Source organism: Oryctolagus cuniculus, chromosome 16 (genome assembly GCF_964237555.1).
Source record: "Oryctolagus cuniculus chromosome 16, mOryCun1.1, whole genome shotgun sequence".
NCBI classification, from domain to species: Eukaryota; Metazoa; Chordata; class Mammalia; order Lagomorpha; family Leporidae; genus Oryctolagus; species Oryctolagus cuniculus.
This window is the reverse complement of record NC_091447.1, coordinates 2,142,586-2,214,674: the sequence shown is the minus strand read 5'-3', so window position 1 is coordinate 2,214,674 and position 72,089 is coordinate 2,142,586. Positions and strand designations below refer to the sequence as shown.

At 45.4% G+C, this 72,089-nt stretch overlaps 1 long non-coding RNA gene and 1 pseudogene across 1 annotated transcript; both read left to right on the top strand.

Annotated features, from left to right (window-relative positions):
• Positions 1-24,189: 24,189 nt before the first annotated feature.
• LOC138845785 (uncharacterized) lies at positions 24,190-28,551 on the top strand. The gene is made up of 3 exons (XR_011382931.1): positions 24,190-24,839; positions 27,655-27,709; positions 27,933-28,551. It is a non-coding gene; the product is annotated as an uncharacterized lncRNA (long non-coding RNA).
• Positions 28,552-56,445: 27,894 nt separating this feature from the next.
• LOC100338856 (CGG triplet repeat-binding protein 1-like) lies at positions 56,446-68,629 on the top strand (annotated as a pseudogene).
• Positions 68,630-72,089: the final 3,460 nt, after the last annotated feature.

Sequence of the window (72,089 nt, the reverse complement as noted above, 5' to 3'; positions counted from 1 at the left end):
AATCTGGGCCGTTATTCTGCCCTGTTTTTTTTTTTTTTTTTTCTGCACACAGCTGAGAACTAAACAGAGGAGGAGTTGTAAAAAGTGGGTGCTCTTCTGGCTCCAGAAATCTGTATCCTATTCAGCATGAGATTCTGAAAGCCTGAATGCTTTATCATATTTTATTCTGAACAGACAGAAGTTCTCAATTTTGAGCAAAATAATATTTAAGAAGTTGTGTCTAAATAGTATTATCAGCATTTTGTTATTTCCAGTTATTAGCAATAGACAAGAGTGAGAGAGATGCCAAGCCTGGTGTGTCAGTTTGCTGGAGCTTCCTTGGCTGGTAAATGGCCATCTTCTCCGCATGTCTTTCTATATTGTGTCCTAATCGTCTTTTCTGATGAGGTCAACAATTGTTATTAGGGCCCACCATAATAAGCTTCTTTTAGCTTTTTAAAATTTTTTTTAAAGATTTTTTATATTTGAGAGGTAGAGTTAAAGACAGTGAGAGGGAGAGAAAGACAGAGAAAAGTCTTCCATTGCCTGGTTAACTCCCCAAATGACCAGAATGGCCGGGGCTGGGCTGATCTGAAGCCAGGATCCAGGAACTTCCTCTGGGTCCCCCACATGAGTGCAGGGGCCAAAGGGCTTAGGCCATCTTCTACTGCTTTCCCAGGCCATAGCAGAGAGCTGAATCAGAAGTGGAGCAACCAGGACTAGAACCAGCACCCATATCGGATGCCAGCACCACAGGTGGAGGATTAATCCACTGTGCCATAGCACTTGCCCCAAGATTTCTTTATTTGAGAAGTAAAGCTACAAAGAGTGAGAGAGAGACCAAGAGAAGCTTCTTTACTTAGTGAAATACCCTGTCTCTGAGTATAGTCACATTCACAGGTATTTGGGGTTCAGACTTGAGCAATATGTGTAAGGGGAAACAATTCAGGTACTAACACCTTTGTATCAGGATCAGCTTTTTGATTCTTTGTTTTCAAATATTATTTATTTGAACGGCAGAGTTATAGAAAGGACACAGAGAGAGAGAGAGACAGACAGACAGAGAGAGACAGACAGAGAGAGAGAGAGAGAGAGAGAGAGAGAGAGAGATCTGGCCACTGGCTCACTCCCCCAAATGGCTGCAATAGCCAGGACTTAGGAAAGGCCGAAGCCAGTAGCCTGAAACTCCATCTTAATCTCCCACATGGGTTCAGGAGGTCAAGGATTTGGACCATTTTTTGCTTGTTTCCCAAGCACATTAGCAGCCAACTGGATCAGAAATGGAGTATCCAAGATTCACACCAGCACCTGTATGGAATGCCAGCATTACATGCAGCAGTTTAACCCACTGTACTACAACACTGACTCATCTGATTCTGTTTGCTAATAAGAATAAGACATACCAGGGCTGGCGCTGTGGTGTAGAAAGTTAAGCCTACACCTGCAGTGTCAAGATCCCATATGGTCAGTGGTTCAAGTCCCAGCTGCTCCACTTCCAAACCATCTCCCTACTAATGTACCTGTAGATGTGCGGTAGATGGTCCATGTCCTTTGGCTTTTGCACCTATATGGGAGACCCAAATGAAGCTCCTGTCCCCTGGCTTCTGGCTTTGACCTGGTCTCAGTCTCTACTATTGTGGCTGAGGAGTGAGCTAGTAGATGAAGATTCTCTCTCTCTTTCTCTCTCTCTCTCTCTCTGCCTTTCAAATAAATAAATCTTTACAAAATAAGAAATTCTACTAAGACTTGTCTAATCGGTGCAAGTTTTCTTCAAAATGAAGTTAACTGTGATAGATCCTGACCTAGGGAAAAAGTCATATAAATATATATGTATAAATATAAAAACACCTAAGAAATTAACATTTATAAACTTGCTTATTAAAGATATCAGTTCTTTGAGGAGTGAGAATTCCTTTGCGAAAGTAATTTTAGCTTATTCCTTAAACCCTTGAATATAACCTTTCAAAAATTTCAAAAAATAGTGAAAAACCATATTGTCTTCAGTGATTAGCCCCAATCCTTGTTTCTTCTATTTTAAAATTTTACTTTGTAATCAAGAGAAGCATTGTGTCATTGTACCTGTGATGATGAAATGTTCTTTATTTAATGCTAATAAGGGAGCCACTGGCTCATTGATGAGGAGCTTTTAAAATGTACTAGAGTGGTGAAAGGTCTGGTATTTGTAATTGCAATTTTAACTTAAATCTAAATCTATTTTATGACTTTATAACTATATCTGCATATATCAACAGTGTATGTGTCTGCACGCTTTTCAATTGGGTTATAAAATGTAATTAAATATTCTCCATATCTTATTATTTTCTGGATATCCAGTCTGTGTGGATATGTGAATTCTTGATAAAAAAAAAAGGCTTAATTCTTGGTTGATTGTTGCTTATTTCTGAAAGTTATTTATGAATTTTTGCCTCAAATTCTATTTGGTTTGTTATTTATGATTCATTTTCCTTAAATATAATATTTTGATGCATATCTATAAGTATAAATATATATTTTATAACATTTTTCTGTCTTCCAGGGTTTCTGTTTGTTTTGCTTTAAGTGCACTTTCTGAAATGGCATTTACTGGATTTTCAAAAATTAAATCTGAAAGTCTCCATCTTAAAAATGATACTGGAGGGGGGGGGGCGGTGCCACGGCTCACTTGGTTAATCCTCTGCCTGCGGTGCCGTTATCCCATATGGGTGCCGGGTTCTAGTCCCGGTTCCTCCTCTTCCAGCTCTCCGCTGTGGCCTGGGAAGGCAGTGGAGGATGGCCCAAGTGCCTGGGCCCCTGCAGCCGCATGGGAGACTAGGAAGAAGCACCTGGCTCCTGGTTTTGGATGGTGGAAAAACATCATGGTCATCTGGGGAGTAAACCAGCAGATGGAAGATCTCTCTTTCCATTAGTCTCCACTACATAATGTATAACCAGGAGAGATTTATATTATATTTCATATTATAATTTACCGGAGAGTCTTCCTTAAAATTTCAGTATATGATACTAGGAAAAAGAAAGGTAATGTTTTCACACAAGAGAGGTTATATTACATTGAAAAGTATATGTTACTAAGTAGATACTCATGAATTGGACCAGACTAATGAGAGAAATAACTCAGCTTTATAGTTAGCTAAATCAGTTTAGACAATGCTTCTTCTCACTAAGTTGATTTTCATTATCTGCAGGAGGTTAACAAAATGATACTGAGACAACTATATTCCAGCTATATTTATATATATTCATATTCAGCTGGCTTGCTAGTTTACAGTGAAAGAATACTTGAACCAGGGAACAGTCTCATTTAAAAAAAAAAAAAAGATTAATTTACTTAACTTTGGAAAGTCAAAGAGAGAGAGAGAGAGAATCTTCTATCTGCTGGTTCACTCTCCAGATGACCATAACAGTCATTGATGGGCCAAGTTGAAGCCAGCAGCCTCCTCTAGGTCTCCCACATTAATGTCAGTGACCCAACTACTTGGACCATCATCTTCTGCTTTCCCAGGCCAGCAGCAAGGAGCTGGATCAGCAGTGGAACAGCCAGGAGGCCGGCACTGTGACGCAAAGGGTTAATGCCCTGGCTTGAAGTGCTGGCATCCCATATGGGCACCAGTTTGAGTCCCGGCTGCTCCACTTCCTATCCAACTCTCTGCTATGGCCTGGGAAAGCAGCAGAAGATGGCCCAAATCCTTGGGCCCCTGCACCCATGTGGGAGACCCAGAAGAAGCTCCTGGTTCCTGGCTTCAGATCGGTGCAGCTCTGGCCATTGCGGCCATCTGGGGAGTGAACCATCAGATGGAAAACCTCTTTCTCTCTCTCTCTCTCTCTCTCTCTCTCTCTCTCTCTGCCTCTCCTCTCTCTGTGTAACTCTGACTTTAGAATAAGTAAATAAATGGCCATTTCTCTCTCTCTCTTTCTCTAACTCTACCTGTCAAATAAATAAAAATGATACTGGGATATAAAGCCATTGCCTGCAATGCCAGCATCCCATATGGGTACTGGTTTGTATCCTGGCTGTTCCACTTATTTTTTTTAAAGATTTATTTACTTATTCTAAAGTCAGAGTTACACAGAGAGAGGAGAGGCAGAGAGAGAGAGAGAGAGAGAGAGAGAGAGAAAGAGGTTTTCCATCTGATGGTTCACTCCCCAGATGGCCGCAATGGCCAGAGCTGCACCGATCTGAAGCCAGGAACCAGGAGCTTCTTCTGGGTCTCCCACATGGGTGCAGGGGCCCAAGGATTTGGGCCATCTTCTGCTGCTTTCCCAGGCCATAGCAGAGAGTTGGATAGGAAGTGGAGCAGCCGGGACTCAAACTGGTGCCCATATGGGATGCCAGCACTTCAGGCCAGGGCATTAACCCTTTGCGTCACAGTGCCGGCCTCCTGGCTGTTCCACTGCTGATCCAGCTCCTTGCTGCTGGCCTGGGAAAGCAGAAGATGATGGTCCAAGTAGTTGGGTCACTGACATTAATGTGGGAGACCTAGAGGAGGCTGCTGGCTTCAACTTGGCCCATCAATGACTGTTATGGTCATCTGGAGAGTGAACCAGCAGATAGAAGATTCTCTCTCTCTCTCTCTTTGACTTTCCAAAGTTAAGTAAATTAATCTTTTTTTTTTTTTTAAATGAGACTGTTCCCTGGTTCAAGTATTCTTTCACTGTAAACTAGCAAGCCAGCTGAATATGAATATATATAAATATAGCTGGAATATAGTTGTCTCAGTATCATTTTGTTAACCTCCTGCAGATAATGAAAATCAACTTAGTGAGAAGAAGCATTGTCTAAACTGATTTAGCTAACTATAAAGCTGAGTTATTTCTCTCATTAGTCTGGTCCAATTCATGAGTATCTACTTAGTAACATATACTTTTCAATGTAATATAACCTCTCTTGTGTGAAAACATTACCTTTCTTTTTCCTAGTATCATATACTGAAATTTTAAGGAAGACTCTCCGGTAAATTATAATATGAAATATAATATAAATCTCTCCTGGTTATACATTATGTAGTGGAGACTAATGGAAAGAGAGATCTTCCATCTGCTGGTTTACTCCCCAGATGACCATGATGTTTTTCCACCATCCAAAACCAGGAGCCAGGTGCTTCTTCCTAGTCTCCCATGCGGCTGCAGGGGCCCAGGCACTTGGGCCATCCTCCACTGCCTTCCCAGGCCACAGCGGAGAGCTGGAAGAGGAGGAACCGGGACTAGAACCCGGCACCCATATGGGATAACGGCACCGCAGGCAGAGGATTAACCAAGTGAGCCGTGGCACCGCCCCCCCCCCTCCAGTATCATTTTTAAGATGGAGACTTTCAGATTTAATTTTTGAAAATCCAGTAAATGCCATTTCAGAAAGTGCACTTAAAGCAAAACAAACAGAAACCCTGGAAGACAGAAAAATGTTATAAAATATATATTTATACTTATAGATATGCATCAAAATATTATATTTAAGGAAAATGAATCATAAATAACAAACCAAATAGAATTTGAGGCAAAAATTCATAAATAACTTTCAGAAATAAGCAACAATCAACCAAGAATTAAGCCTTTTTTTTTTATCAAGAATTCACATATCCACACAGACTGGATATCCAGAAAATAATAAGATATGGAGAATATTTAATTACATTTTATAACCCAATTGAAAAGCGTGCAGACACATACACTGTTGATATATGCAGATATAGTTATAAAGTCATAAAATAGATTTAGATTTAAGTTAAAATTGCAATTACAAATACCAGACCTTTCACCACTCTAGTACATTTTAAAAGCTCCTCATCAATGAGCCAGTGGCTCCCTTATTAGCATTAAATAAAGAACATTTCATCATCACAGGTACAATGACACAATGCTTCTCTTGATTACAAAGTAAAATTTTAAAATAGAAGAAACAAGGATTGGGGCTAATCACTGAAGACAATATGGTTTTTCACTATTTTTTGAAATTTTTGAAAGGTTATATTCAAGGGTTTAAGGAATAAGCTAAAATTACTTTCGCAAAGGAATTCTCACTCCTCAAAGAACTGATATCTTTAATAAGCAAGTTTATAAATGTTAATTTCTTAGGTGTTTTTATATTTATACATATATATTTATATGACTTTTTCCCTAGGTCAGGATCTATCACAGTTAACTTCATTTTGAAGAAAACTTGCACCGATTAGACAAGTCTTAGTAGAATTTCTTATTTTGTAAAGATTTATTTATTTGAAAGGCAGAGAGAGAGAGAGAGAGAAAGAGAGAGAGAATCTTCATCTACTAGCTCACTCCTCAGCCACAATAGTAGAGACTGAGACCAGGTCAAAGCCAGAAGCCAGGGGACAGGAGCTTCATTTGGGTCTCCCATATAGGTGCAAAAGCCAAAGGACATGGACCATCTACCGCACATCTACAGGTACATTAGTAGGGAGATGGTTTGGAAGTGGAGCAGCTGGGACTTGAACCACTGACCATATGGGATCTTGACACTGCAGGTGTAGGCTTAACTTTCTACACCACAGCGCCAGCCCTGGTATGTCTTATTCTTATTAGCAAACAGAATCAGATGAGTCAGTGTTGTAGTACAGTGGGTTAAACTGCTGCATGTAATGCTGGCATTCCATACAGGTGCTGGTGTGAATCTTGGATACTCCATTTCTGATCCAGTTGGCTGCTAATGTGCTTGGGAAACAAGCAAAAAATGGTCCAAATCCTTGACCTCCTGAACCCATGTGGGAGATTAAGATGGAGTTTCAGGCTACTGGCTTCGGCCTTTCCTAAGTCCTGGCTATTGCAGCCATTTGGGGGAGTGAGCCAGTGGCCAGATCTCTCTCTCTCTCTCTCTCTCTCTCTCTCTCTCTGTCTGTCTCTCTCTGTCTGTCTGTCTCTCTCTCTCTCTGTGTCCTTTCTATAACTCTGCCGTTCAAATAAATAATATTTGAAAACAAAGAATCAAAAAGCTGATCCTGATACAAAGGTGTTAGTACCTGAATTGTTTCCCCTTACACATATTGCTCAAGTCTGAACCCCAAATACCTGTGAATGTGACTATACTCAGAGACAGGGTATTTCACTAAGTAAAGAAGCTTCTCTTGGTCTCTCTCTCACTCTTTGTAGCTTTACTTCTCAAATAAAGAAATCTTGGGGCAAGTGCTATGGCACAGTGGATTAATCCTCCACCTGTGGTGCTGGCATCCGATATGGGTGCTGGTTCTAGTCCTGGTTGCTCCACTTCTGATTCAGCTCTCTGCTATGGCCTGGGAAAGCAGTAGAAGATGGCCTAAGCCCTTTGGCCCCTGCACTCATGTGGGGGACCCAGAGGAAGTTCCTGGATCCTGGCTTCAGATCAGCCCAGCCCCGGCCATTCTGGTCATTTGGGGAGTTAACCAGGCAATGGAAGACTTTTCTCTGTCTTTCTCTCCCTCTCACTGTCTTTAACTCTACCTCTCAAATATAAAAAATCTTTAAAAAAAATTTTAAAAAGCTAAAAGAAGCTTATTATGGTGGGCCCTAATAACAATTGTTGACCTCATCAGAAAAGACGATTAGGACACAATATAGAAAGACATGCGGAGAAGATGGCCATTTACCAGCCAAGGAAGCTCCAGCAAACTGACACACCAGGCTTGGCATCTCTCTCACTCTTGTCTATTGCTAATAACTGGAAATAACAAAATGCTGATAATACTATTTAGACACAACTTCTTAAATATTATTTTGCTCAAAATTGAGAACTTCTGTCTGTTCAGAATAAAATATGATAAAGCATTCAGGCTTTCAGAATCTCATGCTGAATAGGATACAGATTTCTGGAGCCAGAAGAGCACCCACTTTTTACAACTCCTCCTCTGTTTAGTTCTCAGCTGTGTGCAGAAAAAAAAAAAAAAAAACAGGGCAGAATAACGGCCCAGATTTGCATAGCACATTGAAAAGCCAACAGCAATGATACAAATCCTTTGTGGCAGAAGAGAGGCTACAAGTATTATTGTTAATTGTTCAATAGGAATACTACAGCTTTAGCTTCCTTAAAGATTTGAAAATATCCTTCCTTTAAAATATTTTGCTCTCAAACTATTTACTTCTAGTGATTTTAGGGAAAGGAATATATAAGACACTAGAAATGCATGGTTATACTAACTGAACCTAGACTTACTTCACACAACACAGTCAGGCTCCTGAAATATTTATTGAAGAAACACAACACTTTACAAAATCAAGTTAATTTCCCTAACCACCCTATGAACTAACACTGTTATTACCTCACTTTCCAGGGGCGGACTTTAGGTACAAGAGAAAGTTAAATGAATTTCTCAAGGTGACTGAGGAAAAATCAGCATTTGAGCCCAAGTCTTCTGACTCGGAGCCTGTGTGCTCAGCCACTGTGCACCATCCTGGTTTGCAGGTATCTCAGCAAGCACATATTTTTAGGCAAAGATTGACTCATATGTAGACATTCTCTGGGGAATATGAATTATGCCAAATTCCATCTTCATATTTTCCAGCTAAATATTTACATAAAAAGCAAATTTTGAAAGCTGACACATGAGCAACCTCCAGGGATGCATCTCCAGATTGTAATGATGGTAAAACAGAGAAGCGACTTCTATGAAAAGTATGCTATTTTTCCCTTTGTTTGGGTAAGATGTGAGGAGGGGGAGCTGTGTTTACAAAGGGACACTGTAAGGAACGTTCTTTCTGGCTAGAGCTTTTGAGCAGATGTATGGTTACATGAATCTTCTCTTCAAAGCAATTCATTAGGATGCATATTTTTGTAATTCACTATTATGTTTGTATGTAAATTCAAATATTAAACATAATCATATAGATATACAAATTTATCTTTTGTCAGAAACAGAACATTGTATAACCCAGCTGCAAATGTTTATATGAAATACATGAAGTATGGCAGTAAACAAAATATAAGTCAAACATATTACAAAATCAGTTTCCTTTTCAAAATTGCATATATCATAATGGCCATAAAGTAATCCATCATCCATAGGTAAATGCTATTTAGAACTTAACTAGCCATGTATATTTCATGAATATTCAAATGATCTGAAACTTATTTAAATGTTTTTATCATATTGTATTCTTTTGAAAGAGCTTCTCATATACATATATACATGTGTATCTCACTCTACTAATGATAGGCATTTTTATATCAGAAATATAACTACAGGGACCAGTGCTGTGTCTCACTTGGTTAATCCTCTGCCTGCAGCGCCAGCATCCCATATGGGTGCCGGTTCTGGTCCCGGTTGCACCTCTTCCAGTCCAGGTCTCTGCTGTGGCCCAGGAAGGCAGTGGAGGATGGCCCAGGTGCTTGGGCCCCTGCACCCACATGGGAGACCAGGATGAGGCACCTGGCTCCTGGCTTCAGATCGCTGTAGTTCCAGCCATGGCGGCCATTTTGGGGGTGAACCAATGGAAGGAAGAACTTTCTCTCTGTCTCTCTCTCTCTCACTGTCTAGCTCTGCCTGTCGAAAGGAAGAAAGGAAGGAAGGAAGGAAGGAAGGAAGGAAGGAAGAAAGAAAGAAAGAAAGAAAGAAACAGAAAGAAGAAAGGAAAGAAGGAAGGAAGGAAGGAAGGAAGGAAGGAAGGAAGGAAGGAAGGAAATATAACTACATACAAGAACTCATTCTGATTATCAGAAAGCATGTTAAAGTGCCTATAGATTTTCCACTTCAGTTGCATATTAGCCAGTTATTTAGGGCAAATCTTCATTGAGGGCTGTTAAGTGTTAGGGGTGGAACACAGTACATGTTTACCTCCCTAAAGCTCAAGCATAAAGTAAGCCATTATTATCCTCATTTTCCAGAGTCTTGTGGTTAGGGACCTGTCAAGGTTTCATCTCTGGTATAGACTGACTCCAGAGTCTAGACTGAGGAAGCACTGTTTCAAGGCATCAACACCACCACACTAAAGCAATAACAGCTAATGTGGGCCAGTAAATTAAATGTAATGTATGTTATAGCACAAGGCACTTTAATATTTCCACATTTTCTTAAAATATCTGAAGCACTTGTCGAGTTACCATAGATAAGTTCAAGAATTCAAGAATAGCAGCCAGAAAAAAATAAGCAGAAGACTCAACAGTCATGACGAAGTGGAAAATTTTAGTGCTTTTCTCTGCTCCTATGCCACACATTATAACAGAGGAAATTAAAGAAAATTACTGTTTCTATACGTATATACTTAAAAAGTAACAACTGTGTAAGTGTGAATACATAGGCATATCTGCTTTAGCTTGTATGTTTGATTAATATGTGATTTACAAGATGTTACTCCATGCTAAAATAGTGTTAGATGTCATTCAAGTGCTAACAATATGGACTACCACGAGAAATAGTCTAATGTAATTCATAGCACTGTATTGGTACAGCATATAAAATTTAGCAATATTACTAATGCAACAGGAAAATCTCTCACAATATTGGGATGTTGAAGCGCATTCATTAGAGCAATTAAATAAACTGTCAAGATCTTACAGAATCTTCTGAGTATTAAATACAGGATTAAGCTGTGAATTTGGGAAAAAGGCAGACATACTGAATTTTCCATTGTTTAATGACTAATTTCTTAAAGCTATAATCACATTTCATTGCTTCATTTCTAAAGTAGCAAAAATAGTATTAATTAAGTGTATGTCTAATTTAAATATTTTACTTTAAAACAATATTTATTCATTTTAAAGGCAGAATTATATATATAGAGAAAGAGATCAACAGATCTTCCAACCACTGGTTCATTCCCCAAAGGCCACCACAGCCAGGGCTGGGACAGACTAAAACCAAGAGCCTGGAACTCAATCCAGGTCTCTCATGTGGATGCAGGGCCCAAGGATTTGGACCATCTTGCTTTGTTTTCACAGGTGCATTAGTAGGGAGCTGAATGGGAAGTGGAGCAGCCAGGACTCAAAGCAGCACCTATATGAGATGCTGGCATTGCAGGCAGCAGTTTAATTAACTGTGCCACAACACTGGCCCTTAAATATTTTATTTGTAAAGGACACAACTACTCAATTTTCCTAAATGACTGACAACACAATATTGCAGCCTGATAGTCACTGCCTTTCTTTATTTCACAAAATTTGGGTTGAAATATTTCTCTGCATTAGTAAACTGCAACACAGACATAATTTACTGTATTATAGTGGGGATATTTTTATATGCAAACACTTTAATTTTTTTATTTTTATTTTTTTAATTTTTTTTTGACAGGCAGAGTGGTCAGTGAGAGAGAGAGACAGAGAGAAAGGTCTTCCTTTGCCGTTGGTTCACCCTCCAATGGCCGCCGCGGCTGGCGCGCTGCGGCCGGCGCACCGCGCTGATCCGAAGCCAGGAGCCAGGTGCTTCTCCTGGTCTCCTATGCGGGTGCATGATGACCATGGTGGCTGGAGCTGAGCTGATCCGTAGCCAGCAGCCAGGACCTTCTTCTAGGTCTCTCACACAAGTGCAGGGGCCTAAGGACTCGGGCCACCTTCTTCTGCTTTCCCAGGCCATAGCATAGAGCTGGAAAAGAAGTGGAGCAGCTGGGGGCAGGCGCCATGATTCACTTGGTTAATCCTCTGCCTGTGGCGCCAGCATCCCATGTGGACACCAGGTTCTAGTCCCGGTTGCTCCTCTTCCAGTCCATCTCTCTGCTGTGGCCCGGGAGGGCAGTGCAGGATGGCCAAGTGCTTGGGCCACTGCACCCGCATTGGGGGCCCAGGAGGAAGCACCTGGCTCCTGGCTTCAGATCGGCACAGCGCTGGCCACGGCGGCCGTTTGAGGAGTGAACCAATGGAAGGAGGACCTTTCTCTCTGTCTCTCTCTCACTGTATATATCTCTACCTTTCAAATAATAAAAAAAAGTGGAGCAGCCAGGACTCGAACCAGAGCCAGTATGGGATGCCGGCACTGCAGGTGGCATCTTTACTCACTACACCACAGCACCAGCCCCAAGATTATATACTTTTATGAATGCTATAAGCAAGAAGTGCCAGTAAATCCAAACCATGGCTAACTGAAGCAGAAGTTCATCTATTGAATGGATATCTAGGTGGACAGAATCTATGGACAAGAGGGTAAACAACTCGAGCAGAAAGCAGGACAGGACAGACACAGTTTAAATAGCTGTTGGCAGCACAGCCACCCTATAGCCACTCCTCTACAACTATATCTGTCATCTGTGGCTCAGCACACCTGCCCTGCCTGGCCTGGCATACATCTTCACCTATCCATGGTGATGCCTTCTCATCACAGGTCTTTGCTGAAAATCACAAACAATTTATGGTACTTGAACTTCAGAAGTGGAGACTGTTATAAATGACTTGTTTCAGTTATTATCCCTAAAGACCTGGTTTCTCAAATAATGAATTTAAAAATGCTGTCCAATAGCAAATTTAATTATTATGCAGTCTAGATTTCTCTGTTGGAGCTTCACTATAAATGACTGATGTTTTCTCCCCATTGGTTTTACTTCAGTTTTAGTCAAAAATATCAGGTAATTTAAATTTTCTGACAGACTATTTGCTATGGTTTTTGGCAGCTAAAGGAATAAGCATATTCAGCATGCATAGCTTGAAATTAATTGTAATTAAATCAAATCAGCTAACATCTCTAGGTACTCAACCAGAGAGAAAGTGACTTAACCACTTATTGGACTGTATTATTATTTTGTGACATTGTGCTGACGGAAACCCTGAGAAATCCAAGATGAGATATGTAATGTAATAAACCTCACGTGATTATCCACAGAGCAAAATCTACTTTTATCTAAGCTGTCCAGATTTTTTAGTACCAGCTAAGGAGGAAGAGGCTGAATACTGGTGGCTTGTGTTACCCATGCTAGTATGATTATCAATAGGGAGAAAAGGGGGGTTCTTTTCAGCCTAGAGGGTCTTTCTTCCAAGGAACCCCCAAACAGTGACTACATTTCATGCATGTTTTTGATGTATTTAAAGAAAAACAGTAGAACTCATTCAGAAATTTTGGAAATGGGCTCCAGAAGAAACACATGAACAAAATGTTGACTGATTTATAATAATCTGCCAGCATCTAAGATGTTATGTTGAACAAGTCAAAAATCTTCATAAATACTATTGGGTCTCCAGTGAGACTGAATTAGGGGTTTTACAAAGGAAAAAAGCAGACCCCAGAGGGTCCTCTGAATTGCTTGTATTCACAACATTAATGAACAGAATCAATGATGAGATTATTTTGCTTTTAGTACAGTATAAGGAAGCTGTGGCTTGGCTCTTTGCCATAACTGCATGGTTGCACGAAATAGGCTGCCCACTACCCTCATTCTGCTGAAATTGCCTGTGGAAAACTCTATCCAAATAAACCTAGAAATATAATTTTTTTCTAACAAAGCAGGAAGGCCAAGGATTAACGTGTGATGTGCTGAAGCTGGATGCCAGTTAATCATGAAGGATTTATAAATGGTGTCATTGCAGGAGGGATGACCTTGTGCTGGCCCAAATGGCAAGATGCTGTCCCTGTCCCACCTGGAGGGCAGCTCTGGAAAAACAATAAATCAGGGCCAGCTGGAAGCAGGCTTGTCCACCTGCATGAGCACTGCTAAATGAGCCCTTTGGGAAAAGCTGTTCAGCTCCGAGAGATGTTTCAAAAGTGCCCATGGAAACCTGGGGAATGCAGGTCGCTCTCACCCCAGCCCACCCCACCCCATCCCACCCCACTCCTAAATTTAAAGAGCTTTGAGAGCTACCTAGGTTTCCGTGGCTGGAATGCATTCTGCACTTGGCAGTCATGAAACTGATTCAGATCCATTACAGTCTTACCCTTGACTTTGGAAATGTCAGGTGCTCCTTTTCAAGTACCTGATGTCCTAACCCTCCTTGAGAGGTACAGATTGTGAGGAGGAGGGCAACTGTGACTTTCAGGTTTCCTTTAGATCTCGCAGCCCCTTGGCTGACTGCAGAGCCACATGTGCATTCCAACACTGCAACTGTCCCCATATCTTCCCTAGAGGGCAGTCCACCTGCTTTCCCCAGCCACCCTTGTGAAGTGGACAGCTCCCTTTCTCACGACACCCCCATCACTCAACTTTCTACGCCACTGACCTCTCCCTGTGCAGTGGGTAAAACACAAATACACACACACACACATTCATGTAGTTTCTCACTGTCCACTCTGCCTGTCCAAAAGAAAAAAAAAAAAAGAAGCAAATATGGATGTTAAATCAGGCCTTTGTTCTATATGGCAATCTAACGGTTACTCTTGTTTTTAAGATTTATTTCAAAGGCAGAGTGAAACACACACACACATACAGACACACCACACACACATACACATGTAGGGGATCTTTCATCTATTGACTCACTCCCCAAATGCCTGCAATGGGCTAAAGCCAAGAACCAGGAACTCCAATTGGGTCTCCTATCTGGGTGGCAGGGGCTCAGGTACTTGAGTTCTCACCTGTTGCTTCCCAGTACATTAGAATGGTGCCAGCTGGGAAGTGAAAGAGCCAGGATTCAAACAGGCCCTCTGTAATGGGATGTGAGTGTCCCAAGTGGCGGCTGAACTGGCTCCAGCACAGCGCCCTCCCCTGAGGGGCATTCCTAAGTGCAAGCAGATACCACATTATGATCTGGAACGCAAGATTTCTTGCTGCTTTTCTATTAAGTTATAAGAATACCGTTGTGAAATTCATACGGACTCATCATAATTGTGCAGTTTTTTTCATCAGTTATCAAATTATCTAGTGACTTACTGAACAGCCAGGAGTGTGCTTGTTGTGTGTTTGTCATTTTAGAACAATGATCAACAATGATGAATTACTTGAACTATGATTTTTTTTTACCAGCAATTACTTGAAAGAACACAAACACAATCTTGGTTTCTCTACTTCTTGTAGCAATTGGAAGTTAATATATTCACAGCCACGTGATCACTAGCATCATAGAATACAGAGCCTGAAATAATACCTTTTAGTATCTCTGAGATCTTTTTCTGTTGGGATGTCTAACACCACTTTCCATTCTAAAGCAGGGTCAGCTGAAAGGGATCAGGATGGAGTCTGGGTTGATTTTGTTAGTTTGGGAGAAGTTCCTTCGCCTCCAGGAGCCACAGTGTCAATGTCTCTGTCTCTGAGACACTGGAATGACTGCTCCTTTGTGAGGTTAAAGGAGAAGGCTTCACAAGCAGGGGCTGAGCTGTGCCGACTGCCTCTCTCTGGGAGAGGCTGTGGAAGTTCACGAGACTGGCTTTTTCTCCAGGTCTTCCTGGCTCCTCAGTTGATTGCTCTCTCATTGTAGAGCAAGAACCACTTCTGCCAGCAGTTCCAATGCCCCACAAAGTAGGGGTCTTTCAACAGTAGCATCAGCCATGTTATAGTACTTTTTCAGCCATTTTGATCAAACTACCAGGTTCACGTTCAGAGCCTCCTGTTTTGATGAGAAGTTTTCATGAATGGCTGATGGCACAAACGTTTTAACTGAAATCATAGCACATGAAAGGCCTCACAAATATTTTAGGTTCTACTTAATTATTCAAAATGTAAAATCTGTTGTTCTTTTGTTGAACAATTTTTACTAGTATCAGTTCTCTTTGAAGCCAAGTTTACATAAAATATGATTTATTAATCATTTTGCTTTTATCCATATCATTTTAAATCAGTTGCTGTTGCAGGACTTATTTTGCTGTTATTTCTTTAATTATTAATTTTGAAAATGTTACAACTCACAAAAAGCTCATAAAGTCCTTTCCTAAATTCATTAAATATCATAATTGCTCTGTTCTCTTACACATTTCTCTTCCCTCAAGCCTTTGAAAATAGGATGCATAATTATGATACTTGTAAATTTTATTTTATTTTTCAAAGAGTTATTTATTTGAAAGAGTTATGGGGGGGGAGGGAGAGAAAGATGCTTCATCTGCCAATCCAATTCCTGGATGGCCAAAATGGCCAGGGCTGGGCCAGGACAAAGCCAGGAGACAAAAGGAGCCTCCTTGGGGCCTCCCTCATGGATGCAGGGGCCCAAACACTTGGGTCATCCTTTGCTGCTTTACCAAGGTCATCAGCAGGAAGCTGGATCAGAATTGGAGTAGCCAGGATATGAACAGGTGCCCATATGGGATGCTGCCTTCATAGGTGGCAGCTTTACCTGCTATGCCGCAATGCTTGCCCCATCACATTCCATAACTTCTGATATCATTCTTTATGTTGACATGACAGGCTGGCCTTTTTATTTTCTTGATCCTTGAGTCTCTCCTTTAATACACTAAATGGTTCCTGAATCACATCAGCCCCACTGAGTTCAGGACCCACCCATAAGTCAGAGAGTGGACACAGATGCCACATGGACAGGGATCATGGCAGGTCACACCAGGAGAGGAAGCCACAGCCAGGGGCATACAGAGGGATAGTGAATGTTTGCTCAAAGATGAGTGAATGAATGAGAGAAGAATGAAAGCAAGAGAAGCAGTCCTGGGTGGGGTTACAGGGCTCCCAGCACAGAGTGCACCCCCAGTCTATCCCACATTAAGCCCCTTCTATTTGGCAGGGAGGGTATGTCACATTGTACCTACTCCACTTCCCCTCCAAACATGCAGAACGTTTCTGTGTCAGCAAAAGGAGGGGACCCCCTAGGGAAGGCCTTCCCTGACTGGGCCCCTGAGGGCCTCCAATCTGCTTCCACGTGGCTGTTCATGGGCAAAGGTTACAGGGCCTGATTCCCACATCTCTTCTTAGGCAGTGCTATCCATATCTTAACAGGAAGGCCTGGCTGTCTACCAGTTCTCTGATTGGGAAACTGAGGCTCAGAGTCTTTTCTGGGGTCAGCAGCTCGAAAGAGTGGCCATGACAGTGCCTGTGTGTCTGACTCTGAACCCTGAACTCAAGGCCCTGCTGAGGCTCCATGGAACTCGGGGTCCTAGCATCATTCAGGGGCTGCACCCTCCCTTACCTGCAGCCTTCAGAGAAGTCAGGAGTTAGAGGCACTGCCATCTCAGGCTGTGTGTCCATCTTGTACTGGCCCTCAGCTCTTTCAGTATGGGAACAGCCCATCCATGTCAGGACCAGGAGTTCCAGGAACTGCAGGCCACAGAAGCCTCTCCCAAGGCATCTGGGTGAAGCCTCATTATCAAGGGAGTCCCAGGGTTTCTGACAGCTTCTTGTCTTAAACCTGGATCTGTTGCTGCATAGATTACAGAGAGCAGGGCCTACAGCCTTAGTGGCCTAATCAGTGCAGTGGGGACCTCATGTACCCATGTCACTGGTCGGCACACAGTAAGAGACCCATGTGAGGACAGAGGCCTGCAGGGGCTCAGCCCCCTTAGCTGTTCATACTCACATCTCCACACAACAACCCAGAGATCGGATCTCTCTAGCCCATGCCCCCTCTGTCCCCTATGCTGGGGTAGCCCGCCTCTCTTGAACCCTACAGTTCATTAGGGAATCAGGCTGCACCACTAGTCATGGTGAGATAACCCTCAGCTCAGAGTCCTGGGGGTGGGCTCCAGCCATTAGACCCCAGGACCTGGAACTAGACATGACCATGAGCTCATGACCTTGTGATGGGGACATTGGCTGTCCTGAGTGGTGTCCCCACCACTCTGTGCCCTCCCAGTGCTGGGGAGCACAGGTCTCTGGGGCCCTACAAACCAAGGCAGCCAAACTGAGCTGCCTGGGACTCTGCAGGTCAGGTGAACCCACTGCCACCCACTCCTTCCAGTTGGCCTGACCTGGGCTCCAAGCTGACAGGTGCGCAGGGTGCACAGGCAGGAGGTGATCTGGGACATTTTCCAGAGGGACAGTCATGGGGACAGTGCTGTCACTGGGTCTGAGATCCAGGCCATTCCCAGGAACATACACAGGTCAGCATTCCAATGTCCCAGCTTCCTCCTCCACAGCCCAACCCTCAGCCCTGGTAGATCAGCTGAGAAACCCTTTAAGAAAATCCCTGTGGCTATAATCTCTTGGAGAAACTCATGCCCTTTGCACTCCCTCCTGGCCTTCTGTGCTGCCCTCTTGTTTGACCACAGGGTCATGGGGGCCCCACAGTCCAGGCTCACACTGGGGAGGGGAGTCCTCATCTGGGATCACCACAACAGTGATCTAGGTGGGGCTTCTCTCTCAGGGGTTCCTCATCTACAAATGGGGGGTGGGTGGAGTGAAGCAGTGCTTCCTCATGGCTGAGACCTGGTGCCCAGTGCACCTGGCCAAGGGCCCGGAAATCGCAGGAGCTTAGGGAAAGAGCAGTCACTGTCCTTGGGGACATCCTCTGTGTCTCCATCTTTCCAGCCATGACCAACCCATCTCACCTGCACACCAGGCAGACTGGGTCACATGGGGTCCTGGACAAGGCCTCTTCTGTCACCTGTGCAGTGAGCAAACCCCTGCTCTGCTTCTTCTGCTAGTGACCCATTGTTAAGCACAGGGATAGACACTGTGATGGCTTCTGTGTGTGTGGCCTGTGGACCCGAGGCTGTGCCCTCAGTGGAAAAATGTCCTACCAACTCCCTGTGCACCCCTCATCCTGGAAGCTGGCAGCTCCCAGTGTATGCAGGGAGGTGCAGAGCATCACATTCCCTGTCCTGGTGATGCCTGTTTGCAGGGCTGCCATCCCATTTCACAGTGAGAGGCTGCAGTGAAAACACCCACTGTAGGTCAGTTCTATGTGACTCAGAGCTCAAGTCCCAGACATGAGGAGGCACTATTCCAGACATGACAGTGTCTCCCTGTTCATTGCTTTCCTTGGCCTTCCCAGCTTTGGTCTTCTTTGTCCCATTGGGCAACCCTGGCTCTGCCCCTGGAGAGGTGCCATTGTCCTTTCCAGAGGATCCAGGTCCTTGGCATTGGGGCCATTCTGCATTCAGAGTTGGGAGGGGAGGGCACAGCCTGGGGAGTTCACATGATGTGAATTGTACATTTCACACTGTGTAAGAAATTAAATGTTATTGAAGTAGAGGGAAAATAAGGTGGAGAAAAGGAACAAAATGGGGATGAGTAAAGAGAAATAAAGGATCACGGGGGCAGGGAAGGACAGGTGCGGCACTGGGGCTGAAGCAGAGGGACTTCAGAAGCTGGGGCTGAGGCTGGGACCAGTGCTGTATCTGGTGCCCCTGCGGCTTCCTTGGCTGTAGCTGGGGACACAGTGGCTTCTGGCTCAACTGCCCCACACACCCATGGCTCCAGGTACACCATCCCCAGAGACTCTTTAGTCAGGGCCACCACTGGGCCCTGCTCAGCACCTGGGGACACGGATGTCCCCTGTGCATCCGTATGCCAGCTCTCATCCTTGGAGGGCCAGCACTGCTCCAGCAAGGGGCTTCTCTCCTCCACAGCCATGAGTGTTAGGTGCCACTCCTGGCCCTGACATTGCTTCATGTCTGGCATAGGCGGAGCTGTCGGGCCCCACTGTCCCCACTGTCCTCACTGGAAATGGGCATCTGCTGACTTTCTGAACTCCACCTGGGCTGTTACCAGCACTGAGGGGCTGAACACCCCCTCAGGTGGTTTGTGTGCTCTGGGGAATGCCTGTGATGGGGGCTTCTGAGCTGTGGACATATTTGTCCACTGCTCCACCATACATGGGTCATCTGTGGTAGGCAGCTGGTGCATGTCAAGGCTACCGCTGATCCCCAGCCCGCTGTACTGAGCCAGGGGCAGGGCTGACCTGTCCTGGGCCTAGGAGACAAGAGTAGGGAATGGCAGGAAAGAGGCAGTCCCTGGGATCCCTTCACACCCACCCAACTCTGGGCCTCAGGCTCCACCTGCCTCTGAACCCCAGCCTCCCATGACCAGGGTGAAGTAGTCCCTCTGCCCCCCTGCACCCAGGGGGCTATGGACTCCCAGTGTGGGGTTCCAGTGGTGTCCAGGCCTGCAGAGACCTGCCCTGTTGCCAGATTCATCCTGGCCTTTTTCTGGTGAAAGTGCCAGGTGTGCCAGTGGTGAAGGCTGGCCCTGTGCCCCCACACTGGGCATGGTGCCCACAGTGGGCTTTCTTGGGTCCTGGGCTTCAGCATCATGGGATACAGCATAGGAACATCTTCCTACAAGTGTCTGTCCAAGTGAGCTGGTTCAGACTCAGCTCTGGAAATTAGGGGCTGGTTGCTTGGACACCCAATTCTCCAGGTCATCACCAACAAAGTGATGTCACTTCCTATGCCTCCTAAGCAGAGCCCCTCCTTACACAAATTCCCAGTGGGCACTGCCTGTTCAACTTTTACCCCTATGCCATGTGCTCACTGTCCACAGTTGCACCAACACAGACAACACCTGCCACAGCACGGGTCTGGGGGCAGCCAGTGCCATGGCTGGGCTCAGACCTGCTCCCTCATCCTTGAAAAAGTTTAACCCTACACTGGACATTCTCAGTCTCTCTAGTCTCTGGGGATCACTCTAGCATCTGCTTGCAAGGGATGCCATCAGTTCTGTAGTGCCAAGGGACCCCTAGGCCTGGCATCACCTGTGCTGATGCACACACACCCTCAGATATGGGAGATCCCAAGGAGGGCTGGGCAAGGAATGGGACATGCATGGAGTTCTAGGGAAAAGAGGGGCTTCCCTGGCCTCTCCTGCCACATCTTAGCCACTCCCATACATCTGGCTGTAACAGAACTGGAAATCTGCTTCTCATGACCATGGTTTTCCTTTCTTTTCCTTAAAAAAATGTTTATTTGAAAGACAGAGTTAAAGAGAGAGAGGGAGAGACACAAAGAGTTGTGTTACATCTGTTGGTTCACCCCCCAAAAGGCTGTCATCAGGCACAACTCCATCTGGATCTCCCACATGGGTAGCAGGGGCCCACACATGGGGGCTGTTTTCTACTGCTTTCCCAGTTGTATGAGTAGGGAGCTGGGTTGGAAGTGGGGCAACCAGGGCTCAAACCTATACTCAGATATGGGATGCCGGAGTTGCAGGTGGTAGCTTAACCTGCTGTGCCATAATGCAGGCCCCAGGGAGGTGATTTTACCACCCCCCAGTTTCTCTTTTACTCACAAGTTTGCAATGCTTTTCTTTATGTTCCTTCTGCTAGAAGCACTCCAGCAATGACAGTGGTGACCTATGTGGGATGGTTCCTAGCCTAGGGTTGGGGTTTCTGGGAACTGGGAGTATGATATAGGTAGTGTCAGATTGAAGAGTGCCAGGCAGCTTGTGGATAACACATGCTGCATCCTGGGTCAAGATACCCATCACCAAGATCTCAGCAATAGTGGCAGTAGGTCATCCAGGACCATTTACTCTTGGGAACACTTACTCCACCCTATGCCAGTCAGGTGTGGCTTGGGACCTGGCATGCTGAGCTGCTGATGCAGAGACCTGAGAGGTGCACGGTCACCTGCACTCCTGTTTGTCCAGCATCTCACTGGAATCAGGACTGAGTCATTTGGGCAGCTCTGATAAGTGCCCTAAACATGATTGCCAGGACCAGAAGTTCAGTGCCAGGGCAGAATTGTGGAGGAGAAAGGGACAGCCTTTCCCAGGATGCCAGAATGCTGGGGTCAGGTTCTCCCCTGGGAGACAGAGGAGTGCAAAGCGAGAGGTCTGAGAACCCCTGAGCCTGGTCTCTGGGTTGCTGGGTCTGACCTTCCCTGCTTCACAGCATGGGGCCACTTTATTCTGGGTTAGAGACCACTGCCTTTTATAGGTAGAAATTGAGAGGGAATTTCATGGTCCACAGTGGATGACTCTGAAGTTGGGTTCACCTTCCCACCACTTGATGTCAGTCTGGGATTTTATTTTTCTTGCTCCCTCAGTCCCAAGAGGTTTTCATGTTTCACCAGTTCTGTGCAGCTGCCCATGGGAGAAAATGTCTTTTCCAAGCTGAAGTCTGGACTTATACCACCCCCACCTGATTCTATAACTCTACAGTGGCCTCTACATCCCAAAGAGGCTAAGAGGGTACATGAGACAGCAGGCTTCGTGAGACCCTGATGCACAGGAAAGTCAGGGGTTTCTAACAGCTGCTTCCTATCTCAGAGTGTCCAGACAACCTAAACACTATCAGTCCTGAGGCTAATCCTCTTTATTGGTGGACTTTGCCTTCTGTGTTTCGTGAGCCATAACATGTAGAACATCAGCATGGGGCCAGAAAGATGTGGAGGAAGGGTGCTGGCTTGCTCATTGTTTTCCAGTCTATTCCAGGGAACCCAAGAGGATGAGGGACACTGACACAGGTGGGTGACCCTGAAACCACAAAGCACCCATCCATATGTTAGCTGCTAAGTTAGAGCCTCACCCATGTGCCTACAGCAAGCAGGAAGGACACTGGTGATGAGTGGCCAAGGTGTCCCCAGATGGGAAAGGCTCAGCTCCCCTCAAAAGAAGAAAACTGATGGGTTACTGGCTCTGCAGATAGCTCCTCTGGATAAAATCCAAATCCCCTGTGGAGTCCCTGGCTATCCTAAAGGAAGAGGACAAGCTGGAGAGATAGAAGATGGACACTAGAGTCACAAAATGAGCTATTAAAGGAGTTTCAGTGACAGGAGACACAGCAACGGGTAACCTTTGCCCTGTGACCTGGTTTTAAGGTTCTGACTCACTGATTCCCTGAGCTTCCCATCCCACCCTTGGGAAGAGACTGGTAACGAAATCAGATGCTTCTGGGTCTTTAAGTCAGGATGGAGTAGCAGTGGATGTCTAAGTCATTAAAAGACTTCTAATGATGGGATTTGAAGCAGGAGTTCTGACATTGTGGGGGGTACACACATCCTACATGGTGGTGCTTAGATTCCAGTACTATCTCTACTTTGATTGTAGCTTCCTGTGGCAGCACATGATGGCTCAACTATTTGGGTCCCTTCCACCCATGTGTCAGACCTCAATTGAGTGCCCAGCCCCAGTAGTGGGCATTTCGGGGGTTGAATCAGCAGATTTGTGCTGTGTCTTTCAAATAAATAAACAATGTTTAAAAAGTCTGTAGAGGGAAATAATAGAACAAAGTGGTAATGGGTAGTTTTTGGTTTCAAAGATGGCTGAAGTCCCTCAGGTTTTAGGTGTAAGGTTCATATGACTTGCTGCCTGAAGACCCCAATTGTCTGGAAACCATCCAATCAGGCCCTAAATATAAATTCAGTTGATCTTTGCTAGGAAATTCATGAAAATCGCTTAAAGGTCTTTACCAAGTGCCTTAACCTGTGTTACAGCAACCACAAAATGGAATTAGGATACAGCCCATTTGAATTATTTATGGAAGGCTCTTTCCAAATTGTTCTGACCCCTTGACCTGCCAAAGGTGGAAAATGAGAAGAAGAAAACACAATGAGGGCAGGTAGTGGCTGCTTTCATCTGATGTGCAAATAAGACCTAGTCTCACCTACACAGGTAGGAAGCCCACCCCCTTGATTGGAAACTGAGCTCTCTTCAGGAGCAGTTTAACCCCATCTGGGCAGGACCACACCTGGCCCTGCTAACCACTAATTGTTCTCTTAAACTACCACATGGGACTCCTTGCAGTCACCACACCTGAGAGCAGAAAAGTTCCTTGTCTCTCTTGAACCCCTGCATGGCTTCTTGGAGAGCTCGTGTCAGACCTCAAACTGCTGCTCCAAAGGGCCCCATATTGAATGTCAGGTAAGGAAGCCTCTAAATGGCTGCCCTGTTGCCCACAGCCTCTGGGGGCTACACCTGGTGCCTCGACTCCTTTGTTGATCTTGAGTACGAGTCTTACTCCACCAACATGGGCCATGTCTAGGTTCAGCAAGAAGTAATTACACAAGCATGACTTCCTGCCTTACCCCTCCAGAGTGGGAGTGAAATGTCTCAGGGGGCATCTTGTAGCCAAATGTGTAGTATTAGGGGCAAGTGGGGAGGGGAGAACTGGACCAGGGTCAGGGAATCTAAACTGCCTAGAGCTTGTTTTCCAGATGTCCCCGGGGAGCCGCCATAAACCACCACCGAAGCAGCAGCAAGAGCCCGTTTGAGTCTGATCTTGCTGACCTGAGCTATGCTTTCCTCATAATGCTATCCAGTTCTCCGCCAGGAGAGGGGACGGCCGCCATTTTCTGAACACAGAAAGTATGAAGATGTCACCCGGGTGGAAGCAGGAGGGGCCCTCCCGTCTGTGGCTGGCCTTGGTCATGCTCTTCCCCCTGCTACAGAAGCCCAGGCAGACGATGGAGGCAGTTTCTTTGGGGAACTCCTCCCTCCCACGGTCTACTTCGTCACTAGGTTATGTGGGGACGCCTGAAGCCACAGGACCCTGACTGCGGACACCCGGACGTGCAGCCTTCCCAGCGGACCCAGCGAGGCCCGAATAGTCCACAGCCGCGGGGGATGCTGGGAAAACGGAGAGAGGAGGCTGAAGGGCCTATGGGGTCCTTTCCTCCCCGAAGACGCCATTTTGGAAACATTTTCCTCATTCAGGCTTCTTTGGCAGCGTCTGGAGCTTTCCCCCTAAGTATTCTATTATTTTAAGTTTCCAACAGAAAAGTCGGCATTTGCAGCCCACATGCACTGCCCCCAGCTGTGGCACTCCTCGCACCCCTCCCCGCACAGCGCCCACGTTGTGGGCCGGCGTTCAGGATCTAAGTGGCTTCCAGGGCCGAATCCCGCGGCTGCTGCTCGCATGGCTTCGCCTTCAGCACCGCGGTAGATGGGGCTCTTGCGCCCCAACCGGCTTGGGGGACAGAGGACGCGAGCTCTGGACTCCGGGAGCCGCGGCTGCCCGCGGGGTCCGCCTAAGGGTCCGGGGCGAGCGGGCTCAGCGAACGGCAGCAGCAGACGCCCCCTCGAGGTCGGAAGCTGGTGGCGGGCGCTGGGCGCGGGACCTTTCCGTTAGGTGCGCGGGGAGTGCGGGTTGCGCTCGCGTGACTCCCGGGCACTCGAGCCTCTGCTGGCATCCAGACCCCGGAAGCCGCCATAGCACCTTTGAGTCTGCAGTGCCCACACCTGGCACCTGTCCCCGGCCCGCGCTGCCCCCTGGACCACGGGTAAGTGCTGGCCGATCTGCTGGGCTCTTCCTGCACAGTTGTGGTGGGACCCAGCAGGCTGCCCCTTCCCTCCGGGGATCGCGGGGCCTTCCTCTCTGCGGGCAGGTGCGGACCCCAGTGGGCTGGGAGGGGTGGGGTTCTCAGGTGCAGACCCGAGGCGCTGTCTCTTCTGTGGCCAGGTGTGCAGGGAGGAACAAACGCCAGGCTGGCTGGCTGAGGAAGGGGCTGGGTCTAGAATGACGCCCGGGAGAGGGTGGGGCAGGGGCTGCAGCCTGGATTCCAGAAAATCTCTAGCACCTCTCAGCAGCAGGCGGGATTGGGTGGGCGTTTTCTTTTAAGGGAAGAACTGCTGTTGCTGGAGACGCGGGTGACTTGCAAGCAAAATAGCCTTAGACGTTCAGAGTGAAAAGGAGGCCATTGCGTGGTCTCCATCAGAGCTTCCATTTTACAGAGGGGAAAACCTCGGTAAAGGCCCGGGGATGGGGATGGAGGTGCTCTGGGTGGGAGCAGAAAGAGGCCTGCACCTGGTGGGCATCTGCCTCCCCCCACTGCAGAGCGGGGGTGATGGGGCCGGGTTGGAAGGCCTCCACGCCCCTCCTCTCTGGGCAATTGGCTGTGCTTGGGAAGGGGCTGAATTAGCCCCTCGGAGGCCCATCTGCTCCAGAGCTTCTCCCTGGGAGGGTGGGGATGAGGGGAGGGGACTACAGTTGGCTCTTTGTTTTTCTTAAAGCAATGGTAGACTTGATATTGAGTGCTGGGCCTGATTGAATAAAGAGACACAGTGAAGTGTATTTCCCTGTAGATGTGGGAGACAGTGAAGTCAGTGATGAGCACTGACAGGGTGAGCTGACTGCCCTAATCTGCAGTCAGGCCATTTCATTCTCTTGGTGGCTCCTGACTGCCCAGGGAGGACGTGGTGTTGACAGTGGGCTTGGTTGAGGCCCTGGCTGACCCTCAAGGGTGTGTGTCTTGACCGTAGCTACCTCTTCCCAAGCATCTTAGATCGAGCCCTCTACCTCCCCATTATGTTACCAAGGGATGGCCTCCTCAGTTTGGTATCCTAAAAAAAAAAAAAAAAAATGAACCCTTGGTTCCTTTTCTAAGTAGCCTGGAGCAGTTTAGGGGACAGTGTGCCACAGCAAGTATACTTGACTTTAGAGTCCCCTTGCTGATCTTTTCTCAGCCCTGGCATTGCCCTACTTTCTCTTTAGGGGTTCACTTTCCTTTTATAAGCCATGGGAAGAGGGGGGAGTGGGAAGCATATTTTTCCTCTGGTGTCAGGGCTGTGGTTGAATAGCTCATGAAAGGCAGAGAACTGGTTGCCAACAGGGCTCAGCCTATGCAAGCTTTTGTTTCTACGGGTGGCCAGTTTGGTCTTATGGCTGAGGTCATGGTTGACTTGGTGGAGAATCCCCAAATTTTGGGTTGCTAGCAGTAGACATCTTTCTCTTTTTCATCTGGTAAGTATGAATTAGTTATTAGCTTCTCCAAGGCCTGTGCAAAAAGAGGGGGTACTCCTCCTATAGGTTCCTGGTTACAACTTGTGGTTTCAGTACCATCTGAGTTGAAGTCTTGGCCCAGATGTTCGCCAGCTGAGGTGTTGTTGGCAGGACATTTTGCTATCAGTCCAGGTGAATGTTCTTTTATTTGAGATAAAAGTGGGGGTGTGAGCATTGTGTTTCGTGGTTGGGACTTCAGAGTATCAGAGTGCCTGGGTTTTGTGCCTGTCACCTTCTTGCTAATACAGATCCTGATGGGTTAAGGCTCAAATGCTTGGGTACTACCACCTGTCAGGGAGATATTGGGTGAGTTCCTGGTTCTTGGCTTCCATCTGTGGCTGTTGTGGGTGTGTGGGGAATGGATCAGTGGGTGAATGAAAAACTAAACACATGGAATGTTCCTGTGCCATGGAATCTATCTAATGGTTTCTAGTGACTGCAGATTGAATGCTGGTGTTTTCTAGTTTTCCCATTTCCCTGATGGTTGGTTTTAGACTATATGCACAAGACAAGGGAAGACAGACTGCAGACTACAAACTCAGTAGCTAGAACCGGTTTATTCAGAGACAGACCTGAGAAGGGCCCTCTACTAGCAAGGGTTAGGAGCACGTTCTGGTACAGACTAGGGGCTTATCTAGCCTGGGCTACTTTCAGTTCAGGGTAGACAGGGATTACGCAGCACTGAGATAGTTTGCCCTGGCTTTTTCAAACTTCCTGAGGGTTAGGTCTAATGGCTGAACTCTTGAGATAGTGGTGTGGCTCTAAGATAGCATCACTTCTGCCCATGATGTTGCTCAAGGTCCAGAATTCTGACTCTAAGGATAGATAGAGAGATGGGTGCTGGTATCCTATTGGCCACTTCCTGCTGATACAAGGCTGTATATCCAGATTGAGAAGAAGAGCAGTCTTGTGATGTTCCTGCAGGTTGGCTTGTTATATAGCAGTCACTCATTCCTGTGAGGACTTTTGGTAATTATACACCATAAATGCTGTTTCCTGGGTATAGATAAAAATTGGGGATGAGTATTACCGGGCACAGGGAGGATGGGCAGGGGTGATGGTTTTTAGAAAACTATTGTGGTACATGAAATGGGTGCTGGGGGGAGCTTTTCTGGCTTTTCTGGTTTGGTTGATAGTGATGGTGTTATTACAGTCCCAGGGTAAGGCTGCTTAGGGAGTACTGAAAGTGATACAGGTGGTGGACTGTATATCATGGAATGCAGTATAGTTACAGGGTACAGAATCAATGTCTGTACCATGTTAAGTGGTGTGGCAATGGGGCACAGTGCAGAGATGCCCCATTCTCTAATTGGCAGGCGGAGCTGGCAATCCTGGCCCAAGGAATATCCCGAGGATTGGAGGATGGTGTGGGTAAGACTTGCTAGTTGTACAGCAGGGAGTTGGGGGTAAAATAATGATGAAGTTTGCTTGGGCTTATCCTCTTTGGCCAGGGATTGAATTTGGGCAGAGTCCTGACTTGCCTGCAGGGGTTGTGGTTTTTCTACAAGGATTTTTATTTTTATTATGTGAATTAAGCCCCAAGATCTTTTGACATCAATATGAATACTGACCCTCTGTCCTCGAACCTACTTAGGATCTTTGAGACTGGTAATGGTGTACATTACTGAGTGTGCTGCCTAGGAATGCAAGGAGGTGAAGCAGGGACCACTGTTTTTAGTTTTAAATCCTGACCTCAGCCTACAAGAACATTAGAGGGTAAGTGTCATCCATGCATATCCATGAAGGGCAATAGTACTGGGGAGGAGGGGGAGAGTCTTGGGTTGGGCAGCCCCACTTCTGTCTATCTCTGGCTAGATTGCCTTCTTGGAAAGCGTGTGTTTGTATTTCTGGGTATAAGGCCATTCCAAGCCTATTCCTCTGCATTGTATTTGTCCTTTGTTTGCAGCCTTACAAGCATCGAACTTAATAACTGGGGAGGAACCTGGTTTTGTTATGTTGTAGACCTATAGGCGCCAGGAGCCAGGAACCTCCTCCTGGTCTCCCATGCGAGTGCAGGGGCCCAAGCACTTGGGCCATCCTCCACTCCCCTCTGGGCCACAGCAGAGAGCTGGACTAGAAGAGGAGCAGCCAGGACTAGAACCTGGCACCCATATGGGATGCCAGTGCCACAGGCAGAGGATTTACCAATTGAGCCGTGGCACTGGCTGAGAGAGTTTTTGAGAGAGTATCCAAGAGGGGCTGGGAGGTCAAGGCCTGGCTGAGTTATTATGGGAATTGAGTGGTTTGAGCAGAGCAGAAGGTGGGGGTCAATACGGAGGGGCTTATTAGCTGGATTGAAAACATCTGGATCGAATGATGAGGCTTCAGCTCTAGATTCTAAGGTGGGTTTTGGAGGGAAAGGGGGAACAGAGAAGGATGTCATAGGAGGAACAGTCCTTACACAAAGACTGTTGGTTGTGAAGAATTCTCACAGGTAGGGAATCTCAGACCACTTGCCATTTCATTTGAGGAAGTTGTATAGGTCTGTAAGGATGTTTTGATCAAAGGTGCCAAATTCTGGCCAGTGGCTGTGAATGTCTGATTTGTATTGAGACCAAACTTGTAGACAAAAGCGCTTCATTGACAGGATTTGAATCTCTGTTCTGTCCCTTCTGGCTGTAAGGCTTCAAGGAAGTCACTTCATCACTCTGCATGTTTCCTAAATGTTGTAGTGAGGAGTCTCACAAGGTGCCCCCAAAGAGCCGCTGTAGGCCATACAGGAGTTTCCATGTGCAGTGCTTGGCTCAGGTCCAGGCTGTCCAAAGCGCTGTGCTGGTTTTCACTGTGGATGTTTTGCCTGAATGGACAAGTGAGGCAGAAGGAGGTAGCATGGCCTCTGGGGACAGCAAGCCTGGTGTTGGGGAGAGAAAGAGGGGGGGTCTCTATTGAAGGGTGGGAGTACCCATCGGGGAAGTAGTCAGGCTGGGTAGGAACACAGGGCCAGACAGTGGTGGCCTTGGGAGCTGGGCTGAAGGGGTCCACCCAGCATACTGGGAGCCCTAGCAGGGGTCAGATGGCAGTGAGGGCAGTAGGACACTGGTCAGGTGTGTGTGAGTGGGGAGCAGGGCTTCACTTGTGAGCCTTGGCTCAGAATCTTCCCCCTTCATACCTCAGAATCTTTCCTGTCTCACCAGGATAGTCACTCCCCAGCCTCCACTGCGGTCCCTGGCTCCAGCCCACAGCATATTTGGGGGCCACCACCTAATAACTTGTGGGCTCTGTGTCACCAGACTCAGTTCCTGTAGAGAGCAAGCCCCCAGGGGAGCTGGAGCTGCGTCTCATGTGTGGACACTCAGGGCTGCTGCCCCCTCATCTCTCACTGTTGTTCTATGGACCATTTGGCATCTGTGGCCTGGGTGTGGAGACACAGGAATGATCTGAATGTGCAGGGTTTGTGGAGAGAATGATTGGAGGAGCAGACCCCAGTTTTTTGATGCTCTTCACCTGCTGCGTTACTTAGGAAAGGATGGGTGTTGACATTAAACAAAGTACAGGTGCACTTGGAGGAGCTAGGCCATGGAGGGAGCTGGAAGAGGAGGCAGGGCTGGGCATGTAGGAGGGGCAAGGGGTGAGTGCCGGGTGTACATTGTGTTAGCAATGCCCGGCTTCCTCCCATAGGGTTCTCCATAAGGGGCTGACAAGAAAATGGCTGCGCTGCCCCTTGCGCTCTGTGATTCTTCCATTTCCTTTTGTTGTGCTGAGAACACTGCACGGGAGATCTGCCCTCTGAGGCTTCTCTGCATCTCTAGAATTCTAATTCTCTAAAAAAAAGATTATTTTTTTTTGAAAGTCACAGTTACAGAAAGAGGGAGAGACAGAGATATCTTCTATCGGTTGGTCATTCCACAGATGGTTGCAATGGCCCTGGGCCAGGCTGAAGCCAGGAGCTTCTTCCCAGTACCCTGTGGGTTGCAGGGGCCCAGGTACTTGGTCCATCTTCCTCTGCTTTTCCCAGACCATTTGCAGGGAGCTGGATTGGAATTGGAGCAATCAGGACAGGAACTGGTGCCCACATGGGATGTGAGGGTTTACAGGCTGTGGCTTTACCCTCTACATCACAACACTGGTACCATCTCTAGAACTTCTTCATCTCCCAGCCTCCTGCTTTTTCTGGACCCTGGAAGGAAGTCTTTGTTGTCCAAGACAACTGCCTTAGTCACCTGAGCACTGGTCTTGGTTGAGTTTCCCCAGTGTGCTTTCCGTGGCTATTCTGCCAGCACAGGAGGCTGGATTGACTTTGGGATTCTCTGGAAAGATTATCCAGGGTGATCTCATACCTGTGAAGGAGTGAAGTGAACAAAGGGTTAAGTCAGTCAGGCATGGAGTGAATCTTCATTTGTCCCATGGACATCTTTAGAATGTTTTGGGGAAAAAGAAACAACTGATCCTCAGCAGTATTCTTTAACTGCTTTTATATAATATAAAAATGAAGTGAGTTTTCATCTCTCTAATGGGAAAACCATTTTTAAAGGGGACATGTATTTTTATATAAATAGAATTGGAGCTGCCCAAGTTAAGGTTTGTGTATTTGTGTACAATTTACTTTTAAAATATATCTTTTAAAACTCATGTGGTGGCCGGCACTGTGGCTCAATAGGCTAATCCTCCACCTGTGGCACTGGCACACCAGGTTCTAGTCCTGGTCAGGGCACTGGATTCTGTCCTGGTTGCCCCTCTTCCAGGCCAGCTCTCTGCGGTGGCCCAGGAGTGCAGTGGAGGATGGCCCAAGTGCTTGGGCCCTGCACCCCATGGGAGACCAGGAGAAGCACCTGGTTCCTGGCTTTGGATCAGCGTGGTGCGCCGGCCGCAGCGTGCCAGCCGCGACGGACATTGGAAGGTGAACCAATGGTAAAGGAAGACCTTTCTCTCTGTCTGTCTCTCTCACTGTCCACTCTGCCTGTCAAAAAAAAAAAAAAAAACACCTTATGTGGTTAACATTATCCATAGAAGGGGCTGGCACTGTGGCACAGAGGGTTAAAGTCCCGGCCTGCAGTGCCTGGATTCCATATAGGTACTCCATTTCCAATCTAGCTCCCTGCTAATGTTGCTGGGACAAGTAGCAGAGGATGGCACAAGCTCTTGGGAAACTGCACCCATGTGGGAAACCTGGAAGAATCTCAGCTTTGGATTGGCTCAGCTCTGGATTTTGAGGGCATTTGGGAAGTTTACCAGTGGGAAGACCTCTCTCTCTCTCTTGGCTTCTGCCTCTCTGTAACTCTTTCAAAAAATATATTTAAAAAAAAATTACTGATAGGAAAAAAGAAAAGTGGAAGCTCATTTCACCAGTACACTTAATAGTTTTGTATTCTGGGTCAGCATACGAAGTAAATTGGATGCTGTCAAGGTACAGAGGGTTAAGCCTCCCCTTGGGGCACCCCCATTTCTTACCAGAGTGCTGGATGAAGACCTGGCTACCCTGCTTCTGATCCAGCTCCCCTCGAATGCACTGAGAGACAGCAGACGGTGACCTGAATCCCTGGGCCTCTGACACCCACATGGGAGATGCAGATGGAGTTTCTGGCTCCTGGCTTCTGCCTGGTTCTGTCTTGGTGGTTGTGGGCATTTGGGAAGTGCATCACTTAATGGGAGACTTCTCTCTGTGTGTCTCTCTCTACCTTTCAAGTAGGTGAAAATAAGTAGACATTTCTTTGACTGTATTTTATCTTATTTTTTGGAGGTTTGCAGTTTTATTAAGAAAAAAAAGAAGGCAAGCTAAACTGAAAGGCAGCGTCTCCATTCCAGCGGCACCTGAGTATGCTGGACATCCTGAGAGGCACGTAGGGTTGCGGGTGGCCTCCATGCCGTCCTGCGGGCAGATGAGTGCTGTGATGCCCAGGCCCAGCTGCTGTGTCCTCCCTCAGCTTGTATGGCTCATCGGGATCAGGGGGAGTGAACAGCAGGCTGAGTAATACACAGGCTGAGGAAGGCAGGCTGGGACCCTGACTCGAGACAGGATGGTGAGGGTTGTCCACCACGGGAATCTTCTTAATGTAGCTGAGTTATGTGCTCTAAAATTCCATGTTTTGTGGACTCTACTCAGTTAAAGGAAGCCAACAGATGTTATACCAGGCAGGCCCACAGGTGCTGGGATACTGACATCGGGGGCCATTTACATGCCTAGCACAGGCCTGCTGAGCATCATGGACACTCCTGGGCAGGCTCTGGGCCCTGCGGATCGATTGCCACTCTCACTTATGCTTCAGCCTCATTTCCCTGTCCTCTGAGCCTTTCTGTCTCATGTTGTGGCTCCCTGACTGGAGGACACAGCTTTGGATGTTCCTGGTGACAGCCTGAGAGGGGCTGAGCTGTCTTGCATCCTGGACAACATCTCCATCCAGGCTTCCTGCTCCCTGTCTACACTGCCTGCCTGCCTGGGGGCTCCCTGCTTCTGCTCCCTGGACAGCCTGCCCTGCCCTCCTTCTGGCTCTCACTGCCCAGCCCCCTCTCCCAGGACACCTGCCCATGCCTCACAGGTGCCACTTGGTCCTGGGTCTCACCCCACGGTGTTATTCTTCTGTGGTTCCCCATCGTGGGACAGACTCTGCAGCTGTGGTGGAGGGCCCTGAATAGCCACTGTGTCAGTGTAAAGGGAGAAGATGTGTGTAACACTGAGCAAGTCAGCCAGGGCCTGAGAAGACCAGACAGTCCTCCTGGACCTGACTGAGAACCTGACCATACATCAGCTCAGCCCAAATGAGCATCTGAGCAAACCAAACAGCCCAGGCAGAAAACGGGGATACAGCCCTACAGCAACAAGGAACTGAGGCCACAGCATCCCAGATGGCCCCGTGTAACCTAAGGAGAGACCTTGAGCCTGCAGCATGCCGGCTCCTGACCTGCAGATATGGCGAGATGATACATCTGTGTCATAGAACCAGCTGTGCAGGGCAGGCACCACTGCAGGCACCTTCAGGATGGAGAGTCGCGCCACAGGTGCCACACAGGGTGGAGTGAGATGAGCAAGCATCACCTGTTCCCGACTCTGCGGGGCACCTAGATTTCCCAGCTCTCTGTTCGTGAAGATTCTGATGCCACCCAGCTGGGCCCCCTGCCCCCCCCCCCCCCTTTTTGGCCCATTTTAGGAAAAACAAACAAGATCAAAGAGGCTGCTGCAGTAACTGAACTCCCTGGGAGCTGCATCAAGTACTTTGTAGCCTTTCCATTCTCTGCATCCTGAAGGGTGTGGAGCGAGCCCATCTGATAAGTGAGGAAATGGAGGCTCAGAGCAGGGCAGGGGGTGCTTGCTCCATGGCACCTGCCCAACGAGTGGAAGGGCCAGGGCTCTAACCCGAGATGGTTAGTTCTAAAGCCAGGCTGTTACCACCAGACATGGGCACAGCAGCTCTTGTTCCCACCCCTCCTTAAATGCACATGGCAGGGGGCCAGCACTGTGGTTCAGTTGGTTATTCTTCCACCTGTGGTGCCAGCATCCCATATGAGCACCGGGTTCTAGTTCTGGTTGCTCCTTTTCCAGTCCAGCTCTCTGCTGTGGCCCGGGAGGGCAGTGGAGGATGGTCCAAGTGCTTGGGCCCCTGTACATGTATGGGAGACCAGGAAGAGGCACGTGGCTCCTGGCTTCGGATTGGCACAGCACCGGCCATATCAGCCATTTGGGGGGTGAACCAACAGAAGGAAGGCCTTTCTCTCTCTCACTGTCTACCTGTCAAATAATTTTAAAAAAATGCACATGGCAGACTGTGACGGGAGTTCCAGGGGACTTAATGATAGAGAGTTGGAGCTGAGCCGAGGCAGGGGAGAGTAAGGGCCTGCAGCTGGGGAGCAGCACGTGCCCTTGGGAGCCCCCTTAGAGTAACATTGCTAGCAGAGGGAAACAGGTGCCAAGCAGCCTTGGGGCAGTCAAGAGCTCCAGGCCTTATTCAGAGGGAGAGGTTTTGAGTTTTAACCAGGGGAGACACCGAAAGTCTCAGCAAATAATTTTTTTTTTTTCTAAGAGAGAGGAAGAGGAGATACAGAGAGAGATCTTCCATTTGTTGGTTCACTCCCAAATGGAGTGAACCTGGAGCTGGGCCAGGCTGAAGTGAGAAGAGACCTCCAAGTACTTTCCACTGCTTTCACAAGACATCAGCAATGAGCTGGATCAGAAGTAGAGCCTTAGGGATTTGAACTTGTGCCCATTTGGGATGCTTGCATGGATGGCAAGTGGTGGCCCAACCTGTCATGTCACAACATTGGCTCCTGGATTTTATTTATTTTTAAGTACGTGTCTTAGGTCTTTTTTAAATAAATATTTATTTATTCAAAAAGCAGAGTTACAGAGAGGCATGGTGGGGGGTGTCTTCCATCTGCTGGTTCACTCCCCAAATGGCCACAGGACCTGGGCCGATCCAAAGCCAGGATCCAGGAGCTTCTTCCAGGTCTCCCACATGGGTGCAGGGGCCCAATGACTTGGGCCATTTTTTGCTTTCACAGGCCATAGCGAAGAGCTGGATCAGAAGTGGAGAAGCCGGGACTTGAACTGGTATCCATATGGCATGCTGGCACTGCTGGTGGCAGCTTTACCTGCTATACCACAGCGCTGGTTCCTGGATTTGTTTTTAAAAGCTTTGTTGCAGGAGGGGTTTGTGGCACAGGGGGTCAAATTGCCAGCTTGGATGCCTGTATCTGCCATCACAGTGCTGAATTTGACTGCCAGTTTTCTATTTCCAATCCAGCTTCTCACTGATATGTTCCTGAGGGGAACAGGCAGTAGCTTGACTACTTGGGTCCCTGCCACTGGATGGGAGTTCCAACTCTCTGATTTTCAAGCCAAATGAAAATCGATGGCAAAAAAATGAAGTTTCTTTGTCCACTGAGTGGAGATTGACCATGGGGCCCTGGTTCCTTGCTGTGCAGATTGTGTCTCCTTAAGGAACACTGTGGTTGGAACAACTGGGAGGTGCTCTGGCTTGGGAAAGGTGGGCCCAGAGATGCTGCTCAAACCCTGCTCAGGGTGTCCCGGACCAAGAACAATCTGGGTCCATTGTCCACTGTGACTAGGGGAGAGCCCTGGGGCAGGGGAACAGGAGTGGAAACTGGGAGAGCAATGAGGAGCCAGAGAGACAGGGCCATCCAGGAGGCAAAGTTGAAGATCTGGACTCTGCTGCACTGAGGTTACTTGGGTTTATGTTGGTTCTCTGCCCCGTGCCTCAATTTCCCTGCCTACAAAATGGGCACAGTAGTCCCCTCCTCGAGTTATCAGGATTGCAGAAGGTGGTCCTTTTCAAACCCTGAAAACTGAGCCTCTGCTCCTGTACCCTCATAGCTCTGTGGCTGCCATTACTGTGTGTCACTTGTGAGGAGAGGGAGCTGGGGTAGGATCTCCCTTCCCAGAATTCCCCAGAACTTCACCCAGGTCATCTTATCCAGGTCCTTGGTTTTTAAGGCTTAGAATCGCATGATTTCAGACCTGAGCGTAACCTGAGCTTGTGGGGAATTGCAGGGTCAGGACTGGGCGTGTCCATGGTGTGATCACCCTGGACTTTCCCCTTAGTTGGTTGACCCTGCAGGAAGTGAGCAGAAAGGTGGAAAGCCCTTGCTCCCCACCTCCTCCTCTTCTGTCACCTGAGTTCACTGGGCTTGTTCCTGTGGGAAAGCAAACGCCACACTGCAGGGCTGTGTCTGCATTCCTAGGGAGATACACAGGGCATCAGCCTTGTCCTCTGCCATGCTGTCCTGTCCTGTGCAGCAGAAGCACAGAGACTCCTACTCCATCAGCTGTGACTCACACTAGTCCGTCTCTGCCCACTGCCCTCATCCCTGCTTCCCGGCCTCTGACAACTGACGTTTTTCTCTTAACCTCCAGGGCATCACCACTTTCCAGATTCCACATGTGAGTGAGGTCATGTGGTGTTTGTCTTTCTGTGCTTGGTTTATTTCACTTAACTCAGTGACGTCCACATCCTCCCATGTTATCACAAATGACAAGATTTCAGCCTTTTTTATAGCCGAGTAGTATTCCTTTGTGTACAAGTACCACTATTTTTTTCTTTTTGCATCCATTGGTGGATGGATGTGTAGGTTGATTGCATTCCTTAGCTACTGGGAACAGGACTGCAGTAAACATGGGGGCACAGATCTCTCATCCACAGGTTGACATCCTTCCCCTTGGATGTACACCAGGTAGTGAAGTTGCTGGACTGGATGGTGGGTCTAGTTTCTGTTTATTGAGCAATTTCCTTACTGTTTTACTAGATCTACATTCCCACCCACAGAGTACCAAGTGTTCCCTTCTCTCCACACGCATCCTCACTTGTTATCTTTCGTCCCTTTGGTAGCCCATTGTGGTTTTGATTTGCATCTCTTAGAGATTAGTAATGAGCATTTTTGTCGAGTACTTCACATTATCTGTAGTCCCTTCCTGTGCCATGGAAGAGAACAACTTATATGTCTTCCTTTAAGAAATGTCTATTTCTAACTATGGCTGTTTTTAAGTGTCAGTTACTTGTTGTTGGATTTGTTTTTGCTGTGAGCTGTGTTTATGTTGACTTTACTAACTGCTATGTTGCATGTATGGCTTGCATATATTATTTCCTTTGCTGTACAGAAGCTCTTTAATCTGATGAAATCCCATTTGCCTGCTAGTTGGCTTTGTTTCCTGTGCTCTTGGGGTCTGATCTAAGAAATCATTGCCCATTGCACTGTCCTGAAGCAGTTCCCTTGTGTTTTCTAATTGTTTCAAAGGCTCAGGTTTTACATTTCAGTCTTTCTTCTGGTTTGAATTCCTTTTTTTTAAAGATTTATTTATTTATTTTCAAGTTACAGTTACACAGAGAGAGAAGGAGAGGTAGAGAGAAAAATGTTGTCCATCCACTGGTTTACTCCCCAGATGGCCACAATGGCCAGAGCTGTGCTGATCCAAAGCCAGAGCCAGGAGCTTCCTCCAGGTCTCCCACATGTGTGCAGGGGCCCAAGCACTTGGGCCACCTTCTACTGCTTTCCCAGGCCACAGCAGAAAGATGGATTGGAAGAGGAGCAGCGGTTTTCTTCCAGGTGCTTTTCATTTAATAAATGTGTTCTTCCCAACAGCGATATAGGGTTAGGTTCTCTAGTTAACCACTGTCTTGCAGTTGTGACTCCAGAGGCACAAAGGCTAAGCAGTTAAGAGGCCTAGTGTCCCTGAGCAGGATTTGGCCTCTATGCTGTAAGTCAGAGACTATCAGAATCCAGACCTCATGTTAACTGCCCAGGATGGTGGAGATACTGCTGCGTCCCTCAGCCAGGCTCTGTGCTGTGAGATCCCCTTTCAGTCTCCAAGAGGACCTTGACTTCAGCATCCTCCTGGCCCTAGAATGGCCAGCTGGCATGGTGCCTGCACACTTGAGTCCCGCCCCAGACCCTGGAGACATGTGTCTGCTCACTTTCACTAATGTCCCTATGCATGTAGGTGGTGTCACACTATATGAGGCCTTTGCCTCTGACCACCTTCCCAGAGCCATGTGTCCTCAGGGCTACCAAGTTGGATGGTGAGTATCAGAACAGTATGACTTTCTGTGGGGTGGAGAGTGGTCCATTGTGAGGAGAGACCATATTTTTATTTGTATATCAGTTGATGGCCATTTGATGGCTTCTACTTGCTGGTTATTATGAATGATTCAGTTAGAAACATTCTAGACATGTTCTTGAAAAAGAAAATATTCATAAGAAGAATAAGAAATTATTCATAATTGACACATGGGGTATAGTGTGGTACTTTAATGTAAATACACAGTATATAATGATCAGATTAACTAGGATATCCATCACCTCAAACATACTCCTCACTTGTGTTGGGAACATACAGAATCCCCTCTACTAGCTATTGTGAGGCACACAATTAATTAACTTTTCATTGTTTACCTCACTGTGTGGCAGAACATTTGAAGTTGCTCCTTACAGTGAACTGTACTCTGTACCCATCCGCTATCCTCCCTCCATTCCCTCCTCCCCTTTCCAGCCTCCATAAACTCTGTTCTAGTTGCCAACTTCTTTGAGGTCACGTTTTTATGATTTCACATGTAAATTGGAACATCAGTAATTTTACTTCTGTGCTTGACTTGTTTAACATGATGTCCTCCAGGGGGCGGACACTGTGACCTAGTAGGCTAACCCTTCCCATGCAGTGCTGGCATCCCAAATGGGTGCAGGTTTGTGTCCCGGATGCTCCTCTTCCAATCCAGCTCTCTGCTTGTGGACTGCAAAAGCAGTAGAGGATGGCCCAAGTGTTTGGACTCCTGCACCCACGTGTGGGACAAGAAAGAGGCTTCTGTTTCCTGGCTTTGAATTGGCTCAGCTCTGACCTTTGTACCCATTTGGGGAGTGAACCAGCAGATGAAAGACCTTTCTCTCTGTCTTCCCCTCTCTCGGTAACTCAACCTCTCAAATAAGTGAAATGCACCCCCCAAAAAAATAACCACACAAACACACAGTATCTTCCAGGCTCATCCATGTTGCTTCAAATGACATGGCTGCATTCTTTTTTATGATGAGTATTATCCCATATGCATATGTAACCATGTGTTCTTTATCCATTCATCTACCAGTAGAATATCTAGGTTGACTCCATACCCTGGCTTTCATGAATAGTGCAGCAGTAAATGTGGCATGCAGGTATGTCATCAACATTTGGTTTCCTTTCCTTTGGATGTATATGCACAAAGGGGTTGCTGGATCATATGGCAGCTCTTTTTTTTAACTTTTATTTAATGAATATAAATTTCCAAAATACAGCTTATGGATTACAATGGCTCCCCCCCCCATAACTTCCCTCCCACCTGCAACCCTCCCCTTTCCCGCTCCTTCTCCCCTTCCATTTACATCAAGATTCATTTTCAATTCTCCTTATATACAGAAGATCAGTTTAGCATATATTAAGTAATCCTCCCCTGCCTTCCCAGGCCACAGCAGAGAGCTGGACTGGAAGAGGAGCAACTGGGACAGAACCGGCACCCTAACTGGGATTAGAACCTGGAGTGCCGGCGCCACAGGCAGAGGATTAGCCTAGTGAGCCGTGGTGCTGACCCATATGGCAGTTCTATTTCTAGATTTTTGGGGAAGCACCATACTGTTTTCACAAGGGCTACACTGATTGACATTCTCATCCACAGAGTATGAGAATTCCCCTTTCGCCATGTCTTTGACTTTGTTCATTGTCTTTTTTTGCTGTTCAAACCTGGGAGAGAGAATCTTTCATTGAGTTTTTGAGATCCAATTCCCTGATGATTAGTTTGAGCATTATTTCATGTACTTGTTGACTATTTGTATATCTTCTTTTGACATGTATCTACTCAGATCATTTGCTCATTTTTAATTAGATTTGGGGGGGGGGCTGTTGGGTTGAGTTCCTTAATCTTATCAGGTGAACAACTTATAAATACTTTCTCTCATTCTGTAAGAATGGCATTGCTTTTGTGAAAGGCATTGCATTATATCTAAGATAGTTGCACATTTAAAAATCTAGTTCTTCAAATGCATGAGCATGGGATGACTTTACACGTTTTAGTCATCTCTTCAGTTTCTTTCAACTCCTTGTTCCACCATTGGGTTGCCTTCTTGATTTCTTTCCATCTGATTTGTTACTAGGGTATTGAAATGCTATTGATTTTTGTAAGCTGATCTTGTATCCTGCATTTTATTAACTCTTCTACTTCTTTTGGTGAAGTTTTTAGTTTTTCTATATATAATATCATATAGACTGCAAGTAAGGACAATTTGACTTTGTTGATTCCAAATTGAATGCTGTTATTTGTTTCCCTTGCTTAATTGTGCTGGGTAGCACTCCCAGTTGTGTGTTGATGAGAGTGGTAGAAGGGATCCATTAATTGGACAGGGGCATGGTGTTTGATTTCCATGCATTTGACTAATATCTACAGTTCTTCTGGTTGATTACTATTATTTTATTCCATTATGACCTGAGAAAATATGATTTTTGTTTTTAAAAATTAGTTGAGGCTTGTTTTGTGGGTTAATGTAGGTTTTGTTCTAGAGAATGGCCCATGTGCTGAGGAGAAGCTCTGTCCATTGACAAGTGGGATGTTGTAGTCCCCAGCTCCTGTTGTTGCAGGGTCTCCACCTCCCTTTAGAACTAATATTGTTTGCATTACATGCTTTGGTGGTCTAGTTTTCAGATGCACATATGTATTTAAATTTTTTATATCCTCTTTCTGAACAGACTCTTTTATCATTATATAATGTGTGTCTGAAGTGAGTTTCTTAGAGGCAGTTTCTTGAATCTTGGTCTTTATCCATTCAGCCAGTCTGTATCCATTAAGTGGGAAATTTAACCCATTTGCATTCTAGGTTATTATTAACAGATAACAACCTATGTCTACCTAGGCACTTTTTTATAGGGACAAGCATTTTCAGTTATCTTGAGTATGAGCTAGGAATGGAGTCGCTGAGTCCTAGAGTAACTCTGCATTTCACCATTTGGATAACCGCTTGATCATTACAGTGGCTGCACCATTTCACACTCTCACCATCAATGGGTGAGGTCTGTTTGTCCATATCCTTTACAACTCTTGTTTCTCCCCATTGTTTTGACTCCTGCCACTCAGGTAGGGGGGAATTGGTGTCACACTGTGGCTTCCATTTGCTTTTCCCTGTGGCCAGATGATGTTGAGCAACTTTTACTGTGTTTATCTTAGAAGAAATGCATATTCAAATATTTTACTTATGGTTGTTTGAGAAGTTCATTTTTGTATTATTTAGTTGTAAGTATTCTTTATATTTTCTGGACAGACATTCTTATCAGTTACATGATTTTGCAGTATTTTGAATTTTTGTGTTCTTTTTTCACTTTGATAATGTGTTTCTTGAATCACAAATGTTTTAGATTTGGAGAAATTACTATTTATCTTTTTATTTATTTATTTATTTATTTTTTTGACAGGCAGAGTGGACAGTGAGAGAGAGAGACAGAGAGAAAGGTCTTCCTTTGCCGTTGGTTCACCCTCCAATGGCCGGCGCGGCCGGCGCGCTGCGGCCGGTGCACCGCGCTGATCCGATGGCAAGAGCCAGGAGCCAGGTGCTTTTCCTGGTCTCCCATGCGGTGCAGGGCCCAAGCACCTGGGCCATCCTCCACTGCACTCCCTGGCCACAACAGAGGGCTGGCCTGGAAGAGGGGCAACCGGGACAGAATCCGGCGCCCTGACCGGGACTAGAACCCGGTGTGCCGGCGCAGCTAGGCGGAGGATTAGCCTAGTGAGCCGCGGCGCCGGCTATTTATCTTTTTAATATGTATCATAGTTTTGATAATGTACCCAAAATCTGTGGGCCACTCAAAGTTATCAAGATTTTATAAGGTTTCTTTTAAGTGATTTATATTTATGACTTTTAGCATTTATGCTGAGATGCTTTATTTTGAGTTATATTTTAGAATTGATGAAGTGAAGATCTAAATGAGAGGCATGGAAGCTTTTTCTGCTGGGGCCATTTGGTGTTTATAGCATCATTTGCTGTGTTTGTAAGTCTGCCAGTGATGCTTCCTTCTCTGGGCCTGCTCATGTCTCCTGCACAGATGCTCAAGTTTTCACAGCTGATCAAGGGTGAGTAGACAGAAAGGACCTTTTCTTGTCTTATTGATGTAGCACAAGCCCCCACATGCACAACAACCTCTTGACGCCAGGGAAATACAGAAGACTTTTAAGGTCCATATGTCTGTCTTCCTGGTTCTTATATGCAAACTTGAGGCTAGCACAATGGGGTTTGGGGAAGTCCTGGGTGGCAGAGCTCTTGCTGGTGTACACATGTCTGTTGAGCCCACTTGAGTCCACCTGTAGGCAGGAGAGCTGGTCCTCAGAGGCCAATAATGTCCCCCAGAACATATGTATCACTGCGATCTACCTGTGGGCTCTCTGGGACTTTGAGGTTCTTCATATGTAAGCCAGAACCACACAGCAGTGCAAGATTATGAAAGCCTGGGGTACACTTCCCCTGTGGAACCAGAGCCTGTTCCAGTAGAATGTGGTCACTGTCCTTGGGGACATCCTCTGTGTTTCCATCTTGGCAGCAAAGTCCCACCCATCTCACCTGCACACCAGACAGTCTGGATCATGTGGGGTCTTGCTATATCCTGTGCTGTGAGCAAATCCTTGCTCTGCTTCTTCTGCCAGTGACCCATTGTTGAGCACAGGAACAGAGACTGTGATTGCTTCTCTGTGTGTGTGGCCCCTGTGCCCTCACTGGAAGAACTCCTTTCCTCCTTCCTGTGCACCCCTCATCCCGGAAGCTGGGGTTCCCAGTGTATACAGGGAGTTGCAGCGCATCACATTCCCTGTCCCGGTCCTGGCTCTGGGCAGGGCTGCCATCCCATTTCACAGATGAGGACACTGAGGCTGCAGTGAGAACACCCACTAGAGGTCACTGACCACTAGAGGTCAGTTCTGTCAGACCTTAGAGCCTGGGTCCCTGACCATGAGGAGGCACTACCCCAGCCAATGACAGCGTCTCCCTGTTCATTGCTTTCCTTGGCATTCCCAGCATATGGTGTTCTGTTTCCAAACATGCAATTCTGGCTCTGTCCCTGCAGAGGTGCCAGTGTCCTCTCCAGAGGATCCAGGTCTTTGGCATTGGGGCCATTGTGCAGTCAGAGTGGGGTGGGGAAGGCATGGCCTCAGTAGTTCACATGGTGTGAATTGTACATTTCACAGTGGTTAACAATTTAAGTTTTATTGAGATAAAGGGAAAATAAGGTGGAGAAAAGGAACAAAATGGGGATGAGTAAAGAGAAATAAAAGTTCATGGGGGAGGGGAAGGAAAGGTGTGGCACGGGGCTGAAGCAGAAGGGAATTCAGGAGCTGAGGCTGAGGCTGGGGCCAGTGCTGCATCTGGTGCCCTGCAGCTTCCTTGGCTGTAGCTGGGGACACAGTGGCTTCTGGCTCAACTGCCCCCCACACCCATGGCTCCAGGTGCATCATCCCCACTGGCTCTTTTGTCAGGTCCACTGCTGGGCCCTGCTTAGCACTTGGGGACATGGATGTCCCCTGTGCATCCGTATGCCAGCTCTCATCCTTGGTGCACTAGCAATGCTCCAATGTGGGTATTGCTTGAAGGTGAGGGCTCTTTCTTACCCAAGCGTGAGGTCAGGTGCCACTCCTGGCCCTGACATTGCTTCATGTCTGACAAAGGCAGAGCCATCGGGCCCCACTGCCCCTTCTGGGAGATAGGCATTTGTGGACCTCCTGGGCTCCAGCTGGGCCATTACCAATAGAGGGACTGCGTGCAACCTCAGGTAGTTTGTCTACACTTGGGAACTCCTGTTACAGGGTTTCTGAATGAATGCCATGGTAAAATGCAGACCTCTGAGGGTAAACAGAAAAGGAAAAGATTCTGAAAAGACAAATCCCACTTTAGTCACAAAAGAACAAGATGTGGTTGAATCTTCCTTTTTGTCAATAGCAGGTGCCAGAACACCAAGCAGCAATATTTATCAAGTTTGGGGAACATGCTTGTGAATCCAAAATTTTTATTTACATTCAATAAAATCATCAATCTATGGAAATGGTAAAAGGAAGACATAAAAAACACAAATTCTCATAAACTTTCCTAAACACAGATTGTCCAAATAAGAACTACTAGACTATTGCCAGCAAATCTAAGAGATCCAACAAATAAGTGATGTGAGCAAGGGCAAGGGAGAGGCGGAGGGCAGCGAGAAGCCCACCTTGGCTGGAGTGGCTCCAGGCTGCAAGTGGGGCCTGAGTGAAGATGACTAGGGAAAGGCAGCATGGGGCCATTTGGTAAGCTGGAGACAGTAGCACGGAGAGTTGCTTGTAACAAAGGAGAGGAAGAGTGGCATGATGGGCCACGTGGTGAGTGTCTGGCCGGGAGAGGTGGGACCAGAACCGCAGGCGAGGGGCAGAGCTGGAGCCATCCCATGAGTGAGCAGTTGCTCCTTCAGGCCGGTGTTGTGGAAGGGAGCTCCCAGCAGTGGAGGTGGGATCAAGCAGTGCCAGGGCCAGGAGGATTCAGGGTGGAACACCTTCCTCAGGTCCTGGTGGTAGGTATGAGGTTGGCACGGCCGCCACGGTTGTGTTCAGGGCTGGGAAAAAAGACACACTAGGGCCAGGTGGATAAGAGCAGAGAGTAGCAGTGGGGAACCACCTGTGTCAGCAACTGATAGACGAGCTCCTGGAAGCTAAAACCTGGCAGTGCTTTAGCACCGTGGGCCGGGACGCCTCAAGACCTCAAGGTCAAGCTCGGTTCTTTCTTCCAGGCTAAGCTCTGCAGTCTCAGGGCCCCAGAGAAGCAGGCCCCTCTGAGGACATGGCTTGGTCCTGCTGTCCTCGATTCCTCAGCCCACAAACACTCCCTTTCGCCTCCAGAAGTACCTCCCTTTCTGTACAGGATCAAGAGCCAGCCGAGATTTTTCATGTATCTGCACAAGTGTGCTTCATAAATGCAAACAAGTAAATGAAAAATGAAGCATCTCTGTTGCATTGGGAAGAGAAACAAGGAAATGGAGCTCACCTCAACCCCAGGAAACACACTTGGCATTTTCTAGCTGAGACAACAGACATTCTTTAACCGTTCCCAGCAAAATTGCTGCTGATACAAGTCATGAGCATCCATTAATTTTCACACTAACCATCTTCTAGGACTTGAGCAATGATCTCAGCAATGTTTCTCCAGCCCTGAAACTAACATAGGGCTCCTAACGCGTATTCTCATCAACAACAGCACGTGTCTGTAAGGCAAAGGCCACCCTTTCCTCTTCTCTCCAGTTTCAGCAAGTTTAGACAGCAGGGAAAGAACAGAGTGAAAGCAGATTAGAGTCAGATTTAGAATCTGATATCTTAGAGTTGCAGGTTCTAAGTGGATATAGCATTCCTACCCTCTTCTCTTTGAGAGGCGGGGTCCACGTTATTTGCCCTCCCCTTGGTTCTAGGTGGGCTCCGAGACTGTTAGCATCAACAGAGTGTAGTCAGACTGCCCTGAAATACTGGCAGCTTCCACTTTTTGTCTCTTGACATGCTCTTCCTAGCATTCCTGAATGTGTATGTAAAAGTTCGCCTGCTCTGACTCCGCCTTGCGTGCAGATGCTCCTGCTGTCCTAGCGGGGCTCAGCCACCAGGTTTCTCTGCCAAGGCATCAGGTGTGATTCCGAGGCCAGTGTGGGCTCCGCAGCCCCAGCCAGCCCCAGCTGAATACCACGAAGAGATCTCAACCAGTGTCATGTACATTTTTTTTTATTTTAAATTTTTCATTATTTATTTATTTTGTTTGAAAGGCAGAGAGATGGAATCCAGTTCACTCTCCAAGGCCCCCAACAGCCAGAGTTGGGCCGGGCCAAAGCCAGGAACCTGGAACTCCATCCATATCTCTCACATGGGTGGCAGTGACCCACAGATTTCAGCTCTCAGCTGCTGGCTCCCAGGGTGCATGTTAGCAGGGAAGTAGAATTGGAAGCAGAGCTGGGACTCAAACCCCAAGCACTCTGCTATGGAATGCAGGTGTCCCAAGTAACTGCTCAACTGCCAAAACCTGCCCCTCGGTCAAGGTCAATGCTACTTAGAGCAGAAGTACCACACCTCCAAGCCTCGCCCAAGTTCCTAAGATTTTTACAAGTTGTTATTGTCCACCACTGACATGGAGGTAGTTTGTCTTGCTGTAAAATATCACCAGAACTCTTAGCCTTTCTGAACCTTATCTTCTTTTTCTGAAGAATGGGTGCAGAAACAGCTTGTTTCCTGTTCTTCAGCAACCTCTGCGTAGTTCAGGAGACCTACTATGTACTCCTGAGTTTAAGAGTCTTCTTATTGCTTCTTGTCCAGCTGGGCCTTGGCAGGTCTCTACCATCTGAAGAAACTACCTCCCCCAGTAAGTAACTAAGTGCTTATTTATAAGTACTCAGCAGTAACCAAAAGTCTGCTCATCAAGCCACATTTCATTTTGTTCCTCTTGGACTTTCAAAAAATGCCTTGATTTGGGGCCAGTGCTGTGGCATGGTGGGTAAAGCAGCCTCTGCCTGTGGTGCTGGCATCCCATGTGGGCGCTGGTTTGAGTCCTGGCTGTTCCACTTCCAATCCAGCTCTCTGCTCTTGCCTGGGAAAGCAGTGGAGAATGGCCCAAGTACTTGGGCCCCTGCACCCATGTGGGAGACCCAGAAGAAGCACCTGACTCCCAGCTTCAGCCGACCCAGCTTCAGTCATTGCGGCCATTTGGGGAATGGGTTAGCGGATATATTCCTCTTTCTTTGCCTCTGCCTCTACCTCTCTGTAACTCTGCCTTTCAAATAAATAAATACATCTTTAAAAAAAAGTCTTGATTTGCACACAAGGTTACACTGATGGAGCTCGAATTATGTGAACCAAATAGAATAAAGTAATTCATTTTTATGTTACTTATACAGATTGAGTCACCCTTGTCTGAAATGCTTGGAACCAAAAGTGTTTCAGATTTCAGGTTTTTTCAGATTTTATAATTTTGCATATACCTAATGAGGTGTCTTAGAGATGAGACTCAAGTCTTTACACAAAATTCATATTTCATGGACACCTGACACACAGAGCCTGAAGGTAATTTATGCAATATTTTTAAAGGTTTGTGAATAGAACAAAGTTTTGTGGTACAGAATTTTGCACCTGTGTTAACATGTTGGTTCTCAAAAAGTTTCGGAGTTTGAAGCCTCTTGGATTTCAGATTAGGGATGCTCCATCTCTATCTAAATCCAAAACTTACAGTTACTGAAAAGCGTGAGCCCAAAAATGTCCTGGAATCAGGAGTTTCTGTTAAAAAATGAATCCCAAACTAGGCATGGACATAGGAATCCAACCAAGTGTCTGTCCCAGTTGATGCCAGGGAGCTAGAACAGAGTCAGACCATCCACAAAGGCTTCCTCAGCGCTCCCTGGTGGCCCCGGGGAGCCAGACTTCCTCCTGGGCTGATCTGCATCAACCAACCCTCAGAGAGCGGAAGGGCCTCTGCTTTCCCATCCTACACCTTTTCCCCCAGAAGACAGACTTCCAAACCTCATGAAGGCTGTTCATTTCTTACTATGAGCCATAGAGTTTAATGTGAATGTCCAGTGTTTTCCTGTCATGATGATATCTGTATTTGCATGCTTTTGTTGCTATTTTATCATTCAGGAAACTTCATTCTACTTCCAGTGCAAGTTTCTGCTGCCTAACAAGACCCGTATTTCAAATCTGAGCATCCAGCATCTACACCCTCCCAAGAATTTAGGAAGACAAACACTCAGCCCCACAGAGACCTTCCTTACCCAAACAAAGCCTGTTGAGGCTGAAGTGCTATGAGATAGAGAAACTTTCTCATTTGCACATGAATGTTATTGTAAATACAAGATTGAGCTCAGGGCAGCATTGTGGTTAAACCACTGCTCTCAATGCCAGCATCCCATGTCTGAGTGCCAGCCTGAGTCTTGGCTGCTATACTTCAATCCAACTTCCCGCCGACGTGCCTAGGAGGACTGAGGAGGGGGTCCAAGTCCTTCCACATGTTATCACTTGGAAGACTCAGAGGGAGTTCTTTGGCTCCAGCCATTTGTGGAATGAGTCGGTGAATGGAAGATTCTCTCTCTTTCTTTCTCCATCTCTCTCTCTCTCTCTCTCTCTCTCTCTCTCTGATGCTCTGCCTTTCAAATAAGTCAATCTAAAAAACAAAGAGATTGAGCTCACTCACATTATTCATTTTCTTGCCTATAATCATGAATTCAAAAATTATGACTCCAAGAAAGGAATTTTCCTTTCATGTTGATGGTTAAAAAGAAACGTTGAGCATCTTCAATAATAGACTAATTAATTTTATCAAATGCATAGTACTAAAATCCCATGTAGATCAACAGCATATTATGATGCAGAATTGAAAATAGGTGTAATATAATAAAATCTCTCCATGTGATGAAAAACAATGAGAGGCAAAGATATTTCTGCTAGCAATGGTAACCAGAAAATGAAGCCATTACCTGAGAAATTTAAGCTTAAAAAAATCTTGGTCTCGGCCAGCACCGCTGCTCAATAGGCTAATCCTCCACCTGCGGTGCCGGCATACTGGGTTCCAGTCCTGGTCGGGGTGCCAGATTCTGTCCCGGTTGCTCCTCTTCCAGTCCAGCTCTCTGCTGTGGCCCAGGAGTGCAGTGGAGGATGGCCCAAGTGCTTGGGCCCTGCACCCCATGCGAGATCACGAGAAGCACCTGGCTCCTGTCTTTGGATCAGCACAATGCGCCGGCCGCGGTGCGCCGGCCGCGGTGGCCATTGGAGGGTGAACCAACAGCAAAGGAAGACCTTTCTCTCTGTCTCTCTCTCTCACTGTCCACTCTGCCTGTCAAAAAAAAAAAAAAAAAAAAAAAAAAAGAAGAAAGAAAGAAAATTAACACAACAGACAATTGAGTATCCAAAGTATTACTATCTCCGTTATCCTTATTATCAGCAGTAATGCTACCAATAAAGTATGCCATTAAAATAGCCTGGTATACCTGGTCTTGTGCTGGAAATTGAGAAGCTGCAAAGAATTCTGCTGAAACTGCATTGTAGAAGAGTGGACTTTGGCACTGCTGATAAAGTGCAAATTGGTGCGACCCCTTTGGAATACTATCTGGCATTAGCTACAATTCATGGTGAGAGCCAGCAGTTCCACCCCTAGGTGTATTTCCAACAGAAATATGATATAGTAGAATTGACAACTAAACTATGGCAGGTTTGTGTAATTAAATAATACCCATCAGTGAGAATAAAATGCATATAGTATCTCTATAAAATATCATAATACAGGGGTCAGCACTGTGGCAAAGGGAGTAAAGCCACTCCTGCAGTGCTGGTATCCCAAATGGGCACCGGTTTGAGTCCCAGCTGCTCCACTTCCAATCTAGCTCTGCTCTGAGAAAGCAGTGGAAGATGGTCCAAGTCCTTGGGCCCCTGCATTATGTGAGAGCCCCAGATGAAGCTCCTGGTCCCTGGCTTCAGAAAGGTGCAGCTCTGACCATTGTAGCCATCTCTCTCTCTCTCTCTCTCTCTCTCTCTCTCTCTCTCTCTGCCTCTCCTTCTTTCTCTGTGTAGCTCTGACTTTCAAATAAATAAATCTTTAAAAAAAACAGAGCTAAGGGAAAAATGTGTTATCATCTCAATAGGAACAGAAAAAGGACTTAACAAAATCAAACACCTATAAATGAATTTAAAAGAACTTTACAATGTAAGAATGGGAGGACCTTCTTCAGACTTATAAAACTCACACTGAACAGATAATATAGGGAATGACTGGACTCTCCCTTGTTGTAACTGGAAACATCACCACTTCTATTCAACATTATAAATAGAAGTGCTATTTAAGGAAATTAATAATAATAATAATAAGCATATTAGAAAAGAAGTAGAAAAAGATTTTTTAAATGTTCACATTTTATAAATTTATGTGGCAGATGACATAGTTTTGTTTATAGAATCCCAAGAATGCATGCAGGGCCAGCGCTGTGGCACAGCAGGTTAACACCCTGGACTGAAGCACTGGCATCCCATATGGGCACCGGTTCAAGACCCGGCTGCTCCACTTCCCATCCAGCTTTCTGCTATGGCCTGGGAAGGCAGTAGAGGATGGTCCAAGTTCTTGGGCCCCTGTACCCATGTGGGAGACTCAGAGGAAGCTCCTGGGTCCTGACTTCAGATCGGTGCAGCTCAGGCTGGTGCAGCCAATTTGGGAGTGAACCATCAGATGGAAGACCTCTCTCTCTACCTCTCCTTTCTCTGTGTAACTCTGACTTTCAAATACATAATTAATCTTAAAAAAATGCATGCATTATATATACTAACAGCAAGAAAACTGGAAAATTTAACCTTTTAAAATTCTATTTACAACAACTTTTAAAGCATATGATAATTAAAGATAAATTTAATGAGAAGATAAAGACATCTGTGCTAAAAACATTACTGAGGAAAATTAAATATATAAACAATGGAGAGGTATACTGTGTTCATGGTTTAAAAATCTCAATAATATTAAGTATCAATTCTCCTCCAATTGGAATATTCAATCAAGTTCCAGTAAAATTCCCAAAAGGGACCATCAAAGCTGACAACTGATCCTAATGTTTCTGTGAAGGAGCGGGACTTAGCACTGCGTTGGAGACACCAGGTGGGACATGTGTCTGCCGTACTGGAGTGCCTGGGTTTGTGTCCCAACTCTGTCTCCTGTTCTAGCTTCCTGCTAAAGTGCACCTTGTGAGGCATCAGGTCACGGTCCAAATACTTGGACCCCTGCAACCTGTCACCATAGTGGGTGACCCAGATGGAGTTCTTGGCTCTTGGCTTCAGCCTGGCCCAGCCCCAGCTGTTGCAGGATTTTGAGAAAGATCCACCATATGGAAAATCAATCCCCACCCACCCCCTTTTGCCTTTCAAATAAAAACAATTTTTTAAAAGAAAATTATATCGTCTGGCGCCGCAGCTCAACAGGCTAATCCTCCGCCTGCAGCGCTGGCACACCGGATTCTAGTCCCAGTCGGGGTGCTGGATTCTGTCCTGGTCTTCTTCTTCCTGTCCAGCTCTCTGCTGTGGCCCGGGAGTGCAGTTGAGGATGGCCCAAGTCCTTGGGCCCTGCACCCACATGGGAAACCAGGAGAAGCACCTGCCTCCTGGCTTCTGATCAGCACGGTGTGCCGGCTGCAGTGCACCGACCGTAGTAGCCACTGGGGGGTGAAGCAACGGAAAAGGAAGACCTTTCTCTCTGTCTCTCTGTCTGTCTCTCTCACTGTCCACTCTGTCTTTAAAAAAAAAAAAAGAAGAAGAAGAAGAAGAAGAGGAGGAAAGAAAATTATATGGCGGGCACTGCGGCTCAATAAGCTAATCTTCCGCCTGTGGTGCCAGCACTCTGGGTTCTAGTCATGGTCAGGGTGCCGGATTCTGTCCCAGTTGCCCCTCTTCCAGTCCAGCTCTCTGCTCTGGCCCGGGAGTGCAGTGGAGGATGGCCCAAGTCCTTGGGCCCTGCACCCACATGGGAGACCAGGAGAATCACCTGGCTCCTGCCTTCGGATCAGCGTGGTGTGCAGGCCGCAGCATGCCAGCCACAGTGGTCATTGGAGGGTGAACCAACAGCAAAGGAAGACCTTTCTCTCTGTCTCCCTCTCTCACTGTCCACTCTGCCTGTCAAAAAAAATAAAAAGAAAATTATATGGGGGCAGGCATTGTGGTGCAGTGGATTAAGCTGCTTCTTGGACACCCACACTCCATATTGAAATGCCAGTCCAATCCCTGACTACCCTGCTTCCAATCCAGTTCGCTGCTAATGAACCTGGGAAGCAATGGTGATGGCTTGAGTAACTTAGTTCCTGCTGCCCATGTGGGAGATCTGTATGGAGTTCCTGTATCCTGGCTTTGGTCTTGCACCTGGCTTCATCATGGCTCAGGCCCAGTCATTGCAGCCTACAGATCTCCAGAAGATTCTGCTAATGACTCGTCTCCTTTTAAGATCTTTTGCTGCTTACATCGGAGTTGGTTTTGCTTGTTTCCAAGTAAAAATCCTATCTAATACAGTTTCTTATCCATCATCTGAAATTCAACTTGTCAAAAACTTGATTCTGCTTTTTTCCCTAAAACCTGATATTTACTGTAACTGTCCTTTTCTTTCCAATGACATCAGTCACCAGACTGTAACTTCAGAGTTATCTTCAACTCACTTTCCCCAAACATCCACACAACCAGCAGATACCTCCTACTTTTCTGTTATAATGCCTCTCTTCTCCAAACCTCCTTTTGTGTTCGTCTGACTGCAAGCCTGTTCTACTTTAACCTAACTTTAGCCTCATACTGGCTCAGCAAGCCGGGTTCTACCTGGTCCCCATGCACTCATGTTTTCCACCTTCCATTTTACATTCACTGTCCTGGCAATGCCTCCAGCACTATTTGTGGCTGATGCATTAGCGCCTGCTCAAAGCCTTACATGGGGCTCTCTAATCTCAGAGTTCCGTTCCAAAGAGCTTTGTGCAACCCAGTGGCCAATCAACCCTTTATCCTTGGGTTTTGCCTGCTGCACACTGTCTCTATTTTTGTCCCATATCAGCTGTATAAAGAGGCCAGCCCCTCTTTGGGTTTGCCCAAATAAACCAAACATCATGACGCGTCCATAAGCAACTCGGAGCTTGATGATTCCGTCACAGATGTGAACAAGGAGCTCACATGGTCCACCCCTGAGCAAGCATGCCGTGAGTCTGTGCCAGACATCTTGGAGTCTCTAGTCCTGTCTTGGCCATGGAGCCATTGGAGTTTAAGTTCCTTGCTGGCCCTTTCTCCAACCCACACTCACTCTACTGGTCCTGCATGCTCATTCTTCTGTCTCCTGCTTATTCTACAGATCAGTTGGGCTCTGCTGAAGCAGCAAGGTGCAGTGGTTACGTGCAGGAGCTCATGAGCCATCTCGACATAGCCTAAATCCCAGTTCAGCCACTCACTGGCCAGATGACCTCAGCATGTTGCTTATCTCCAGGTCCTCTGTTTACTTCTCCATGTCTGTTCGTTCATCTGCAAGATGAGGACAATGACCAAGTCCGTCTCACTAGGGTGATTGTGAGGACTAAATGGGTGGTTGGATGTAAGTGCTTAGACCAGTGTCTGGCAGTAAACACGGGTTTATTATCATTGCCCCTGTGTGCCTCACTTCCATGAACTGATGCAAATTGGAGTGGAATCCCTGCTCCCTTGTAATCAGACCTGACCATAAAACAACAACAACAACAACAACAACAAAAAACACAGAGACCTTCCACCGCTGGTTCACTCCCCCAGAGTTGGCCAGCCAAAAGCCAGGAGGTTGATCTGAGTCTCCCATGTTGGTACAGGGACCCAAGGACTTGGGCTATATTCTTTTGCTTTCCCAGGTGCATTAACATGCCAGAGCTGAGCCAATCCAAAGCCAGGAGCCAGGAGCTTCCTCCAGGTCTCCCATGTGGGTGCAGGGGCCCAAGGACTTGGGCCATCTTCTACTGCTTTCCCAGGCCATAACAGAGAGTTGGATCGGAAGTGGAGCAGGGGCTGGTGCTGTGGCATAGCAGGTTAAAGCCCTGGCCTGAAGCGCCATATGGTTTTAGTCCCAGTTGCTGCTTCTCAGACACATTAGAAGAGACCAGGGTGGGAGGTAGAGTATCCAGGACTGATGTGGGATGCTAGAAACCCAAGCAATGGCTTAACCCACCCCTCCTGACTGGATTTAAGAGGACAATTTTTTAGAAAATTGTCTATTCCCACTATGTTTTCAAATTTATTGACATAGATTAATGATTTTTTTAAAGTCTTCACAGCCATTTTAATTAAAGTTCCTTTTTTATTTCTAATGTATTTTTTGTGCATTCACCAACAAACCTAAAGCTTTATCTACTTCATTAAGGAGTTTTTTAAAAAATAATTTTTAGTAGAGTTTGCCTTCTCTGTCATGTATTTCCTATTTCTTTAATTTCTGCTTTTCTCTTCATTATTTCAAATAATCTTTGGATTTATTCTGCTCTTATTTTTCAAACTCCTTCAATTGTATGCTTAATTTGAAGATTATTTATTATCATCTTATTTTGTCACTTTTAAACTATGAGTTTTAAAGGATATGATTTTTTTTCTCTATGACATTTTCTGTGAGAATGTTTTGTGGTCTGGGCTACAGATGCACCCATCCCACAGTGGCTGGGCTCTGATGCTATCACAGGGGCCCGAGCACCCCAGGTTAGATTTCACATTAACAGCTCTCAGTTTGGCTTGAGGTTCTGACCACAGCAGTAGTGAAATTGGAATCCCAGGCTTCTGGGATGTTCAAGCTTGGGTTTTAGAAACCTCAGGGGGAACCCATTTTTCCATTCAGAACCCTGTGGATACAAACAAACTCAATTTCCTTGTTCTGATGAAGCCTTTGCCTGAGGAATCAGCCTTTCCATTGTTCTGCCATGAGGTCGGGCTGCTCAGCTTCCCAGCTCTGTCTCACATAAACTCAAGGCTTCATCTTCTGTTCCCAAGTGGGCAACAACACCCTGGTTCCAAGGCTAATGAAACTAATAGCTAATGAAACATACTCCCTTCCCCTAGGATATCTGTTCACATTCACAGCACTCTCAGCATTTCCTCTCTTTACTGGCACTGGAAATTTCTTTTTTCCTCTTTAAGATATTTACTGTATATTTAAAAGATTCTTTCATCATTACTTTCTTATCCACTTCTTTTGGATGCTTGTAGTAAAAAAGGCTTTACGTTGCTTGGTTCATCATTTTGTGAGAGACAGAAGTCCCCTTATGCATATTTTTTTAATTTCTAAAGATATTTATTATTATTTCTTCATTTATTTGAAAGGCAGAGGGGGAGAGAGAGAGAGAGAGAAAGAGAGAGAGAAATCTGCTGATTCACTCCCCAAATGCCTGCAACAGCCAGGCTGGGTCAGGCCAAAGGCAGGAGCCAGGAACTCCATCTGGGTCTCCCATGTGGGTGGCAGGGGCTCAAGTACTTGGGCCATCCTCTGATAATTTCTCAGGTGCATTTACAGGGAGCTGGATCAGAAGCAGAGCAGCCTGGACTCCAATCAGCACTCTGATACGGGATGCCGGCATCGCAAGCAACCACTGCAGCACAACACCAGCCCTGTATTTTCTTTCTTTTTTTTTTATTTTTTAAAGATGTATTTATTTATTTGAAAGTCAGAATTACACAAAGATAGATGCAGAGGCAGAGAGAGAGAGAGAGAGAGAGAGAGAGAGAGAGAGAGAGGTCTTCCATCCTCTGGTTCACTCCCCAGTTGGCCACAATGGCTGGAATTGAGCCAATCTGAAGCCAGGATCCAGGAGCTTCTTCCAGGTCTCCCATGCAGGTGCAGGGGCCCAAAGACTTGGGTCTTCTTCTACTGCTTTCCCAGGCCATAGTAGAGAGCTGGATTGGAAGTGGAGTAGCCAGGACCCAAATTGGCACCCATATGGGATGCCAGCACTGCAGGCAGCAGCTTTACTCACTATGCCACAGCGCCGGACCCAGCCCTGTGTTTTATTAAGCTCAACTATCCCTAAAAACAGTCTCATAGTGACATTGAAAATTGAGTGTAGGGTCGAACATCTGCAAGTTCATAGCAGTAGTTGTAGTAACTGAAAGATACAGAAATGAGAAATCGTATCATGTCAGCACGGTGGGGAGCTGTTCAGGATAACTCTTAGTGATTTGGAAAGATCAATCTTTCCTTACCTTCCAGGATTGAATACAGCCAGTAGGGCTACATTTTCTATGAAATTCCAAGCATATATAGTCATAGGCTAGATAATGACATTTCAGTCAATAATGACCACACATAAGATGGTGGTCTCACATGATTACAATGGAGCTAATGGCCGGCGCTGGGGCTCAACAGGCTAATCCTCCACCTAGCGGTGCTGGCACACTTGGTTCTAGTCCCGGTTGGGGTGCTGGATTCTGTCCCGGTTGCCCCTCTTCCAGGCCAGCTCTCTGCTGTGGCCAGGGAGTGCAGTGGAGGATGGCCCAAGTGCTTGGGCCCTGCACCCCATGGGAGACCAGGAGAAGCACCTGGCTGCTGCCTTCGGATCGGCGTGGTGTGCAGGCCGCAGCACGCCAGCCGGGGCGGCCATTGGAGGGTGAACCAACGGCAAAGGAAGACCTTTCTCTGTCTTTCTCTCTCACTGTCTACTCTGCCGGTCAAAAAAAGGGGCGGGGGGGGGGGGACAAAAACCATCATTAGCATTTGCTGTCAATCATTCACCGCACAAAATAATTTACATACTGAACTTTGCTCGCCTCTCACGCCTCACTTTCTAGAGCCACGCCAGAGAGGTGCTGAGGGAGGAAAGGCCCCAAGGATGGCGCCTGCGGCTGGGTGCCCGCAGCGCCACCCAACGCTGCCGGGGTGCCCTGGGGGCTGATGTACGGGCACAGGCGCGTGGGTCCACAGGCAGCTGCTCCCCTGCACCCGGCTGGCTATGGCTCTGTAGAGTCCCACCCCGCCCCTCACCCCATAGCCTCAATCTCGGGGTGCAGGAGGATCAGAAAATGTGTTGGAAGGTCCCCGTGGGTGGATGAGAAGGAGAAAGGCAAGGATATTCAGAGCAAAAAACAAACAAACAAAAAGTCCTCAGCGCGCAGGAGTCCAGGCTTTGCCACCGCGCGCCCGGCGGGCAGCATCTGGGCTGCGGGAGAGGGAGAGTAAAGCGGGGGCTAGCTATGGATGCGGGGGTCCCCAGCGTGCGGGGCGCCGACCTGCGGCCCGCCCCCTCTGACCAACCTCCCGCCCAGCCATTGGATGACTCCGGGTGGATCTGAAGGACTCCTGCCTCTGGCCACCGGCCCCTGGCCCGTTCACGTCTTCGCCTCTTTGCTGAGCCTACCAGCGCGGGCCAAGGGGACACGCGGGGCCGCTCACGTGCCCTGGGACGCCAGCGAGGCGAGCTACCGTCTCTCCGCCCACGGGCCGGTGACATCACCTGGGGCGGGGCCCGAACCACCACCTCGGTCTCCTGCGGCTCCTGCGGGACGCGGGCGAGGGCCGGCGTGCTGCAGTGGTTTCAGGTAACCAAGTGCTGCATTTGGGACTCCCTCGCCCGCGCCGTCCGCCCCACCCCCTCCCCTTATTTCGCAGGGTTCTGTCCTTTTCTCCACGCCTATCCGCAGCGCTGAGCATAGGGACGGAGAGGTGGGCGCAGGAGTGGCAAGCTGCCTGGAGAGGCAAACTCGGCGCCACATCTGCACCGGTTCGCAGTTCAGCTGTTTGGGTATGTGGGGGAAGGGGTTCGTCTTTTTCCTTTTTTTTTTCCTTCTTTTTAGGGATTTAGGTAATAAAGTGAGCCAATGACTTCTTTGGTACTTAGAAAAGATAAGATTTAGGCTTGTGTGTGTGTGTGTGTGTGTGTGCATTAAAGGGGAAGATAAAACCAACGCTTCACTGCGTTTGGAAAGGAAATATCCCCGTGTACTTTTCATACTGAACTCAGGCTGTCCTAGGCGGCTCGCAGCACCGGGCAGGGGCGCAGCTGCAGGAGCCCTGGGTTGCAGAGCCTGCTGCGTGGGCAGGAGGTCTGCACCCCCACACCAACAGGCCGTGCAAGTGTGTGCGGGTCTGGGTGTGCGTGTGCGTACGTGATGTACGTGTGTGCTTGTGCGGCGCAGTCAGCAACCGCGAGTCGCGTCGAGATGGGAAAGAAGCCAGTGCACGCTAGCGCTGGCCTAGGCAGTGTGCTAAAGCCCAGACTCCACCTCCAGTATCCGAAAGTTGTCTCCGCAGAGGCTCCTGCTCAGGTGCCCTCTCTGCCCCCGCCCCCAAACCAGACTTGGTTGGTGCTTCTGGTGCAGCTGCCCCCTGTCTGCGCCAACGTAGGAGGCGGTGAAACTTAAAAAGGGCAGGCGGAATACATTTTGAGGGCCCCATTTTGTGCGGGCCAAACCCCCGGGCCCTGGAGTGTGCGGAGGGCGCTCCAGGAGGAGAGTGAATGTGAGCAGGAGTGTGTGCTGGTGCACGGGGCCTGGCGGTGCGCACGCCAACTCCAGGCTGTGGTCCGAGCGCGGTGACTGGGTTGTAGGGAAAAGAGGGTAGGCAAGTGCAGGGGGCGGGCCGCGGAGGGGGCTTAGCTGTTTCTCCCTCTCCCGTTCCCGCACCTCTAAGCCCCCCAACCGTCCCCTACGTCGGAGGGAGGGGGGCTGGATTGGCTGCCCTGGCTGCTGGAGGAGGTGGGGAGCACTCTGAAACAATCCAGTGGGTGTTCAATGTGGTTCTGATACATGTACATTGTAAAATGATTATTACAGTCATTTTAATTAGTATAGCCATTACCGTGCACAGTTACCATTTGTGTGTAGTGGGGATAGGATTCTTGCTAAAATTTACTTTTGTAATCTTTCTTCCTAGAAATTATATATTAATTTGTTTACCTATTCTTGCTTTGTTATCCCGTTATTGGAATGCTTTTGTTATTATTCCTTCAAGCCAGAGAGCAGAGATTAACTAGTTACTGTGCACATTTGTAGCAGTAAATACACATCAAGCAAAAAAGCCATTCCGTGCAGCTACCCCCAAGTAAAGACGGCAAATGCTTGGATAAAACTGACAGGAGTCGGTGTTTGACTTTGAGTCCCAGCTCTGGCTCTTGACTTCAGCTTCCTACTAATGCTGACCTAGACAGCAGCAGTGATGGCTCAGGTGGGTAGATTCCTGAAGCTTGTGTTGAGACCTGGATTAAGTCCTGGCTCCAGCTATGGTTCAGTCCAGTCCTGGATGTTGCAGGCATCTGGAGAGTGACCGGCAGATGGGAGCTTTCTCTCTTTACCTATCTGTCTGTCTCACTAAAGTAAATACATTACAAAGTACATTGAAATGTGCAAATATACATTATTAAGACAAAACAAAAAGGTAAGAAAATATTTTTATAATATTGAAAAAATGTGAAGGATGAAATTGTGTATTCATATAATTATGGGAAAACAGATGCTGGCATATAATCTCTGAAATTCTAAATTTTTATTGATACTATACTATAAAATAAGAATTTACAGAAAAATCAAGGGAATTCAAAATATAGGTATCATTTTTCTGAAAAACGATAAGCTTTATTGCCTAACTAGTTGCCCTATTGTACTACTGCATAAATCCTTTATAACACATGTACCTTAATAGATCACTATTGTAACTTATAAAAGTTGAAAAACTAAATGAGTAATTATTACAATCTCATACTAAAATGTTTTTACCAACTGATCTAATAAGTACTTACATCCAAGACTGAAGTGAATATACAGTTATTTAAGTTTAAGACACTCTTTTCCTGTTGGCGATTTGGGTGTGTGCAAGCATGTATAGATTTCCAGATTAAAAAAAAAAGATTATTTATTTGAAAGACTGAGAGAGAAATCTCCCATCGGCTGATTCACTCTCCAAATAGCTGCAATTGCTACAGCTGGGCCAGACCAAAGCCAGGCGCCTAGAATACCATCAGGTTCTCCCAGGTGGGTGCAGAGGCCCAAGCACTTGGGCATTCTCCATTGATTTCCCAGGCGTGTTAGCAGGGAGCTAGATCAGAAGTGGGGCAGCCAGGACTGGAACTGGTGCCCATGTGGGATGCTAGCATCATAGGTTGTGACTTAACCTGCCATGCCACAACTCTGGTTCTAAGATACAGTTTTTTAATATAGAATTATTTGATATACTCATACACTAATATATAATTTTTAAACAAAAAGTAGACTCCTGGATGGTAAGATCAACTATTTTCCCAATGAATATATTCCCTTGTGAAGATCCGTTATAGATTTTAAGAAAATGCCTAAATCATGCCTTCCCAATGCTTATCTAATGTTATGTGATAAAGGTTTAATTAATATCGAGTCCCCGGCTTCTCTCACTTTCCTTCTCTACCTTTCTCTCCTCTTTCTCTCTCTATCACACACACAAATTCTCACTCATGTGAGTGAGGAAACAGGAGGATTTCCCTATCATTCTTCTAAACCACCAGTCCTTAACTTACCCTTGACAGCACACAGTTTGAAAGTTCCTACAAATACCTGTTGGACACATGCCTTTCAGTATCTGGAAGCTGATGTGTGCTTGACAAGTGTGGGAAGATGATCTGTAATGATAAGAGGCTGCTTCAAAGAGCTTGCAAGAAATGGATTATTGGAAAAACACTGGGCAATTAATTAAGAACAAACTTTCTTTTGTTTACATTTTCCATGAATTTTTTTGAAGTCTTTTCATGTTAACAATGTAGATTTGTTAGTGTTGTCTTAGCTAAAAAAGCCAATATTTTGATTATGATTGCTACAGATAGACAGTTGGTGTTTTGTAAAAATTCACAATGAAAGGATCTGGTGTTGTGCACTGGGTTAAGAGGCTGCTTGCAACGTTGGCCTCCCATGTTTGCCTGAGTTCCAGCTGCTCCGCTTCCCATGGGGCTCCCTGCTAATGTGTCTAGGAAAACAGTGAAAGATGAGTCAAATCCTTGGGCCCTTGTGCCCACGTGAAGAGTCAGATGGAGTTCTCCTGACCTGGCTGTTGCAGCCATTTGGGGAGTGAACTGCTGATGGAAGACATCTCTCTCTCTCTGTCTCTCTGTCTCTCTGTCTCTCACCCTCCCTCCCTCCCTGTTTGTGTGTGTGTGTGTGTGTGTGTGTGTGTGTTGCTCTGCCTCTCAGAAGAAAATAAAGATCTAACAAATATCTAATGTTGAACAAGTTTTCCCCTCTTCCCAGTGGGCTTAATGAAAATAAATAATCTGGTAAATCTACAAAAAACTCACCTAAATAATAAAGTAGCTTTGTCCTGGATGCCTGGTACCCTCCCTAAGACAAAGGACAAGGCTGAGTCTCTGCACTTATACCGACGGCTCACAAGCACTCCGTTGGTGATCCTGCGTGTGCTCTCTGAAATCAGCACTCTGAGATTAGCAATGCCCTCTCCCCCAGTTTGAACAAATTAGAAAGGCACATGGGCCAGATTCCAGTTTATACAAGTCCATTTATTTGGAATCCCTTGAGCTCCTCCAAGGAGAAAACAAATTTTTGAGTTAATATCCTTAAATTGTTAAAAACTCGCGTCACTGGGAGAGCCCAGCAAAGCTTGAGGTCCCAGCCCACTGGCCGATGATTGTGAAGGGGTGTGATTGTTCCACATTTAGATTGCAAAGGGTTAGGAACTCTGCTTCCCAACCTGCTGATGAATGAAGGGAAAATTGGACCCCCTGAGCCACAGTCACCAGAGCAGGGAATGAAAAATGCTCCCAGGTTAAGGAGAGCAGCTGTTCCTTGCTTAATTCCCAGTGGAGGTTAATGAACAAGGGACCAGGAGGACTTGGGCCTTGATATTATCCATCAATCTGTTTTCTCGCTAGCAAAACTAACTTAGGATAGCTCTGGAGACCCTGGTGCTAAAATCTCAACCTCTGTTTGTGTTCCTTTGTTCTTGAATCACTGGTTTGTGAGTAAACCTTGCTTTAATAATTCAGTTAATTATATGTCATTTAAGTGTTCTAAGAGATCTAGCTTTTCACCCAATGAAATTTTAAAAAGTGAGACTACACCTACATGACACCTTAAAGTAACAGGAAAAGTCAGAATCACTACCTTGAGAGTGATGTTGTAACTGACACTTCACAAGTTAATTGGTACAAATGGCTGGTAAGGATCTTTTTCCCTGTTGAAGTGGGAACTATTTCAAACTTTTACTTAAAATATTATTTATTTCTCCATAACCAAAGGGAGTTTGCATAGGCATAGCCAAGTCTCTACCCTGGTCATGTTCATAGATACAAAATCAATCCCCGATTGGCTGGTGATGAGTCATTCCTGGTGAGGAATCTTATCTTAACACCTGCCTTATCTTTAACACCCTTTTCAACTTCTTGTAGAAAAACAATAACCATGCAAAAAAAAGTTCTTGGTACCAGTCCAGCTTTGAAACACCTACCTTAGAGATGAAGGATGTAATTTTAGGTCTTTGTAATGAATGCCTCTGCTTTTGGGCTGGAATTTGTTCTGCAGGCTGTGAATGTCCGTGAACTTTCTCAAACACGTGCTTGGCCTGCGCCTTCTTTCAGTCTAGTAAATTACAAAAGGATTAGATCCCGTTACCAGCACATAAAAAAAATCCGCGTATCTAAAAATCTCTGAAGCTTTGGCTTCATGGTAAAAGCGTTTTATGAGTTGGAGAAACATTATAGCATGAGCTCTAACCTATCAGTCCAGGATCGTTTGTGACTTGGTTTGCCTGACACTGATAATCTTCAACTCAAAGTTAATGAAGTTATTGCAGGTCTATAAGGCTAGAGTGAACCAAGGCAGTCATTAAAACAACATTGCAGACAGGAATAGCACAGCTGGGAGCCAGGAGCACCAGCTTTGCTTGGGCTATTAAGAAAATTCACAGTTAATAGCATGCAAAATATTAACTCTGCTTCATTGCTTTTTCTCCTGGTATTCAGATGTGTCCCACAATAGTGCTAATGAAGAGGTTATTGTAAGGACACAAAGCTGTTTTGAAACCATGTGTTTACTTGCTGTACAAACATCACTAATTATTGAGCAATTATATAATTTATGCTATTATATTAATTGGTTATATTGATTTTTTTTTCAAAAAATTTACTTTTCACCCCATGTGTAAATGTTTGGACACTAGACAGACCTGCCTGTAGCTCAGTCCCACTGAATTCTGACAATCAGAAACTGCCTGGAAGGAAACCAAAAGGAGTAAGTCTCAGCAAAATTAACCAGCTTCAGAGAGTGTACTTTGCAGAACCAAATTAATTGGCATAGCATACTCATAGAAACAAGGCATTTTAAAAGTAGACAAACCACTGTGTAGCCTTACCAGGCCCTCTTCCTGTTTTGTCTCATGCTGACATTACCAGGGTGAGGGGGAATAGCAGAGAAAGTGAAGGCTGGCACAAAGAAGGTGACGGCATGGAGAGTGAGCCCTTCAAGACAACGAGCCTGCAACAGCCCGGGGAAGTACAAGTGGCATGGGGAAATTGGAACCCTCTACTACAGCTGGGAATATGAGACATTCATTCTCCCAAGTTTCCATTTTGGAAAGCAATATGGTAGTTTCTCCAAAGGTTAAGCACAGAGTGCATGTGAGGTCTGTGCCTGTTACAGGGTGAGTTAGAATGCATTCCAGGGCCCAGGCCAGGATGGTAAGAACTACCTCGAGTCTTCCTGATTTCTGTGTGCAAGACTGCCCAGTCCGGGTACACAAGGGCAAAGGCACAGGCTGTAGCTGAAGGGCAGAGCCAACTATGGGACTCAGGGGGCTGTTGCTGTCACCTTTATGGGTCATGAGGTTGGGATTGTGGCTCACGTAGTTTTGGGAGGTAGTGGGGAAGGCTCATTACTCATCAAAAGAGGATTCTTCTCTGGTTTTCAGATATGACTAATGAAATTTGCTTAGCTAGACCTTAGGTTTGCTTGGGACTTTTTCATCTTTCAGATTTCTTGCATGTGGAATGGGAATGCCTATCCTTAGCCTGTCCCACTGTTGTGTTTGGGAAGCTCTCAATTTGCTTTCACTGGTTCATAGCAAGAGAGCAGTTTCACCTGAGAGAGAATCATACCTTGAATTTCACCAGTGTTTCATCTGGATGATGGTTAAATGTAACTTCAGCCTTGAAGTTGATGCTGGAATGCATTGAGATGTTTGCAGTGTTGGGATGCACTAATATGACTTTGCATATGGGAGGGACATGGATTTGGAAACCTGGATGCCAGAAATGGAGTGAATTGTTCCTCTCCATCCTTTTGATTTATATTTTCCTGAGACCCGTGAAGTTGAGTGTCTTTCCATGGTTCTATTTGAAATGTAAATGTCCTCTTTGGAGAAATGTCTATTTAAAAATTTTGCCAGTTTTTAATTTGGGAAATTTATTGATTTTCCTTTTTTGTAAAAGACTTTTTTAAATATGTTGTTAGAATTTCTTTATCATATGAATGCATTCCAATTGTTATTCCATTCTGTGGCTTATCTTTTAATTTTTTGGATGATATCCCATGAATATAAAGTTTTAAATTTAGATTAAGTCTGTTTTGCCTACTTTTTCTGTTGTCATTTTGCTTTTATTGTTATATTTGAGAAATTGTTGCTTAACTGAGGAAATATGATTCCTCCAACTTTGTTCCTTTTCAAAATCATTTTCATTCTTTTGATTCTTCTTGGCTTTTCACAAAATTTTATTATCACTTTTTGAATGTCTTTAATAAAAGGTAGCTGGTATTTTTATAGAGATTGTGTTAAATTAGTAGAACAAGTTAAGGGATATTGTCATCTTAGCAACATTAAATTTCCAATCCATGATTATTTATTTCTATTTACTTAGGAATTCTTTGATTCATCGATCATTCTTATCCAATGATTTGTATAGTTTCAGTGCACAGGACTTTATTTGTTGCATTTAATTTCCAAGTATTATATTCTGATTGGATTATTTTCTTTATTTCTGGATTATTTATTGGTAGTATACGGATAAACAACTGATTCTGTCTGTATTGTTCTTCTGTCCACAACCTCGCTGAAATTGTCTATTCATCCTAGAAGATTTAGGGGGAACAGGAAATTCCTTGCCATGTTGGCCTTCAAGGTCATGCCATTAATAGTTTTATTTCTCTCTTTGCAGTTGAGGTGGATTTTATTTCTTTGTCCTTCCAAATTTTCCTGGGAAGAGCATCCCATATACTGTTAAACAGAAATGACAAGAGCTAGTATCTCTGTCCTGTTCCTCACCTTATAAGGAAAAATCATCTTTTACCATTGAGTATGAAGTGACTTCTGGATTTTTTATAAATATCTTTTATTATATCCTGGAGAGTCCCTTCTTCCCTAGTTCTTTGAATTGTTGTCTGTGACCATGAAATTGTTTTGGATTTTATTAAATGTTTTTTCTGCAGCTACTGAGATGATAAGGCACCAGGGCACAAGCTAAGCCTAAGGATCTTAATCAGTGCTTAATCAGTGTAAAAGGAAGAAGACCATTCAGTCATGATGTTATGACGGCAGCAGAGATTGGACTGGTGCTGACCTGCAAGACAGGGATTGCAGGAAGCCCCTACGAGTTAGAAAGGACCAGAAACAGACTGTCCCTTAGAATCTACAGAAGGAATCCCAGCATATGCCTCATTTCAGCCAACTGCGACACACACACACACACACACACACACACACCCCACCACCACCACCACCTTCACAATTGTAAGATAATAAATTTGTGCTCTTTAAAGTCACTAACTTTAATATACTTTATTGCAACAGCAATATATCAACCCAGTTAGGTTATCCCTATGCTTGATATCATCCCACGAGAGGCTGAGGCTCGGTTCATTTTACTTTACTTTGTTCTTTCTATTCTTCAGACAAGATCTTCTCAACTGACAACTTTGCAAGTTTTCTGATTCTTCTGCCAGTTCAAATCTGCTTTTGAACTTCAGATTTTCATTACAGTTGTTGTTCTTTTTCAACTCCAGAGCTTCTGTTTAGTTTATTTTTGCTTTTATAAATTCTATCAGTTTACTAATATTCTCCTTGATAAGACAACAAAATTAATCATGTGTTTTGTTTTGTTCCTAGAAAATATCTTTAATTTTATTTATTTATTAAGGAATTTCAGGTCACAACAACTGCAGGATTATACTGAAACACTCATCAATTCTAATGTTAATGAGATTTTAATACAGAGAACAGATTCAATTTAGTTCACAGATGCAATTCTGGGAATACAATGATACTTCCTCCCCCCATTCCCAGCTTTCTCCCTTCTTTCATTCTGTCCTTTTTACTTTTTATTTGACATAATATACTTTTAATTTATATTACAGCCAAGGGCTTAGGTATGTATAATGCTTTTTTGTCTCTTTAGACATATGTTGTAGTTATTTGAGCAAATTTATATTTTGCTCATTTAAAGAATTGGCTGAGTAAGTCCAATGTTGTGTTTCTTCAGGCACACTTTGTATTGTCAGTTTTTAACCTCTCTCTCCATATATATATGTATATATATATATATATATGTTTACACATATATATAACCATATATATACATATACATAATACTTTCCTACTCCATTGCATCTCTCATTTTTTTAAAAAACTGAGCACTGTAGATAACATAGTGCAAAAAGCCTGGCACTCAGCACCCCTCTCCAACCACAGAACTCATTGTTGTTATTTATTTATTGACCTTTCTAGTCAAATTCTGTATTCTTTGTTGTATGTAAGCATCGAAGCCCATGCTTAGTCAGTTTAGTTGCCACTTCACGGTTGGGTAACAATTTATTTAAGTGCATTGAACAAATAAATTTCTCAGCATTTGCCAAGAGGCTCTGTGTATGTGTTGGGGCATGCACTCCATAACTCTGCCTTAGTACTCACTTCCTGCTATGTATTTCCTGAAAGTGAACAAGAAGTGAGAGATTCATGCTTCTTGGATCTTTTTTGGACATTCTTCACATAGCCCTGCCTGTGGACATGGCCTTCTCAATTCTCAGTGATATGTTAGAACTTCTCCAAGTCCCCTACGGACACCTGATTCCTGCTTTTTTTTCTAAGCTTTATAGCCAGCCTTTCTTATCTCCGTAATTTGTATGGTTCAACACTGGGCCCTGATTATTTGCAACAAGCAACTTGGGCACACGCTTTTTCACACACTGCAATCTTTCAGTCATGTCAAAGAGACACAAGCTCTGAGACAGGAACTTTTCTAGAAAGTTGCCACAGTAATTAAGTAATTCTCCGAGATACTGTGATTTGTATAGATACCATGCTTGTATAGATGCTGCTGATTTGTATAGATACCATGCTTTCAAGGTTATTGACTTTCAAGGCTATCATGGGGCTGGAGAGAAGGGGATAATAATAAGCTAAAATGATGTGGACCTCTTATTTTTATTGATAATCAATTATTTTTCTATAATGAATATTCCCAGTGTTGTAAGCCTTTGGTCCATTTCCAGCATTATATAAAAGTTGATGGTTTACCATTTTTGTTTTAATTGCTTATATGAAAGGAATTATTTTCAGAAGTCTGCCCCTTTCCATTTCAGCAGTAATTCTCCAGCATTTCTTTCTAGAATAGGAGATAGTCCTCCAGTGTCTAGATTTAACCAACAATATTTCAAATGCTATCTTTTGAAGAATGTATCTTATGTCAACAAGACAAGTAACTTCTCAGGCCGGCGCTGTGGCTCACTTGGTTAATCCTCCGCCTGCGGTGCTGGCATCCCATATGGGCACCAGGTTCTAGTCCTGGTTGCTCCTCTTCTAGTCCAGCTCTCTGCTGTGGCCCGGGACGGCAGTGGAGGGTGGCCCAAGTGGTTGGGCTCCTGTACCTGCATGGGAGACCAGGAGGAAGCACCGGGTTCCTGGCTTTGGATCAGCATAGCTCTGGCCATGATGGCCATTTTGTGGGTGAACTATCAAATGGAAGACTTTTCTGTCTCATTTTCTCACTGTCTATAACTCTACCTGTCAAATTAAAAAAAAAGACAAGAAAACTCTCAAAATTTTGGGGGCCAGCACTGTGGTGCAGTAGGTTAAGCTGCAGCTTATGATATGAGCACTGGTTTGAGTCCTCATTGTTCCAATTCTGATCCAGCTCCCTGCTAATGTGCCTTGGAAAGCAGCAGAAGATGGTCCAAGTGCTTGGAACCCTACAGCCACATGGGAGACCTGGCTGCACCCCAGCCATTGCAATCATTTAGGAAGGGAGCCAGTGAATGGAAGATCTCTCTTTCCCTCTCCTCCCTCTGTTATTCTGCCTTTCAAATAAGTAAATAAATGTTTTAAAAAGAATGCAATAGTTTATTATTAAACCTCCATACTCTCAGATCAGAGCTTTCTGAATAAAAACCACTGATTTTATAATATCCATCCTACTACTCAGAATTATTTTCCTAGTACAGTGCCCGCACTCATACCTTGTAGTTTTTGCTTATGTGTTCCCTCCACTTGGCTGCCTAACTGATGAATTCCTCCTTCCAATCTTTTTCCAAGTCACAACTCATATCAGAAAACAAGTGCTCCTTGGGGGCTCGATTGGGCAACGGTGGTGATGACGGCAGCGGCGGCAACAGCAACCACAGGTAAAGGCATGACTTCCTGGCACCTCAGGGAAAACAGGGTACAAGCCCAGAAACTATTTCCCCATCACCACTTGTTGAAAAACTGACCTGAAGGCTTCTCCGTGTTGGAACAAATGGAAAGTGCCAGCATTTGATGTTTCTCTGGCTTTGTGCTGGAGACCACTCCCTGCTGAGTATCAAGACGGGGGGCGGAGCGGGAGGAGACTGGAAACTAAATCTGAACTGAATTCAAAGTAAAACTGGAAAGATTTGTAGTAACAGTACCACCTGCTCGTAACTGTTCTAGAACTGCTTTATATGTGACTCCCCTGGATCGAGTCAGCGAGTTTGGAGGGGAGCTGCATGAAGATGGAGGAAAGCTCTTCTGTACTTCTTGAATGTGGTTCTGAATCATGTTCGCAAGTCTGCCATCATTGGCCACCTCAAGTCAAAGACTCATAACAAGAGGAAGGCAGAATTTGAAAAGCAAAATGTAAGACAGAAGCAGAGGCCCCTAACTGCATCTCTTCAACAGTACTGCGCAAACAGAGGAAGTCAGTGTTATCCAGGTCTTTGTGAAAATGTGCCTGGAAGCCAACAACCCACTTGAGAAGGCTGATCACCCAGCCGTCCATGCTTTCCTGTCTCGCCATGTGAAGAAAGGATGCTCCATACCTAAGTCAGACCAACTGAGGAGAGCTTATCTGCCTGATGGACATGAAAATGAAACTCAGCTCCTCAACTCACAAAGTTGTTAACAAGGATGTTCCACCATTGTGATCAAGATAAACAATGTGGAGTATTAAAGTTATTTTTTGATTGTGTGATTCATTTTTATATTTATTTCATTTAAAATCATGTGATAACAGAATAGTTTTGTAATGTGTATATAGTTGCAGGCAAAAAAAAAAAAAAAAAAAAAAAAGAAAACCTCACTGCAAAACTTCTTAATTTTAGTCACAGATAGTATATAGCAAAACTTAGGTTTAGAATGTGCTAGGATACCTGAAACTTGATGGTTATCTTTAAAAGTGATGGTTTTTCTCCTGAAATGTTTGTGCATGTTTGTGCTGCCCTGCTTTTTGACCCTGTTGCCATACACGATTATTACTTGTGGGATTACTTAATTAATTGGATTGAAGTCTAGTGTAAGAAATTGAAGCTGCTGCCAGGCAACACCACACAGAGTAACTTAAAGGAATTATTTCTGATTAGAGGATCCTCTTCAAACAGGAAGGGGTGATGGGAAACTTCTTTATCTTCAGCTCCATAGCAGAAATAATTTTATTTCACCTATATTTTATTTGTGCATGAGGTGGTTACCTTAAGTAGCCTTCTGTTCCCCACTGTCTTTTTACTCCCTTTTAAACGGTTAATGTGTTCAGTGGCAGCTTCAAATGACCAAAAGACTAAAATCTTTGTTTTAATGTTCATGCCAAAAGCCATGGGGAATTTTGCAGTGACAAGATATTAGTTTCTCACTATGAATGCATTTTTTGAACAATACCTTTAATTTTGTTTTTATTTTTTTAATTTAATTTATTTTTTTAATTTTTTTTGACAGGCAGAGTGGACAGTGAGAGAGAGAGAGAGACAGAGAGAAAGGTCTTCCTTTTGCCGTTGGTTCACCCTCCAATGGCCGCCGCGGCCAGCGCGCTGCGGCCAGCACACCACGCTTATCCGATGGCAGGAGCCAGGTGCTTCTCCTGGTCTCCCATGGGGTACAGGGCCCAAGGACTTGGGCCATCCTCCACTGCAGTCCCGGGCCACAGCAGAGAGCTGGCCTGGAAGAGGGGCAACAGGGACAGAATCCGGCGCCCCGACCGGGACTAGAACCCGGTGTGCCGACGCTGCTAGGCGGAGGATTAGCCTAGTGAGCCGTGGCGCCAGCCGGCATTTTAATTTAATGAGGTAGATAATTTATGGTCAAGTTTCCTTTTTACAGAGAATTACTACTTTCTGGATGATCAATCAGATCATATGGAAATTACTTTCTAAACATTAAATTTTCCATAAGATTTTCTAAGAGTTTATTTAGGTAGGTAGATTAGAAATAAGTTTACTTCTACTTTTATCTGTTTTGCCTCTGGTGGTGCAAGGCTTTTAAGCATGGCTGGTTAGGAATTACCTAGAGATTCTGGTAAGATTTTGTAGTGGCAGTCTGGCAGTATCCTTGCATAGCTATTTGGGTAAGGACATAAGTCAGTTCTGTTAAAGGTCCTATGTTCAGGAAATGATCTCTGTCTGAACCTCAAATTATAAGATTATCAGAGTAGCTTAGCCCAGCTAAATATTCAACAGAAACCTAAATTATGTTTTTAAAAAGTGTAACAGCTAAAAACTTAGACTAGAGCTTTAATTAAAGATCTTAAATTCTTTGAAAACCTTCAAGTTCAAAATGTTTATAAAATATATTTCTATTACAGAGCACTTAGATATGATGCCCTATGTTACTTGGAGTTTATTTGAGGTCATTTTACAACAAATCTTCATTGAAAAAAGCCAAAGTGAATAAGGAAAAGGTTAGGTTTTATATTTTTCAGAAACAACATTGTAAGTTTCTTAAGTTTCTTTTTACAGACTTAAGTTTCTAATTCAGGTTGTCAGAGTGGTCATCTGACTTTAGATTTTGATTTATTTTCATTTAAAAAAGTGAGCCTGCCACAAAAAAATCATTTGTCAAAATTTGAACTATACTGATTTTGTTCATGTTTGGTTATGTTAAAGTAGCACAGTAAATGCCTCAGTAGTGCTCTCATTAGTAAAGCACATGCATGGGGGACCAGCAGCAAAGTATAACCAAATGTGTTTTGCTTTCACTTCCTCTAGAAAGAAATTTGCAGGCAACCATGTTTAATTGAATTGTCTAAGGTGGTAGATGATCTAAGCAGCTGGGGAAATAATTGAGTTTTATAGCATTATTTTCAGAATACAAAAATAAGGTTAGCTATAAAATCATTCTAATTCTTTCAAATTTCAGGATTCAGACTGCTCCCTATTATTTTGGTATATGTACTAACCTCAAATGTGTAATGGCAGAACAGCTTTTAGTAGTCCTGAACAGTAAACTTGATGATGGTGCACTAGAAAAACATCCATAATTTGCGTTTGAATTCTAAGAGTTATTACTGATGTAATCTTTTAGGTCTTGTATATCTTACTGTATTTTTCCAGGATCCTAAATATCCCCACATTCACTATATCTAGGAGCATAGTCCATTTCACTCTTAGGATTATATCATGTCCTTAGAAGTGTCTAACATATTGTGAGGGTTAATATTAATGTTTCTTTACTGATTATGAGACTTGTTGCCTAAAACTGGTTAGCATTGTCTCATCATTAAATAAAGGCAGAATGATTGTTTTGACCTGCTCAAACTGATACAAGTCCATGAAACAGATTGCCATCTGTTAAATAATAAATGAGAACGTCTGAGGCATATGCTGCTTTGGAGGTATAGTGAACGCGTGTACAGAAGCTTTCAGTCTTAACTATATAGTGTTAGTGTGATGCTATACTATTGGAAAAATAGCAACTTTTTCTATTTTATAATTTGTATGCATAAACATAAGCTTTGTAATGTTTGATTTATAAACTGCCTCCTTCAATACATGCTTACCTGTTAATGGTGTTTTCTCCAAGTTTGATAGTATGTCTTCCAGAAGTTCATATATGCTTACAGTAAATAGTTGCTAGCTTGTTGAAATGTTAAATTTCTTGTTGATTTCTTTTTTATTTTTGGGGCATATAGCAAGCTTGAAGGCCACTGTAATCATTTTGTACAGGGTGAAAATTTAGAAAGATTGTGTATGAGATACTGTATAGTTGTTTAATCCATTATCATCTTTGATTAAGATTTCTTTCATGTTTTGTTTTTAATAAAATAAATGCTATTTCCAGTTAACACATTTGGCCCTACTGAAATTTCTGGGACCAGAAAACTATTAAACAGTTCTGCATATTACAATTGTAACTAATTAAGTATCAGCTTGGGGTTATTGGAAGTATTAATTGCTTAAAACTATTGAATGTACAGTTGGCAAAGTCTCCAAGCCAAAAAGTTTATTTTGTCTGGAAGAATTTGCATGTGAATGTTAATAGGAACCACATATAAGCAAAATAAAATGAAGGTGGTCCAAAACAAATGCCACAAACAGCTCCTCCTTTGGTGCTTAGTCTTCCTAAGGGCTCTCCATGGTTTGACTTGGCCCAACTGCCTTTAAATGAAAACAGAATCACCTTAAAACATGGTAATTTGATTCATTTACAAGAGAGGTTA